This window comes from Amblyomma maculatum, chromosome 8 (genome assembly GCF_055883805.1).
Source record: "Amblyomma maculatum isolate TAMU_Amacu chromosome 8, ASM5588380v1, whole genome shotgun sequence".
NCBI lineage: Eukaryota > Metazoa > Arthropoda > Arachnida > Ixodida > Ixodidae > Amblyomma > Amblyomma maculatum.
The window spans coordinates 90,098,076-90,159,554 of NC_139351.1; the positions used below are offsets into that span (position 1 = coordinate 90,098,076).

The following is a 61,479-nucleotide window of genomic DNA, read 5'->3' on the forward strand; positions in this document are numbered from 1 at the left end:
AGTAATTCATGAGCCAAAGTTTAAGGTTTGGACGTTCTTTTCTCCTGCAGTTCAAGGTCCTTCGTGGTGTATGTGGACTCGACAGAAGATGAGCAGGTAGTATAGAGACAAAAATCTATGGCACTCGAAGAAACAGACAAACTGAACTTTTATTGCGATAGCAATACTGCGCCAGGTTTCGGCCCGTCGTGTGGTCCCAGCGGAGGCCACGTTTGACCTTGAACAGCCGCAAGATGAAGACGAAGAAGAAGAAAAATTCAGACTAAAAATATGAAGAAGAAGACAAATTAAGACGAAAAAGACGAAGAAGAACGCTCGGTCACCTGCAGCTAATGCTTTCGCTCCACATTCGGTTCAGCAGCATTGAACCCTTCTCATTTATATGTGGGCTGGTAGCTTACGCTCTCGTGTCATACTCTTAAAGGATGAGCTTAAGTGTCCCCAATAATGTAGCACCTTAAACTGATAGGATGTGATAGGGGAATAATGTAGCAGGCAAAAGAAGCTTCTGCCGTTGCTATCGCAATTCAACCAGGGTTAACCAGAGAGTTAAACCACAACTAATTTAAGACTTTCCTGCCCGTGCTTATTCCTATCGATAGTTTCACGATTCGAATTTTCCTGCTTTCGAAGCGCTCTTTGACGATTGGCGTCATCCAATGGGAAATAGAGAAACCCTTCTTTCAGTTTTTCTTTTGGTTTTATTTTTTCCGTCGTGCACGCCCCTCTAGGTGGTCTCCAGAGTCAGGTGATCGGCGCTAGTGGTTTACATCATGGCGTCAACATTGCACGGTCCTGCTGCGCAGAAACGGCGCGGTTCCGCGGAAGTTGACTCATCGGAGAGCTCGTTTTTGAATTCGAACAGCAGCAGTGATGACTCGGAAGATGAATTCAGCTCTTCAGACTTTAGCACTGACAGCGAAACTACATCAAACCGACCCGGAACGTCAACAGCCATGCCCCGATAAGTTTCACTTTCGCCCCCAAAATGATCCGCTTTTGCTGCGCGCTGATCGGAAGAGATCACTGTTCTGAAGGTCACAACTGTTATCTTCAGGGTGACATCTTTTGGGCAGTATTACTTGTCGCTGGCAGCGCAGGGAGTCGGGCTTTTCGCTAGAGGACAGCCAGGGGTCGACCTCGGCTGCTGTTTTCTTTCCCAACTCAGTGAATACTGTACACAGGAAGCTAGAATTTGCTGCAGTGTTGCATTGGTCACTGTTGTAAAAAACATATACCTGAAAATTTTTTGTTTTATTTATATCAAAAAACTGATGCTTTTGTGTGTGTGTGTTTTTTAACTACAATGTTTTGCTGGTAGTTTTTGTTCATCACTTACTCAATAAATATGTTAACTGTCACTATTGTATACCATTGTGAAGAGGAATTCCGCCTCTACAATTCGATACTAGACACTCCTGTACCAAGCAAGTTTTGTTAAAAAAAAAATAATAGTGACTTCAAGGGACTAGAAGAAATGCTTCAATTAACGAAAAAGCTCAAATTATCGAATGGGACTGAAAAAACTGCCGAAAACCGTTTGCACCACAGTAGTTTTAAATGATGGACACCTTCACTGTGGTAGTCTACATTTGAGGTGAAACCCAAGTGAGTGCTTCTTTTTGTGCACACTGTCGGGAAGAGACAGTCTTCACAAATTAGAAGGCCACCCTACACAAAACGGCCCCATTGCATTTTGAGTATGCTTAATTGCGGTGAAGCGTGCAGCATGGTGAAACTGCGTTGAACTCGAAAATTTTAGGGGTCATTGATAGTGTCCTTGGTAATCTTTGAATGTTTCGAAAATTCCAAATATCAGTGTTGTTTTTTTTTTAAATATGAATCGAATAGCAAACATATTCAATTTATATTTAAAATATTTAATGTTCATACAGGTTGGCAGATGTCCAGTGGTTTATCATATGAAATGTTTGCTGTGACTCTTTACGCCTTTACGTATCTACAGGGTCTTGAATATTTGAGGCCCGGGTTTTACAGAAATGCTATGCGAAATCTACTGCACTATTCGAGCTGAAATAATGCTCACAAAGTAGCAAAATATGGTCTACATTATTTGATAAGTGATTCAACATCGGTACTTCCCTAGATTTTCCGGAATCGACGAAAAACTGCTCTCAGTGGCGTGCACAATTTTCGCAGAAGAGAGTCGAAAAGCTGCTTTGACATGGTGCGTCGTCTGTTGAGCAGCGAGGCAAGCGCGTTAACGGCCGGGATGGCGCTCGCTGCTCGACAGAGGGCGCACCATGTCAAAGCAGCTTTCAGACTCTTTTCTGCGAAAATTGTGCACGCCGCGAAGAGTAGTTTTTCGTCGATTCCGGAACATCTAGGGAAGTACCGATGTTGATCATCATCAGCAGCAGCAGCAGCCTGATTATACCCACTGTAGGGCGGAGGCCTCTCCCATATTTCTCCACTTAACCCGGTTCTTTGCTAGCTGCATCCACTTGACCCCTGCGAAGTTCTTAATCTCATCCGCCCACCTAACTTTCTGCCGCCCCCTGCTACGCTTTCCTTCCCTTGGAATCCAGTTTGTTACCCTCAGCGACCATCGGTTATCCTCTCTTCGCACTACATGTCCTGCCCATGTCCATTTCTTCTTCTTAATTTCTACTAGAATGTCGGTAACTTGAGTTATTTCTCTGACCCACTCTACACGCTTTCTATCTCACTGTTGAATCACTTATCAAATAATGTAGACCATATTTTGCTACTTTGTGAACGTTATTTCAGCTCGAATAGTGCAGTAGATTTCGCATAGCATTTTATTTAAACCCGGGCCTCAAATATTCAAGACCCTGTATATCTGAATATCTTGTGCTTGAAAGCAAGGTGTCAGTGCAGGCAGTCACTACATCGGTCGTGCATTTGCAGTCTCATGGCAGTGGTGGTACTCCCACATTCGTGAGGTGCCATAGATTTGATACACTGAATACAAACCAAGTTTGTTTTGCTTTCCAGTTGGTATTTAGCATAACACTTTTGTCATGTGCAGACTACGAGACATGCTGGTGACAATTATGGCTTCAAGCTGTAACATTGCCTAGCGCATTTGCTCTTTCATCTGAGGGTGCTGCTAAACAAGTGAAAGTAGCATGACATGCATTGACTGGTTTTTCTCTCTCTCTCTCTCTGTCATTCCTCACCGGTGCGCTGCATGGCTCCTTGCCCATTCCTCGTGCTCGTGAGCATGATTGACTTTTTGGACCCGCAGGTGGTTCAAGGTACATACCGGGCACGGCAGCAGGTCAAGCTCCAGCCGTGCAGGTGGCTACTGCAAATAGTAAGTGTTATAACAGATTCGTTTATAGTAGCATAGCTGAACATAGCCTGTGGTGGTGGAACTGGGAGCTATCTCAGGGTTGGTGATGTTGTCAGCATTGCAACAAACTTTAGTATTGCCAGAAATTGCCATGGTTGCACACGATGTGGCAAATGTCTTCACTTGTAGGTTTCGTGCTGTAGTGTTAGCTGCTCCTAATGTTCTCGGGTAGTGTAATGTTTTGTGTTCAGTGGTGAAAACATTACAAACCCAGCGTGACCTGTGGTAATGGTTAGCAGCCAGCTCTACTACAGCGTGCTCCCATTAATTCTCCCGCTAATTCAAACTCTCTGTTTGTTTACACAAAAAAGCCTTGGCTTTTCCATTGTGAAGTGCAGGCCTTTGGATTTCTTTGAGGTCATATTGCTTAAATTCTTCAACTGCGTGTGTGCCTTCGCATTGCTTTCTGTATTGTTTCACTAGAATAGAATTGTATCCAGGCAGTTGCGGTATTCCTAGACCTGACTGCAGAGAAAAATAAATGGAGCTGTGTGAGTGCAAATGGAATCGAATATTTTTTTTAATACTGTCAGATTAAAAAAAATATAAAATCCTCTGCAAATCTACATAGCAAATACGAAAAACAAAATCAATTAAAAGTACAGTTTAGATAGCTGAAAATAAATACAAAACATTTCTCCCCTAAAGCACATCTAATTAGCCCTGTGTTTGGCATATGATAGCCGTAGTTGCTTATGCGCCATAATATCGCACATAACTAACTTAAAGCACACTTATGAAAAAAAAAATAGATGTATTGCATTTTTTTTTTTTTTTTTTTCCCCTATCATCAGCCTCTACAGCCTACCAGGCATTAAATAAGAAAGCAGGATTCATACAGTAATCCTTGTTTACAATTATTAGATAATGATACTGTCAGTAAAAATAGTCAGACTCACAGATAGCTTATTGCAGTTTGACTTTTTGCTCACATGGAAAAGGGTGCTATGAAGCGTTATTAATTTAGACACCTTCTCTGTAGGGGTGTGAAAATACAGTAGCCCAGTGATTTTTCGGACTCCAATAATTTGGACTTGCGCGACGTTTCAGGCTTAATTCAGTGACCGTCGCACATCTTATAGGAACATGTTCAGCCTTTGTCAAAAGTTTATAGAGCCCAGAGGGTTTGTTTTAAGCCATATATTATGACTTCTTTAACAATCGTGGAAGTCCTAACCATTGGGGAGGGTAGAACGAAAAATCTTGCCTTCAGCAAGTTTGGAAACTTGGAAATGCATTAAGAGCCACATAGTATGGCTCAGAAGTAGACCCCCTGGGCTCTAAACTTTTGGCAAAGGGTGTACATATTTACGGCCAAGTTTCAGACATTGTGTAGTCGGAAAGTTCAATTTTTTTTGGCCAAAATAGGCATCAGCAATAGTGTGGACATTTCTTTTCAGCGTGATATAGACACGAGTGGGCATTGCTGTCACAGCCAACCGGTTTGTCGCGGCCGTGAAAGACACCGAAGGGTGGGCAGTCGCATTCAAAATAGGACAGGCGTAGCATTCCCCGCGGCCGCCCACAGAGTCGCGGCCGGGTTTATTAGGACGTGTCCGTTCCATTCGCTTCCCATCTGTTCCATTTTGCGGTCCTCGTGACGGTCTTGTCCATGGAAACAGAATGTTACTGCTTCGTATGGCATGTGTATTAGTTCATGGCATGACTTGCAGCCGTGCCATAGTCATGTGAGGTGAAGTGAAGTGGTTCAGACATGATGAAAGCTGAGATAGTCTAATTGTAGATTAGCACAGCACAGTCTGCTTCCACGGGGCTCCACTGCGATCGCTGTGAGGGAGCAGCATGCTTCTTGGAGGCGCGCAAACCTGCTGCGTCAGGACCAGTCAGCGCGTGCATACTGGCGGCCCACCGTGTCGGATTACGCTAGCCCGTGCTCATGGAAACAGATCATAGTAGCAGATCATGCTATTCTGTAACTCTATTATTGTCTTACAGATGAATTGTGGAGAGCGCTAAAGTCTGCCGTTTTAAAGCCGCCTTTTGTACAGAAAAGTGGGTTTTTTTTTTTTTTTTTTTTTCTTCTTTCCAGGGTTAACGGATTTTTTGGACTGTTCGATTGTTAGGACCATTTCCCGGGTTCCACTAGGTCTGAAAAGTCGGTCCGCGACTGTAGTGAAATTTTCGAATTTGAATCGAATGCAAATATGAGAACAAATGCCGTTAAATATTGAATCGAATATTGAATATTTGATCGGTGGAAAAAAAAAATCTGAAAATTAAATATCAAACATTGTTCGTCTTATTTATTTCAGAATTCACATGGTCTCAGTACTCCTGTTGTACAATTTCTCTCATGTCCACTGCGGTCTAACATGCGTAGTTTTTCGTTCTGATGAAAATTGAGAACGTTCAAAGCAGTCACCGTAAAACAAGCGCCACAGCAGCCCGTGTGGGCCCTAACCTCACCCGGCCACAAGCCCGGTCGCTTTTGTGAAGGTCGCACATACGTGTGGTGATCGAAAACGAAATGATTAGTGCCAGTCAGGCTCGCAGCCAGTTGTCGACTACATGGTGGCTATACCTACTGACATGCTGCATGGCGCTGCACTTCATTTTCCAAACCATGAATACGAAGCAGCGACGTGGCAGTGGCTCTCAATGGCCATCAGCACTTCATTGGGTGAAATTTCCGAGCACTGAGGCGATTCGCAAACCACAGTTTCACAGTTAGACCTATTTACCAATAGTCCGAATAGTGAAAGTGTGAATCAAAACGAATAGCAAATACTATTCGAAATTTCGAATACTACTTGCACACCCTTAGGAAAGTAATGTTCGGCTTTCTCTTCTCTTACAGCTGATGCACCGAATGAAATTCAGAATGCAGCCGGCGACATGACCACCGGTGGCAGTTACTTTCCCCACTCAACGTTCGTGCGCTTCGATGTCGCCAACCCCGAGGGCATCTTGTCCAAGATGCGCGAGTTCAATGCCCAGGTTCCGCCCTCGGATACAGTGGACGACGATGACCTGATCCAACTGTTGGCATTGGTGAGCGCGGTGGGTACACCAAGCGACACCCAGATGGCAGCACTTGAGAAGGTGGTCCACTGGCCGCAAGGTAACAGAACCTTTGTCTCACAGCTTTATTTGCAGATTGTTCTAGCTAGTGTTATGGGCCCGTCCAAATCGAGCCTGAACTGCGGAACTTACTCTGCCCAGGGGGCGCCACGAAAACTGTGCTAAAAAGCGCCCTCTAGGCGTCTGCTGGGTAGTACAAATCCTCGGCATCTGCATTCGAATGTATGCAGTCGGTATGGATCCATCGCTTTAATTTGTGTTATGTGGGAATTACAAAATTCAAAAGCGCTGAAAATGCTTTCACGGTTGTCACGATGTGAAAAAGGCAATAAACAATATGACAGGCATTATACGACGTGCAGAAATTAGCACGCTGCCAGTTGATATAGCCTGATGGGTGTCGCACGAATTTGTGGAGCTCTTCAAAGCTTTGCACACAACGAAGCTTAAGCACGTGAATGCACAAAACCGCAACAGGGATAGGCAGTGCAAATAACTTTTCTGAGGCACAAACGTCTCTCCAATGGGCACCTCTCACGTGCCGTGCATGGGCCGCTGGAGATTGCGTTCAATGCATGCTTGTCCCTGAACTTGTAAGCTGATCCTGCGCTGGTTTTTGCTTTTTACGCCCCGTTTAGCAAAGTCACACTCGTAATGTTTGAAAATACAGAGTCTACGTACTGGAAAGTCGCACAGAAAACTGAAGCATGGGACTGTAGAAACGTTAGAACTTTGTCGCGGCAGGAGTTTCAGTGTTCATCGCTGGATACAAATATCAGTGAAGGCATGCTGGACCTCATTATACTACTCAACTGCCAGTCGCCTGTAAATTATATGCTTCCAGCTCTGGAGCCAGAGCTTTTTTCTGTTGGTTGCAGTGGGGACACGCACATTTGAAGCGACTGCCAGCTCAGGAATGCGCGGGACATAATGATTGAAATTCCATCGTGGGCTGCTTACTAGTTATAAATCTGCACCAAATGTCATCTGTTGCTGTTTCCTCTTGGAGTGAATGGCTGTTTTCATTGAGATTGCAAGTGTTTTGAGTGAGCTCTAGTTTGCTGTCCTCATCTTTCGTTGCTTGTGTGCAGGTGCCGAAAACAGTAGCATAACGCACTGTTTCTCTCGCGAGCACAAATAAACACGTGCACATAGCTGGCAGTACTCTATATATTTCAGCTTTGAGCCGGCGGAGCGGCCAGGGTAGGCCGAAAGGCGTTTTTCTTGAACCAGAGCATGCACGCACCTGATCGCCCGTACCAATCCACCGTATCCCCGTCTCGTGCGGCTATGAAAGAGAACAGTAGAGTTGAACAATGAAATTGGTATCTTGTCCGTGGCACCCTACGATGCAAGCGACAGTATAGTGGTGTGACGATGTTTCAAGACTGAGGGGTACTCTGCAAAGATCGATGCTGCATGTTTTGAACATTTCGCCGCAAGGCAGCTGCAGGGCTCTTTTTTTTTTTTGTTAAGCTACTGCCGGTTCACAATGATGTCCATGATACGACGAATCTTTTCATGCTCACGAAGGGGCAGAAAGAAACGCGAGTCAACATAGAAAGCCTGCGAGATACGCGCTGCAGCATAGGCAGAGCCGCCATTGTATTACCCAGTCAGGTTTTTCTTGGCCGCCACTAGACGGCACCACCCTATTCAAAACTCCAGCTAGTAACCATGGCAACCAATTATGCAACTGCTTTCAATGCATGATTATTGCTGACTCTGCAGCAACACTGCAATAGTGGGTACAGCTTCCTATTACCACCCACAACCATGTGCTGTCAGCACACAGCGCTTTTCGTCACCAGTATGCCACTCAGTCGTTTGTTGTGGCTTTTTTTTTTTTTTTTTTCTGCCTTGATCCGCAGACTTTTTAATTAACATGTACCTTTCACGATGAAATAGGGGTAGCCAGTGACACTGACACAGTGTTGGTGGACAGGAGAGGCCACTGACCCCTTCAACCTTTGTGCTGGGCGGCCAGATATGTGCGTGAAGGGCTAGCCTGTATCTCTCCATTTCCGGTGCCGTCACCCGTGCAAAGTGGCCTGGCAACCTTTCCTTCAGTCCAGAAGTTCAGATCATGTTTTCACTTCATGTAATTGGAGCAAATTTTTTGTTCTCCTCAAAGTTAAATTATTTAGGTTGGATTGTGCACCAGCACACCTGTTGAACTTCTATGTAACAAACCACCATGTAGCGAGTTGTTACGAAGTTTTTCAATTCCCCAATGCCGCCACCATTAAATTGCATGTATTTAAAAACTGCATGTAAAGCGTGGCCCGCATGAAGCGTATTTTGCACGCGAAAACGCGTCGCACGCACGCCGCCCATGCCGGCGTTGACGATTTCACTCCCGCATGGTCAGTCGCAGAGCGGTGTTCTTTTGCCGCCCAGTTGTGCGATGCACGCGCCCCCCTCCGAGTGCGCTGCTTTGGTAACCTCAAAAAAAGAAGAAAATGCATGGTGTCCGGACCTTCCTGTCGTCGCATCGTGCGTGGAGCGACTCCGAAAGACAATGCGCTGCTCAACCGTTTCGGCCGAGAAACCCGAAACCCAAGCCTCGGTACAGTTGGAGCGCCGAACTCCCGTCTTTCCGGGAAGCGCGATGCCGTTTTGTGGGCCTCTCAAGCTCAAGCCCCCCCTCTTCTTGCATCCCTGAACTGAAGCCGCTGAATTGATGCTCTCACGTGCAACAAGCTCGCAAGCGAGTCTCTTTCAGCCGGCGTGGCTCCAACCAGAATCACGTGACGGCTACTCCAGCTCTCATTGGTCCTCTGCCGCTGCCCTCTCCTGGCATCGGCACGTCGTTGGCGTTTTTTTCTGTTCCGCCAGATCCCGACGATTTGGCAAAATCGTCCTCTCCTGCGGCAAAAAAACACTTCGCTGCCGTCGACGCTGACGAATCGCCCGGAAAAACGCTCCATGCGGTCCACGCTTAATGGAACATGTTGCAACTTTTGACCTTGATATAATGAATTCACATCATTGACTGTTCCTTATCTAGTACTGAATTACTGAAAATATTGATCACAAAACTGCACACTTCGTGGTGATAAACCACAATCTGACACATGAGGAACGTCTATGATCGCAACAAGCGACCACCGTGGATGCGAGTTGTTTTTCAGTGCCGACGGCGCACCTATGTGCCAAACGCAGCAATCTCCACCGCTTTCGCTTTTGAATGTGGCACTGCAGCAATTCATGCTCAAAGCACTGAAAATTAACAGAACAGAGAAAAAAAAAAAAAAAAACACGAGACGAGCTGCATGCACCTTGCGAGATTTCAACGCCAATAGCTCTCGCGGGAGCATCGGAAAACGCCAACGACGTGAGGCGATGAGTTGATTTTGGGACCTCAGCAGGGACAGGCAAACAGGAACATGTGTGAAGACGCAGGTGCCTCTTCACATGGCTGCGGCATGATTGCACACACTGTACCTTAACCTCCGGCAGACACGGGCTGCATCACCACCTCCTTCTCCCTGCTCCTTTCTTAGACGCATCATACGAGCCGCAGCAAAAGTGAGGGCTGCTGCCTCAGCCACACCACGCCATCAGCGCGATCGCAAAACGTTTCACTGATACTACAATTTCGAGTAATGGGGGTTTGCTGTAAACACTTTCATTTCACTTACATTCATTCAATTCTTATTGTGGTTTCCATTCTGCATTGTCATTTTTTGAGTCTTCATGCAAAAACTGCACATAGCGAAATCCTGGCTGCAAGGAAAGATCGCGGACATTTTGCGCTTTTGTTATAACCAGGCTAATGTTCACGTGCCTTGTTTTCTGAAAATTTCAGTGACCTATTTTCAAACTGCAAAGTGATGCCACCCTTATTATGCCCACTCAGTCCAGAGATTCTTCTTCCTTCACCACTTCCAGAATTCGTGTTCCCGGCACTTGACCTGCTGCGACTGGCACTGCGAAACCCGACAGTGAACAACCACGTCTGCACGTTGAGCGGGCCGCAGCTGTGCAGCCACCTCATCGGCTTGCTGTCATCGACGGGTCCCAACGCGGCGGCCAACCAGATGCTGTCGCTGCGCTGCCTCTGCAACCTCTTCTCCCAGCCCAGTGGCGAGGCTCTGGCGCTGCGCGAACAGCAGCGGATTCTGGCAGCTGTCCAGCGACGGGCCACGGCCGGCAATGCCAACAAGAACACACAGGTTGCCATGGCCACTGTGCTGCTCAACTACTCCGTCGCAGCCCACCGCCGCGCTGCCTCCACTGTGGTGACGAACAGCGCGCAGGACGCGGAGACGGCGGTGCAGCTCCTCACCGCAATTTTGACAGTTGCGGCGGAGCTGACAGACGGCGAGGCACAGTTCCGCCTCCTTGTGGCTGTTGGCACGCTGTGCAGCATGGAAGGCACTAACGGCACCGAGATCCGCGAGCTGGCTGTCGCGCTCGAGCTCCCGCGGGTCGCGGAGAAGTGGACGGCATCGGCCGAGTGCCTCACCAAAGTGAAGCAGTGCGCCCAGCAGCTGTCGGAATTGCTGAGGTGAAAGTTCGTGTGTCGCGCGTGTGGGTGCTGCGAAGGGGCAGGTCAGCCCGGCGACTTGCAAGCTCAACAAGACAACGTCGCGAGCAGGATCTGTCTCACGCTTAGTTTTCATTGTTTCGGATGTAACTGTTGCAGTGTACGTGGTGGACTGCTGGAATCATCCCCCGAGCTGGAGGAAGAGACGCAGCTATCAAAATTGTGAGAAAACTGTTTCAAAAGGTGTTCTTGTTTTGCGAGTATTGGAGAGGTTGGCTGCACCTTGTCTTTCTCCCTTCTCAAATTTTTTTTTTTCGTCCATGTGTGTGTGTAAGTGTGGCCGAAGGGCTGCTTGTTATGTCATAGCACGCCTCTTTTGTATATACTAGGTGCGTGCTGCGTCAGGTTCACTGAAGGCCAGTGCACCATTCTTTTTTTTTTTCTCTGTCATACACTAGTGTCAGCAACATGTCATGGCTTTTCACGATGGGAAAATCTGCAGGAATGCTGCAGCAAAAAACGACGCCATGCTTACAACAGGCAGGCTCTGTCTAGAAGGGGTAGCCATCCAAGCTTTTTCTAGCCCAAAATATGACAGATGCTTGATCCTGAAACGCTTTCATAAAGCAGGCAGAAGTTCTGCTCATAAGCTATGTTCTAGACAGCTGGGAAAAAGAGCAACTAAAAAACAAAAATACAAAACTCATCGCAGGCTTGAGGAACAGAATTAGAATCAGCCTTGACATAAAGCCGTGGCTTCCTAGCTCTCTGTATTTCCATCAGTGCTCTAGCATTGATAGTAGATGGTGTCACCCTTCAAGACGCATCTGAACTGCTTTTGTGCAAACTACACAAGGATCCAGCTTCTCATTCTTGCTCACTCGATAGTGAAGGCATATGTGGGCCGAAACATCACTGTGAAGCAGTTGCAGTAAATTTATGGTGCAATTATTCTTTTGCGGCCTCGAGTAAGGTCTCGCTTAGCACTCGCTTTGTCACTGGCATTGTGAAGAAAGTTCGCTTGGCAATGCTGCTTGCATTTAACCCTGAAAGGCAAAAAACAAAAAAAAAAAAAACGTATTTTTTCAGAAAGCTGCATTTTAAAAGCTGGAACAAAGCCAGTTGTGTGCTCGAGGCTAGTGCTGTATTCTCCCATGCTTAGTCACATCTTTCTGCCGCATTGCTCAAATGCTGTTAAACCAGCATGTAACAGTGATGGCGTAAAATTCTGTAGAAATGCTTCGGGGGGCTGTATACTTGGTGTCGTTGTTGTGAGCTTTCATTTGACTACAGTGCCTCAGGTGATTAAGAAAAAGAAACGTGGTATTTTTGCGGAAGTGTGGTGTCGCTAAAGTTGCAGCGAGTTCTCGTACGAAGTGTCGCATTGCTGCTCGTGCTTAGTGACAAATTCTGCAATGTTGCGCAGAACCAAGTGCGTTATAAAAAAAGTTTCTAAACCCTTCAAGCATGATGCAAGGCAGTGGAGGTTGTGGGTGTCTAGATTTTTTGGCAGGATAAGTGCCGTTTCTCACTTACTGTAATGCAGAGTGCAGGTGTGTATGTGATTAATGTGGTGCATGAGAAAGGTGGTGCAGACTATATGTTTCTTCATCCACGGTATAGATGTGTGCAATGAGGCCAGTGAAGTTCATATTGTGCTTAGAGTATAATACTGTTTACACTAAGCGCACGTTACATTCAAACTAAAGCCTCGGTCTGGCAAGGTTTGCCACCGATTCATTTTAAAATTTGCATATTAATGCCATGCATAACGTTGTCTTGAAATTAGTCGTGAAAATTCTTGCAGACTCAAAAATGGGTAGACCAGACTGAATCTCGGCCCTGAAAAGGCAACGAACAGTTCAGAATTCTATCGCCTCACTTCAATTTGCTTCCTGTACAGTATGGGCTGACGTTGCAAGGAGAGTGGTACTGTTCTGTGATTATTTCCCGACCTTGAGATGAAACCCTCCTTGTTATCTGTCTGATAGTTACTACTTCTGCCATTTTCATCCGCTTTAAAGGAACGAGGAATAGGATCAGTTGGAGTGCTTCGACACACTTTTCCAATTTGCATTTTGAGTGTGCATATTCTACCCATCGCTCACCATGCAAGCCGTGTCGTCTTCTGCTTTAAAAGCTCAGGCATTTGTATACATTTTGATGTGATAAGCACTTAAAAAAGTTAAGCCACGTAAAGGCTGCTCTGTCCTGCATCATTCATAATTGGCCCAAATACGTTGCCTACCGAACAAATTATAGAAGCTAGTTCTTGATGCTACAGACGGGATGTAGTCATTAGTTGGGACGAAAGATACCGGTGAGCAAGTTTATTAGTGCTAGCTTTGTTCAACCTATTTAAAGCCAAATCCTGTACCTGGCATTGGGTAGGGGTGACTCCACCCACAGGTTCAAGTTTCCTAGGTTCCATCATATCAATACTTGGGCTCGGCTTTTTACTGTATATGTATAAATATAAAAATAGCATTGCACTCGGAGAGACTGTAAAGGTTGTGCTTTTCTACTGTAATACACCTCTTCCACTTAAATATTAGTCACAGTTTTATTTGGCTTCGCTGCCGAACCACCGGACTGTCGCATTAGGGTGTACCGAGCTCTTTGCGCACGCATCTGTTTGCAAAACACCCAGAGCCTTTTAAAAGCCACTAACCTAGAACCATGACGCAGACATCAATGTTACTGTCACAAACATGCACATCATTTTCTAGCCAAGCACTCTTGGTATGTGACCTCATTGAGTAGAAGTGAGTCAAGCTTGAGTGTGATTTCTAAGCATAAGCGTCACTCTTAAGCACTACCTTATCTCGACTGTGAAAATTGTCATCGGTGCCTCTGAGCCTTGGAACGAATTTTCTTCCACATGGTTCTCCGAGACTGATAGTTAACTGCTCAGGGCTTTTTTTTCTCCTTTTATCTGAAATAACCAGTTTTTATCAATCGAAGCAACATGAAAACTCCACGATGCTTTGACTTGCCTACTATGATGATTTGGATTGTAGAACAATGTGTCATGGCAGTGGAGCCGTGGCGATAGTCGGCTTTGTTAATTTACTAGTGTAAGCTGATAATGTTAACCGGTATAGAATTTAACGCATAGTTTTAGTGTTTGATGTTTTCGGTGCCACAGTGGTGCTTGAGCAAATTGTTTGCCTGCGAAATGTGCGGCTGTTTCAAAAGTGTGCAGTTGTGTACACATGACTAAATAAACTACATCTGTTTCCATGTTCTGCAAAACCGAGTGTTTTGCTTCAACTCTTGTGCGCATTGACTTTTCACAGAGGCTGCTTTGCATGCATTCTAGAGCAGGAAGAGGAAAGTGCCTGCTATCATACATTTCACAAACTGACAAATCCTGACCACGTACAACACTGCTTAAGTGCCGACATCTAACACTGCCTCGCTGAAGCTAGAAATGCGATCACCAAAGGCTAGGAAACTGCTGTAGTAAAACTGACTATGGCACCTCTTCCTTTCTTTTGATGTGATGATCATATTTCGAGAAACTGCTGGTAGCGTCCTAAATCTGCCACGAAGATTCGATTGATTAATAGTTCATTGGTCTCGCGAACTTGTGATGTCAATCAATCTCTTGACCTGTCAAGTAATTTCACTCCAGTGGCATGACCGAGTGCCGATTGCTTGGTAGGGTGCATGATGCCACAAGGCTACATAGCATGGCAGGTGCTCTGGGCCTACCTGCGTTTGGGCTAAAGTGCATTTTAGTTGGGTATTGCTATTAGCCAAACTTTAGCTTTAGCCAGGTCTGGCGTCTTTTTTTTTTTTCCTCAAGTTTTAGCTTAAGAAGTTGGCAGTTGTGCAGTATTTGCCTTGAACAACAAAAATGCGTGTGTATGTTTGTGTGAGGGGGAAAACTAAAAATTTTGTAGCGTGCAAGGATCCCTATGCGTGGTACCATCAGTGGTCGATGCGGCTTAGCAAACCATCCGCTACAGTCTTTGGAGCTTCTTGCATAGCCTGATGACATCTCATCCTCTCTTTGCTGCGGTGCCAGTTGCAACGAAACTCCTCCGCATCTGTATCACTCCGCGACATTCCCATTGTGTTGCAACCCCATTGTGCACTCCCTTATCACTGCTGTGCGTGCGTGTATGCACTAGCATGGTGTCAGCACACTCAATTCGCAACAGAAGGGGCCTAATTTTGATCTCTACTTTCCGCTAATTAAACATTTTTTTATGGCACAATTAATTTTGTTCACTACCTTACTGCGCGCCGATTGGTCCCGATGCGGTAGGCTTGCACGCCGCCGGAGCACTCGCTGCATTGAGACTAGTAGAGAGATTTAGCAAAGTGTGATCCGTTACTGTGATCTACTACTGAACATGTCTACGTCGCCTTGATGACGCTAGATGGTGCCACATGCTGGAAGTCCGCACACAGACCTGCCGCGTCAGGACCAATAGACTTCTCCTGGCCTACTTAACGCATGACGTATCGGAGGAGGAGCGAAGGGGGCGTGGTCTGGCCTGGTGGGCAAAACTTTTTGGTGCTGGTGGTGTGGCGCGGAGAATTTGGTCTCGTCTGGTGACAACTCGCTGCGTTTTTCTCAATGCCGTCAAGCTCTCGTGTGGTATGATATTCGATGACCAGAAACCGATCGCACTCTAAAAGCATGCATATGGCCTGCAATCAGTGACAGCGCTTTGAGAGATTCTTTCTCGGCATTTAATTTATTCGAGTTCAGCAGGTCATCTTGAAGGAGCTAGCTCTCTCATAAGACTGCTGCCATTGCAAGGTCATGCTAGCGGCATGACTGCTTAGTACCGCCGCATCCCTAGACGGAATCATAATATAGCGCGTTCAAAGGCTGTCGTGTCCCAATCGAAAAGTGGTTTTACTGGAATCATTTAATGCACTTATGAATATTTGTATGCCTTGCATGAATATTATGTCATACCAAACGCTCTTTGTTACTTTGTTACCACGGGACCCATTCACGTAGTATTGATAGCTGCAGGGAAAATTCACACTTCCTCGTAACACAGTTTAAGTGACTGAATGACATGAGAAGGTGGAAATAATTTTTTGCCCTCACACTCAACGACTAAACTACCGATAATATATTTTGTTTGTCTGGAAGAACATTACACAAACTAAAAATGTCTGTACTAGGGAGGGAGATCACCCAACTAAGCACGAATTATCTCGCGCATGCTCTGCTGTTTTCGCTCAATTTTCAACGCTTTGTAGGGCCCAGAAGTCTGGTTTTGTGAAGGACATATTAAAAAAAAGAAAAAAATTTGAAACCTACAATAAGCCTGCATTCACCCCTTTTCCAGCATGCTTAATCCTATGCATTTCAAGCATTTGGTAGGGCTTCAGACTGTCCGCAATGGACCTCGCCAGTTCATGGAACAGAAAAATAATTACATGCTTGCCCAGACTACCTTTTTCAAAGTGAGAATTGCTTAATGGGTATGCGTACTAAGGGGTGATGCATATTGTGCCGGATCTGAATATGGCTAACGCACTATTTGAGGCAAAAACACAGCTCTCCGACGCTCCTTGCAGCAGGGAGACCTGGCTGGAAAGGACGCTTTTGCCCACCAAGCCGGGTTTCCTTCGGCGCACCCCCCTCGTCACGTGCCTCTGTGACATCACATTGTTTGCAAACAGGGAGAGGTCTATTGGCGCACAAGCACTGACTGTGTGCAGTAGCAGGTTACGGTGACAGATTGCACTATTTCTCTAAAAGGCGCGTCCTATGCTGCAAACGGGTCTCACTAAATATACTCCGCTCGCACGAATCAAGGGCCTATTTCGGTTTCATAGCTTCCGCTGCATTGCCAGAAAAACTCAAGCCAGATGCTTCCAGGCTTATAATGAACCAGCATGTGCCCTCCTTGCTTACTTTCTCTTAATATTAAAGGCACTCATACTTTGTTCACGCGAGACCACGAGCAGGTTTCTTTTCTGCCGTGCCACACACTGCGGCTAAAGTGCAATTAACCTGCGGCAAATTTTGCTCCAGCCCATGCTATGCAAAGAAAAGACTACAGGAGAAACTATAGCTCCACTGGTCCGCAGTTTACACAGATGTGTGCAGTATTTATTCATTTCTGAGCCGTCATCTCATGCAACTTTTGATCAGGCTTAGACTGCTACAGTGCAAACTTTGCCCATTTCATTGAATTCATGCCTTAAAACCTGCAGAATGTTGCCTGCACACAGACTTTGCTTGTAAGCTTAGAAAGGCCAGGTTTCTCATGGTCCAGATGGGTATGCAAAAAGACTACTTTTAGCAAGCTTTTCAACACAACTTAAAGGTCAGGTAAGAAGAAAATGCTGCAGCAGACAATATTTTTGTTGTAGAAGAAATGTGTGCGGTGATCCTGAATGTGAGCAAAGCATTGCTGCAGGCTTCAATTTCATCCAATAACTGTCTCTGGTAACTGTAAGCTTTTACACATCACTCCAGGAGCTCATATTTCCAGTATCGAAGACATGCTTAAATCTGCCTCTATTGAAATTAATTTTGGGTAAATCCGAGTGTATATGTGTCTCATGCGTAATGTGAAACACACAAATAACCACACTGTCCCAACACAAAAGTTTTTTAATCAGTTTCCCCAACCTTGGTCAAACATTACAACAAAGACCACAGCATCACCACACATGATAAGCAGCGGCAGCATAAATGATTTCATCGCATAACTACTTGCCGTTTGTAAAACGACAACACTGAGTGATGCAACAGCTCTTGCATACAAATGAAGCTGCACAAGGACACTCCAATGACACTTCCACCAATGATTTCTATGGACAATATGTACACGAGCAGCAGGTCTTCTGCTTTGCCAGCCCTACTGGTTTGCACTCTCACAGGCATCGATCCAGTCACTGTAGACATCAATCGCCTCTGAAAGGTCTGGAGAATCACAGTAAGTCAAGGCCAGTGTCCAATTTGCAGGGTTCATATGGCTGTAGAAAGCCACGAGCTTTACCAGCCACTGCAACACTTTGGGCTGGTAAACCAAACCAAACAATATCTCCCCACTGAGCAGTTTTGTTTATGCTCAAACTGTGCACAGGTGAGGTGCTTGGCAGTGGATTTTGTTTAGGCGCGGTAGTTACGCATTTCAACCACAAGGAACCTGAAGCACACATATTTTGTGATACCATATATATTACTGCCATTTGCTGCAGCAGTGTTGCCTTCTATCAGTGAAGCAATATAGCAAGGAAAGACGATGGAGAGTTTGTTCTACCAATGGTAGCATATTTAATAGCAAGCTTCCTGCGATAAACTTAAGTTGCAAGTTAATGTCCGTTTTGGTGTTTCAGTCTGTGTAGTCTTTCCTTTGCACGACTTTCCACCATGAATCCCATGACTTGGCTAGCTGCATGCGACATGACCATATTTTTGCTTCCTCGTTCTGCACAATACCTTAGCACATTACAGCAAGCTAGGAGTACAGTAGTATGGCTATGTCTTGCAGTGATGAGTAAGACTGAACCGAACATCGTTTTTGCATAGTTTACCGCGTGTCGCTTTCGTGAGCGCCCAGGAGAGCATATGCATTTGCGATTGGTAATAGCTTCACAACATTACGCTATGCTAAAGATCTTTAATAATATACACACATAAGAGCGGTTATGTACCACACGTATGCACTGTTCCACATCCGCCGACTAAACCAAAGACTAAAAATAGTGCACTGAGCAATACGGAGACAGTGTTTCTGGCGAAGACACAAACCAAATAAAGGATACAATTTATGGCGGTCTGAAAATCTTCCAGGCAGACTCGACACGTGATGCGACCCGTATTCCGTTGTCGGTCCCTGTAAAACGAGGCAGCGCAAATGTATACCGCGTGAATGAACGATGAAAATGAGGACTAGCAGAAAACTCGAATATTCAATTCAGATGCAGATAGAGATGCGCAATGACAAAATACCATTCATGATTCCTGCAAGGTTCGCGTCCGGTGCAGCGGTTTCCAAGTGCGACCATAGGGCTTTACGACCATATGCAGCGCAGCGCCGCTTTTGCCACAGACGGCATTTTCGTCGGTTAGCGGATGAGCGTGACCAAAAGTTGTTCTGAATGCTTACATTTTGACCTCGCACGAGCGTTCGTGGTTGCAGAATGGGCAGTTGAACTGCGTCTCCAAGGGCTCGATGTTTTTTCTCTTCGGGGGTGGCTTTCGCTTGCTCCTACGTCTTCCCATTCTTCAACCTTGAAGCAAATCGGTCCCAAAGTTCAGTCCTGTTTGAGTATAGATTGGTACGCGACGGTGAACTGAAACGCTGAAATTACTACAGCGATCGGAAGCGCGCCATTAATCAAAAATGAAGTCAAGCAATCAGCTGTTGAAACGAACGCCCCGGCCAACAAACGTGACGGAGCAACTAGCAGTCCGGCGAATCCTTAAATGTTTGAACGAATCACCTGACACATACTGCAAAAGCCAGCTAGGCACAAAAGGTCAATCTAAAGGTGCTACGATGCGCGAAATCGCAGAAAGCGTCTCGAATTTTCGATGTAAATTTTGCCCAGCAGCCGAAGCCAGTGAACGCACAGACATTTACTCCAACATCACAGATGAATTTTTTTTTTCTGAGCCGAATCGTGTGCCTTAGAGCCTGAACACTCGACTAAGCACTCAAGATTACCTAAAATGAGTCGATGAAATTAAAGACTCTTCGTAAAATAACAGTAAAATTAAGCGCGCAGACTACTCACCGCAAAAAACACAGGCCTTTCCACGGTGCGCTGAAAAACGCTACCAACAGGCGTCGCCACTGACGCAAATATACAACTTCATAATTAAATTCAAGTACACTTTTAAACATACATTAGTTTAAAAAACAATTGTCAGCTTGTTTTATTTTTACGCTTTAAGACTGAAATTTTTGAAATATTTTTTTTTATGATCCGAAACTTTGTCTGATATAGTTTTTATGCATCCGTCCGTCTGTCGGGCGAGACTAAAACCCGCCATGAATAGGGTTTTTTCGGCTAAAACTTTGTCCCTAGATTTCCTCAAACGCATTGAACGCCATGTTTTTACAAAGTACCTAAATGCTGACTATTATGTGCCTAGTTGAGTCTGAATTTGTCCCCAGATTCGTGGCGGGCTGGCGGGCTTTTCGGCTCTTTCCTCGTTGTCGCCGACGGCGTCCAGAGCTTTTGGATTGACGAGCTCTGGACGACGCCGTCGTCGGCGCATTCGGGCAGTGTTTGTAAAGTCTCCCAGTTTATTGGCGTGGTTTTGCTGCAGCGGAGGTAGTGCAACGCACCCTTAACATTAAACCATTCAACAGCAAAAGTCGGACGTTCGATTCATGGGTACCGAGCAAATTTGCGATGTCTGCGTCAACGATCTGACATCGGCCGTCGCTTCTCACGTAAGCCATTGTCATTGCTGTTGTTTTTTGACATAGTGCGCTGAGTGCAGCGGTAGGTGGGTGTCGTGTCCATTTTTGTCCGCGAAATCAATGCGAGAGGTGTCATTCAGTAGTGAATTAAGGTAAACAGCAACCTGGTACTTAATTGTTTTTGAGCTTGCAGATATGACAGATCGAAATTAGCGTGTAATTTGTCAATTACTTATATCTCTGTGGCATGGATGCCACCTTCTAGCTTCGGAAAGCAATCTGAAGACGGTGCAAAACTCGTGTGTTTTATCAGAACATGTATCGATATATAAGCAGTATAGTAAATGACTTTGGAAGGAATGAAATTGTTTCCAACAAAGCTTTGCGCAAATACATTTTTTTTTTCTATCGGGAGCTTGCGACAGCGCAACACGACAACGTAGGCACTATACTGTGTCAGCTTGCTGCTTATCTGATTCTAATTTAAGATGATTAGCATTAGCAGCATTTGAATTGTTTTAGTGGTTATTTTATTACATATACAAAAGGAAAGAAAAGATGTTTGCCAGCCCCGGTATCTGATATCTGGAGCACATATCACAATATATATACACTATGACACAATATACAGTAGTTCGCTTGAGGCCCAGAGTAACGAATGCAGCGAGCTGCCAAAATGCGGCCAGGAAGGTAGCTTGCTTAACTTCCTTCAGGTCACTTGCAGCAGCCTTGTTACTGTATACGTGTTAGTAGACTATAAACTTGGGCTGATATCTCATATGCAATGCTGCTTGGTAGAGCACTCACTTCATTTCAGTGTTTACATGTGTCTATGCCATTTTTTGTTTTTACTTTCAGCAGTCTTGGAGACGCAGCCGCTCGTTTATTTTGGACAACTTTTGCATCCTTGGCTCCCTACATGTACAGTACATGTACCAAGGTATATATATGTGCATTATATTCAGTATTTTCATTTTATTTTTCAGTGCATGAGTATCGTTTCTGCTATGGATAGCAATTTGTTAAGTGACTGAAAAACATTTATAGCAACAATTAAAACATATGAGTGTCAATCTGTGAGGCCACATTGTTGCCATTGTCGTTGGTATCGTCTGGACATGCCACACCCTATACCCAATGAATATAGTCATTCCACCAAACTGAAATTGAATCTGGGTTGCAATACACACTTATACGCTATAATACCCCAGCACTCAACCCAACACTACGTCTCGTAACTGCCACACTTGTTGGCTGCTTACTGCACTGAGCTACTCCAGCACTTACTGTTAGCATTACACACCCATATATTTTTATTTATTTATTTCAAATACCCTAAGGGCCTTTGCGGGCATTACATAGGGGGGGATTCATCACATAAACACAAATAATTTACATTACAGGCAAAGAAAAAGCTGTAAGCAGAAATAGGTGCACAAAAAACCATGAACAATTTATGCAGTGACATCTAGATGCTAGAATCTAAGAAAGAAGACATTTAGAATGGGAGCAGTTAGGGATAAGAGTAGATGGAGAATACCTCAGTAATCTGCGATTTGCTGATGACATTGCCTTGCTAAGTAACTCAGGGGATGAATTGCAAAGAATGATGACCTAGACAGAAAAAGTAAAAAAGTAGGCTTGAAAATCAATATGCAGAAGACTAAGGTAATGTTTAGTAGCCTAGGGAAGGAAAAACAGTTTACTTTAGGTAGCGAAGCACTGGAAGTAGTAGGCGAATATATCTATCTAGGACAGGTAGTAACAGCAGATCCGGACCATGGAAGGGAAATAACAAGGAGAATAAGACTGGGATGGAGCACATTTGGCAAGTACTCCCAGATTATGACTAGCAGTTTATCGGTATCGCTCAAGAGGAAAGCATACAACAGTTGCATCTTACCTGTACTTACCTATGGGACTGAAACGGGGAAGCTAACAAAGAGGGTTCTACTAAAGTTGACAACGCAGAGGGCTATGGAAAGAAAAATGGTAGGGATAACGTTAAGAGATAGGAAGCGTGCAGAGTGGGTCAGAGAAATAACTCAAGTCACTGACATTCTAATGGAAATCAAGAAGAAGAAATGGTCATGGGCAGGACATGTAGCGCGAGGAAAGGATAAGTGATGGTCACTTAGGGCAACAAACTGGATTCCAAGGGGAGGAAAGCGTAGCAGGGGGCGGCAGAAAATTAGGTGGGTGGATGAGATTAAGAAGTTTACAGGGGTCAAGTGGATGCAGCTCGCACAGGACCTGGTTAATTGGAGGAATATGGGAGAGGTTTTCGCCCTGCAGTGGGTATAGTCAGGCTGAGGATGATGATGACGATCCAGATGCTTAAATTAGCATTACCTCATGGTATAGACATCCGCTCACTTGTCCTTGTTGTCATCCATGGCTTGGGCTTACAACCTCCGACTGCTTACTCCTTCACACCCTCGTAGGATAGTCGTGCATGGCGTGTGAGTGCCGTAGATATAAACCAGTATCCTTCAATGCTCTAACCTCACCCAGTATTATTGAGCACTAGACTGGCTTCAGCATTTTGCGCTGCCCTAGCTTAAGCATCTGTTGCGAAATTAAATATTAGCAGCCACATTCTCCTGATGTTATTCTTGCTTTAAATGGACATCAGTATACAGAACAACAGAATGGTGATGGGAAATCGTATTTCCACAGATACAACACAAATGGAGTTTTAGGCCTCGGGAATGCTTTAGATAAATATTTAACTTGATCTCAAACAGTTCAGGCCTGCCATAGTCAAGCCCCCACTTCGCTAAAAAAAAAGAAAAGAAAACAAACAGCAACAGCACGCTAAAATGCAAATGCATATGGATACATTGACGTCATTTGAGAGGCTACACATTTCACATTCATGCGACGCAATCGTGCGCAGCCACTGTCACTTCCTTGATACTGTCCAGACCTGTACCTGCTCATTGTGCCTTACATTCCCTATTCCTGTGAACTGTTTCAAGGAGACCTTGTCAGCGGCTTGTGTTACCTTCCCACGCTTACAGCCACTTTTGCCCTTGCATGCAACATGCTTGATTCCATGATCTTGAAAAGGCTATAACAAGTTCCTGCATTCACATGGAAGCAAATTTGTAAATATGTTGTAAGGCACAATGCATTGGTGTTATACTGCTACACTTGTCTGTTTATTTGTTTATCTGTTATGTCTGGGCAAGTTCTGTTATGTCTTTTTTTTTGTCCTACTGTTATATGTGCTTGGTTTTTCCATAACCACTTCTCTTGATGTCATACGACTCGAGATGCTTGGGGCATTAAACCCCATAAACCAGTTACCAACCAACCGTCTCTTGGCACTAGCCTGATTTCTATTATTCCACAGTTTTTCAGTGGCAAGAAAGCATGCTGTCATCAGTCTCTCCTTCCTCCATCCTTTTGATCGCTATGTGGTTATTTCTTTCCCTGTATCATATAAGGGGGACACTCTCCTATGTATAGATAAATCAGCAACCGTGCGGTACCCGCTTATTGCAACATTCTTAACAAAACATATTCACTGCAGCTTAAATGTGGTGCTGTCATTATATCATAAGCAGAATAGTCCTCTCGGCACCCCTGCTCCTGACCTGAAGCTCCGGATTCTACACGGCCTACCCCGACGTGAAGCAACTTTGCTGTGCTGCCTGTGGGTTGGTGTAGCATTCACAAATTCTCATTCGTTTGTGATAGATATGGCTAATAGCCCTGCATGTGCAACCTGTGGGTCTGACGAGACTATAGGCCACATTCTTTGCGAGTGGACCACATACAATGCGGAAAAACAGTTTCTCTGCCCTGCACTAGAGTGTCTATATGGACACCCGCTGACAGAAATCAAGATTATATGCCATTGGCTGCGGCGATCGTCTGCGGTAAAGACCTCCCAGGCACTGCTCTGCTTCATGAAAACCACGGGCCTGATCGGTAGACTGTGATTTTGCTGCGATGCGATGTGATATGGCTGTGATGTGACAGTACTGACTTCATATTTCTGCAACTTTCTTTTACACATCACTTTTATATCCACTTACCCCCTTCCCCCAGTGCAGAGTAGCAAATCGGTTTCTTCTTCGGTTAACCTCCCTGCCTTTCCTCCTCTTTCAACACCCCTGCCTATAGTTACACTCAGAACTTGCCTGTGCAATGAACCTAAACCTGAAGTTGCAAACCAAGATGAGGTGAAAAGCAACATAAAGTACTGTAGTTCATGGTCAGGACTTTTATAGAGACTCCAATTATAGTTTGATTCAACGGCAAGTATCCGAAGGCTGTTTGCTATGCAGCACGCACGGTGTGGATGTTCTTGATTGCATACAGCTTCCAAATTTATTAAACTGTCACCACAGAGAAACGAAAGAATGCGTCATTCCAAGCATTTAGTCGAGTATCGAGCACACTGTGATATGTTCATGTTCTCCTTCTTTCCCCTGGCGGTCCGCGAATGGAATGGTTTAGCCGATGAAGTGGTTAATTGCTCATCACTAGATGGGTTCAGTTCACGGCTGGCAATTGTTCCTTGAGTACCCTATATATGTGTAGCCTGACCTCTGTACAAATATAGTGAAACATGTGTCTTCAGTGTGATTGTATTGTACCATATCCTTCTTTTCCATTTCTTGTTCCACACTGCCATATAGAATTATATAAAAATTAGACAAGTGTGGATTGCCAGTATTCCTGTCATTTGCTGTTTCTATATTATGCCCCAAACCTGCAACAGCCTCCAAAAGGAGGCTAGCAGTATGTATGAAATAAAATAAACCAGTTTAGAAAGCTTGTGCCTTTCCTTGCTTTTTGGACGGAACACAAGTTCTCGGGCCATACAGGATCTGCAACTGCTATGGAGGGTCGCACAGACAAGCTAGGCGCTGCCCGATCAGTTCATGTTTCATTGTCAGTATATTTTATGTATATACTAAGGGATACCCAGTTTCTCTCTCACTGTGGCCAAGGCCAGACAGGAAAGGAAAGAGGACAGGCCATGGTACTCTTGCCTTGTGAAAGGCGAGGGGACGGGTGAAAGGGATAAATTGAAGAGAAAGTGTAAGGTCACTAGGGGTGAGTTGGCTCCTTTTCCAAGGCTAGGGAACATTGGCCTATCTTGCCTTTTCTGCCTAGCCTTGGCCACCATACCTTGGCCACACTGCCATAAGTTGTCTCCGAGTGTAATTGAAATCGAAAATGACTATTAGTGAGATTTGTTTTTATGCTATGTAAGGCGTAAATTTTTTTTCGTAGCCAAACTGAATCTCCCTTTCATGCCTGGCGTCTGCCTATAAACTCGTCGAATTTGCGCCTAATTTAAGCGAAAAACGCCATCCTTCTGCGCAAATTAAAATTTCAAAATTCGCGGCCATTATCATCATTATCGTTTTTGTAGCGTCTCGCGCCATCTGTTGTGTATGTACACCAAAAAGAGAAAAAGACCAAAACATTCAAGATGGCTGCCTCCATGTTTTGCGCTGAGACGCATAAGTGACCGTCTTTTTTGAAGATTTCTCGTCCTGAATGTTTACCCATAACAAAGTTTCACGGTCCTCGCTAATAAATAACACGTCCCGCATCCAAGGTGCTGCTTTTTCTTGCAGGTAAGGACATAAGACGTCAAAGGGCCGCCGCACGTCCTCGCGACGGCGCGATTGTTCCCGCTATACGAGATGTTGCGTTTTGTTGCGCCGGTTGTTTTGTGCTTTATGAAAGTTATATCTTTGTGCTTAGGTTCAGAAGTGTGCACCTAAGTGCCAAGAAATGGGTGACGCCGGGACTAAGGAGGTTGAATCGGGACAAAAAATGTAGGCTTTTCTCTGGCTGTCCAAACTCTATTCTGATCTGCTTACCGCTGTTTTTGCCCGAATTCCATCGCTTTTAATATAATTTATTAACCTTTTTTCCTCGCCCAGCACATTGATGAGCACTGCGGCTACGTAGGGCCCATCGCGCGGTATTAGAGGGAACTGCTCTTGATGGCATAGAATGCCACCACGGTAGGGAAGATTTCTCCTTTGGCTACTACTCTTGTCTGCACCCCTCGCTCTGTTGATGACATTCGAAACGGCACCGCATGTTCATTTACCTTATGGAATGAAAAACGCAAGCGGTTTAACTACTACCGAGGCACTTTTTTGTGCGACTTTTATGCTTCTGAGTGTTCTTTGCTAGAAGCTCTCCGGCACCGATGCTTGCTGCTTGTGCTAGTGGAACGGTAGTAGTAGTGGCGTTCACGGTTTACATTGCTTGAAAGCAGTTTGTCTAGTGAACACTTCGCAGACTTGCAGCTTGTGTCAGCAATACGGCTATTTAATGCAGCAAAATAGAAAAATATTAATGCCATTGTCATGAGGCGAGCCCAAGCTTTTAAGAATGGAATTATGTAGTGGTTGCATAGCATTTGACCCAACAGTCAGACAGATGACTCCACAGGCTGAGAATATTTAGTCAGCCATTTCCTTTCCTGTCCTGTGTACGTACCCTCTCTCTATTTTGTAATGTTGGTAATTTCCTACACCTAGAATAAAGCAGCTTGTGCTCTGCCCTGTGAACCATTTAACATCTCCTATTCTAGACCTGCTCAGCACGAGTGCCAATGCTTTTTTGTGGATAGTGCACCAATCAGGCCAGTAGAAGACTTTACTGCCAAATAGTGTCATAAGCTTGAGCTTATTGAAGGCACTGTGCAGCTGAAGAAAGCCATTTAGCAATCGCCATTCCTTGCAACTTTCAGGCTCCAGGGTGTTTCCGAAATGCAAATTTATTGAAGAACCCTGGCTAGTTTTGTTCAAGCTTGGTTGCGGGCTAGAGTGCATCATTTTAAATGATGCACATTAGCCAGCTGGCAAACTTGCACTGCAATAATTTGCACAATGCTAACAAATTAGGAACAGCCCAACAGCTTGAGTAAGCTTGAAGCATGCAATAAAAATGGATTCCTCACAGTTAAGCAAGGTGCGAAACTTTTGATTATCGGTTTTCAGATGGGCATCTTATGCACAACAGCTGTGCAGGAAACATGGATTTCATGTTTGGCGAAAGAAATTTTGGCTTTGTACACATCTTTGAATGAAGCTGAGCATTGGGCTTTTCAAAATGCATCATTTCATTTTTTGCATGTGCAGCTTTGTGGCCAAGCTTTACCTTAGCTTTGTCACTGCAGCCTCCTTGCACACAGCGCAGGTTGTGCACAAATGTTGCTTGTTTGCAAGGCAAAATCTTGCAGAAAATGTTTCTGCACCTGAACTTATGCCTACAGGTACACCAGCTGGGAAAACTTTTCATGCCGTGGATCTGTTTCCAGCCATGTTCTCTTGTACCCTGCTGCGGTGGCTCAGTGATAAGAGAGCTTGATTGCTGATCCCAAGGATACAGGTTTACTCTCAGCTGCGGTGGCAGCTGATGGAGGCGAAATGCGAGGCGGCTTTGTACTTTGCGATGTCAGTGCACATAAAAAACCCAGGTGGTCAGAATTTTCTAGAGCTGTCCACTACAGCATCCCTCATAGCCAATAGACATTAAACCCCATAAACCGAACAGAACACTTGTCAACTGTAAACTTCCATAAGGAGAAAACAATCTATGCAGCTCAAAAGCAGGCCCTGATGCTGCAGACAGTTCACCAAAATGTACATGCGAAATTAATTGCAAAATAAAGTACAATCCCTTTGTGCACGTTACATAAGGCATTGCAATCCAAGGCAAGCACAGATGGTGGAGGTAGGTGCAGCGTATGTCTAGTTATCAACAGGCAGTATTTCTGTGCATATCAGCAAAGTATATGGGGTTTTATTTCCAGGCTGTAGGAGGGCCACAATTTTAGCCTCTTGGGAACCTTTATTGTGCACTACTAATACTGCTGCATATCATACGGGCATCTTCGCATATTGCCTCTATTGAAGCAGCATCACTTTTCTATGTAAAAGTGAATATTCTAGTGTCTCATTGCAGGTCTGCAATAATCATTGTAAAAATGTTGAGAATCTTTCAGACGACTGTGTACAAACTTGACTAACTACACATAACTTTCCGCATCCACAAAACCATATGCTGGCTTAGTCCTTTATCTCAGAGCTTCATTTGTCATTGGCAATTGTGCCAGTATTGCCAGTGACAAGTGGCACTTGTCCAACCTGCTCTTACATTGCTTGCACTGCCAATGAAAAAGGAATAGATCTGGTAAATACATTGATTGCATTTTCAACTCTACAGAGCCATAGTTATCCATGGAAAAAAAATGCACATTTCAGTCTAGCACATATTTTTGGCATGACAAAAGTCATTTTATGATAGTGCCACACACAAAGAGTGCCGGTGGCGGTGATGCCTAAAAAAAAGAAAAAAGAGCTCTTTCGTAAAGTAGTTCAGACAGCAGCTTCGCTGACAATCTAGAATTTGTACCTGACAGTTACTCTGACCCCGTTTGCGATGTGCATACACTGGTAAAAACAAAACAAAGATGGCGAAGTGACAGCATGCTTTACTAATGAAGGAAACTTTTTAGAATTAGAATGGTATGAAAAACATTACAACTAAACCTGGCGATGTTAGTATGTTTTTCGGGAGTTAATTTGGCAGCTACAGGGTTAACGTGCAGCTAACTCCATATAATTAGCATCAATTAAATGCTGTGTATCTTGGGGACCATCATTAACAATGTCATGCATGTGAGCCATCACATGCTTGAGTTCATTAAACATACAAAATATGTAGGCACCTTTTATTCAGACAGCATTTGTATACAAAATCAAAAGCACCATGGCAATGTCAGAAGCAGCTTAGGCATTAAGCACAGCCTATTTTGAACATGACGTGGAACAGGTTCCTTAGCCCTCATATTTTTCAGAGTCGGCTAACAAACAGATGTGCATTTGCAAAAACCTGCATGGTATGCAGATGAGCCATTCCTGCCACTAACAAAATGAGCCACTTCACAGATTTCCATATGGTACTTCCAGGTTTTGAACTCTGCAAAAAGAAAGATTCTTGTAGACTGGAAAATACAAAATACAAAAAAAAAAAAGTACAGGTATTGCCAACACCAGCGGATTGCACAAGTAAACTGCGTATGTTGACATCAATTTTTGGAAGCAGATTTCAGAGGCTAGGCTACACTGCCATGCAGTCAGCCATAACTACTGCTGGATGAATGTCAACATATCCAAAATGAGCTAGATAACTTTTCCTTTGTTGTCCTTTGTGTGCCTTCATAGAGGCTCTGACTAGGCTCAAACATGGCAAATAGACTTGTCCTCAGCACTCATTGGTTCTTTACAAAGCCTGTCACTGGAAAGGCCTAAAGCTTTTCCTATTGGTTCATTGACTTGAACATCTTCGGTGTAACTCCGCCTGGTTGGGTACTTGAAACAAAAGTTTAAGAAACACCATCACCAACCAAATTTTTTATTAGAACCCGACATTTCGGGACCAACTTGGTCCCTTCCTCAGGGGCGACTGAAGTTTGAGGCCCGCAGTAGCAGGCACACGTGGCGAAGTCCAATTGTGTAGCAGAGCCAGGGTAGCGTCCCCGGATTCCTGTTCACTGCTGCAGCTGTCAGCCGGATGAACCGAAAAAAGACGTGACGTCTTTTGAAAGAATTGGTCTCCACATCAAGTATGTTCACCTCGTCAAAGGTGATTTTGTGGTCGGCACATTCGCAGTGCTCGGCGAGGGGGGTTGCTTTTCGAGTTCAATTGCCGAGCGTCATTTTTGTGCTGCAATATGCGCCGACAGATTTTTGTTTCGCCGATATACGAGGCAGAGCACTCGGAGCACGAGATTTTATAAATAACGCCTGGTTATTTTTCTTTGGGAATACGGTCTTTTGGTAGCGGCAGAAAACGGCAGACTGTTGAGGTAGGTTTGTGCGACACACAGACGTGTTTCCGCAGGATGCGTGCAAGCGCATCACTGGTGCCCGCCACGTATGGGAGCACAATGCGAGGGCGCTTCGTCGTTTCCGTGCTGACCGACCCTCTTGTCCTGCTAGCTCGACGACGGGAAGCACATTGGAATAAAGGCGCGTGTATAGCCATTCTTCTTCAGATCGGCCAAGCATAGGCCGCTGCCTGCTACTGCGGGCCTCGAACTTTAGTCGCCCCTGAGGAAGGGACCGAGTTGGTCGCGAAATGTTGGGTTCTAATAATTAATTTGGTCGGTGACAGTGTTTCTTAAACTAGTGGTTCATCACACCGATTAACAAGCTACAAGAGCCTACATATGCTCTTTGCAACCTTGTGTTCTTATTCCATCATTTACTATCAGCCAAAAAGAACTCAGTACTCTGTTTGACAGCATTATCTGCACACTGGATTCACTTTTATTTCGTTGCAACAATGTGCCAATCACGACAAAGGCACTGGTCATCGAACAACAGAATGCCCAGTGCTCAGTTTAAAGGCAGCAAGGAAACAGAGGTAAACCTGACAAGTACAATGATCAAGAACAATGCAGAAGCAGTGTTGTGTTGTGGCAATTATTCGAGGTAAATCTCTGTGCATCATCATTGTACAACAAAGAGTAAAAGCTGCGTCCAGGTAGCGTAAAGCGTGAAAAAAAAAAAAAAAAAAAAGCTTTGCGGTATGACTTCCCTCTCAAAGAAGCAATGGCCCAATGCTCTACATTGAATAGAAAGGTAGGCAAAAATAAACATCAAGCAAAATATAAACAGTGTCTATCAGTTATAATAGGGCTATAGGCACACAACATACAATTTCTGGACATGTATCATCCCTGGGGTGCTGTCAGCAGCATTTGGGGACAATTCCATAGCCCATTTCATCTAGATGAGTGAACTTGATTTGCGGAAACAGCAGCATAAAATTTATGGTTTTCATTAAATCCACGATGGTGATTCAGCATCCAAACCTAGAGTCGGTCTGCTGGCTTGTAATCTTCATTGTCACTGTAGGTTACGTTAGGCATTGGTGCCTTGCTGGCTTTTTATGCGCAGCTGGGTGAGTCGTCGGGCTACCTCTGCACGCTGAAGGTAGGCAGTGACACTGAGGCTGTCCTTTTCCGTTACATGTGGCATCAGCATGACATCGAGCGCTGTATTAAGGCGAAAGCCTTTAAAGGGAAACTGCACTGGTTGTAGATTTTGACGAGTTTCAAGGAATCAAATGATTACAGCTTCCAGGTTAAACATGCAAGATATCTTCGCACTAGCGTTTCAAACAATGGCGCAAATAGCGATTTAAACCGCTTCAGCTATCGAGCTTCTCCTCACCACACAGCGACGTGTGGGGGGAACATAATGACATCATTGACGGCACCGGTATGTTTCCCGTGTAGAATGGCTTGGTTGAAAAAACAAGGCTACCAAAATTGAAGGCCCAGAAACATTGTTTGATGGCATCAAAAAAAGGACCGCATGATGTGGGCGAAGGTAACGAAAAGAAAAAAAATATTACCGTCCTTGATGTCATCATCGAGCTTCTACGCAGTCCTTCAGTGCTGTGAGGAGAAGCTCGAATTGTAATCGTTGATTACTTCATCAGTTTTAAAGATAGCACACAAACACAAACACAAAGCATTACAGACAGCTTATGGAGAGTCAAATTTCTGAATGTCGCAGAATTCTCGAAAAGTGAGGCAGCTGCGCTTTAATGGCTCATACTGTCGGCGTTCGTTCGGTCACAATATAGCTTTCAATCAAATTACATCACCTGAAACCGAAACTAATGTCATCAGAAAAATAAAAACCCTGCATCCCTCGCATCGCCAGCCTAAGCTTTAACCAACTGCGCCACGCCCGGGATCGTGAACTGCACATAAATCTTGTCTACAGTGGTTTGGTTTGGTTTGCGGGATTTAACATCCCAAACCGACTCAGGCTATGATAGATGCCGTAGTGGAGGACTCCGGAAATTTTGACCACCTGGGGTTCTTTCGCATCGCATAGAACACAGGCGGCCTTGCTTTCGTCTCCATCGAAAAGTGGCCGCCGAAGCCCGGTTACGATCCCGCATTCTTGGGAACAGTAGTCGAGCGCCGTAACCACTGCCTTGTCTATCGTGAGGATGAGTTAAAACACACATCAAAATTCTCCTTGTCTGCATGATGCTGATGCGGCCACTCCCCTTTGCAGCGAGGGATCACAGAGTTCTTCATTAGGCCAATAAATAAAGGAGTAGAAAAAGAACAAAAACTATACCAACTGCTGTGCATTGGTCAAAAGTCCAGAAAAAAGAAATGAGGAAGGAAAAGAAGGTGGGAGTCCTTCAACAATCTTCTCGTTTACGCCACCAGTCAAGGCGGAGAGTTTTTTGTATTATGTGGTCTTTTGTCGGCTTCTCTCTCAACGACGCTGAGTGGATTCAAATCTGGACAACTAGGAGGCCACAAGTTGGGAGTGATGTGGTTATTGGAAGTTGTTGGCCAGCCACTCGTGGGTGACGCGGGCGGTGTGGGCGAGAGCCGAATGTTGCTGAAAGACACAAGGTTTTCCTTTCTTTCGAAACAGTATCGGTCCAGAGCTTCACAATGGTGGCAAGCACCTCTGCGTACTCGGCAGTATTAATGCGGAGTCCTTCTACAAAACAGTGTGGCAGCATGACATCACCCTTGTTGCTGACGGCTGCTGACACCATCACACACAAATTTTGTGTGCAATGCTGTCGGCACCTCATTAGCGCTTCCGTAAAGCCATCTTTCATTATGGCAATTAGCTTTTTGGTCTTGATCGAAGTTCTTTTCATCTGAAAGAAAAAAAAAAAAAGAGCATTCCAGGCTCTTCAGCTTGCCTAGCAAGCGCTTGGACCAGAGCAGACAATTCTCCCGAGCTTTACCAGAAAAGAATTGCGCCCTCCTCATGACACAGAAATGGTACCGCACGTCCTCGTGCACAGCAAGCCTGACAGCTGACTCTGCGACATCGAGCTCCTTTGCAATGGCCCGCATTGACTTCTCTGGTTTGTCACTCACAATGACTTGCAGCCTCTGAAGAAAATCAGGTGTTATGACTACGTCTGACCGCTGATTGTGTTTTTTCCTTTTCGCCACAGATGCCACGTCACCGTCACAGCACATCAGTTCTGTTCGCCCCTTGTTAACAAAAGACCTCGCTACATTCAGAAAGTTGGCAATTTCCAAGTCGCTATGGCGCGCGGCCAGTGCGACGAGGACTGCATGGCGTTTCATTTCCTGCGTCAACTTGTATGCTTCCATTATTCAACAAACTGCGCAGTATAAATGATAAGGGGTCAACCAACAAGAAGCCGCATGCCTAGATACATATGCTGAGCCTGCTGGTGTCTATGGCGATAAGGAGTAGTAACCTCAAATACCTCATGCACCAGTGAGCTACGAGACTGCTATAACTGTGCCTAGTGACGGGCAATCAAAGTAGCTTCAACATCCTCGAGCCTTCCCTCGTGAAGTAAGTGGTCAAATTCATCATTCGCAAAGAACACGCAGTGAGCAAAAAAAAAAAAAAGAAATTACAGGCTCTCAATTTGTGTTTGAAGTTTTCAGGTGCAATCAAATCTATTCGCTACAACCCATCATGCTTCGAAAATCTTAATGAAAAGCATGGGTAAAAAATTGTTCAGAGTGCAATATGAAAGACCTGCAGTAGACCTGCAAGTAGTGCTAAACGAACACTGAAAGAAAAAGTAGGCTTGCAGCGATGGTATACTGGCTCCTAATCACAAAAACACCACTTTCACTGAAAACAAAACTCTTATAAGGTAGAAAAAAGAGAACAGAAATGCAGGCATTGCAGAAATACAGAAATCGCAAATGCATGCACAATGACATGCAAGGGATCCCGGAGGCTGCCTAACATGTATTATGGTTGCATGTTTGAATTGTTAACTTTTGTTTCAAAAATGGCAAAAAGACAGGCTAAATATTGGAAGCCAAAAATAAATTTGCGCTTGGCAGTGCCACAGGCAGTCAGTTTCGTTTTGGTATGTTTTGGTTCTTTGAAGTCACAGCTATGCATTTGGCATCACCACATGGTTTCATTTTTGATATACATGCTTTGGTTTACAAGTGCGGAGCAGCAGAGTTTTCCTCTGATGAAGTTCATGCCTCAGTAAGCGCTTCTCTATTGAAAAATCTGGTATGAAATGCACACAGGATTAAGTTATAACTTACTGGGCAGAATAAACCTCCACAGACCCGAGTGGAGCTGGGAAAGAAAAGAAAGGCTGGAAAAAGTAAGATTTAAAATGGTATGGATATATATATATATATATATATATATAAAAAAAAACCCACCTCGAAAGGGATTTAATCCTAAGTCCTTTGGAGCTTTAACTGAATGTCTTAGCCATTGCGCCATACGAACAGCTGAGACCTCTCGCATTACATTACTTGTGTAGTGCACTTGCATTTTTTACATATTTTTCACTCACCCCTAAACAATTGCGTCCCAAGTGTGCTGAATGCTTTTGCTGGCTGTTAATAGTGTCACCGATGTCTCATATCTATGATAAGCATAGGATTTTGCCAAAATATCTCTATTTCTCTATTGTCTGCTGTCCCAGCGTGCATGCACAGACCTTACTGGCACATCAGTTTGCCATCTGCAGGGCAGCGACGCTAGAGTACACCACATAAGGTGTAGACACCCAAGGAAGCATTGAACGAAAGGGAGCTCAGTTGGTTCCTATTAAGAAATACAATAGTGAAGGAAACGAAATAAATTGAACAAAACAGGCCCTGTGTACCCCTTTTTTCTTTTAACTTTCTGCCACAATGCATTGTTCACCCCTTGCTGCTATTCAAAAAAGACCATCTGTAGCAGTCTTTACTCGTCACTCGTGATGGTAGCTCGGCAATGTCAGTGGCCGCATCCATAGTTTCGCTAGCTACAAACTTTGCCGCCACGTCAGCGCTCGTACATTCTATCCTGTTAGTCAAGTGACCTCAACTCTAAAAAGCACCGCATGCTCTGTGGGTGCCAAGGTCAAGATTCACTGCGAGAACTTTGCAGTCAAGCTCAGGATCTATGCCTGGTGCAAACAAATAGACGGCTTTGGCGAACTGTAGCTTTAATTTCAGCTGCTGCTAGATTGCACTGCTCGCTATGCATCAAGAATCACGGAGTCTATGTTTACACCATCGTTTGCGTCATTTTCGCAAGTCTAAATCCCTTGGAAGGAAAGCAGACCTCTTCAACTTCAAATCGAAATATCTCAGCAATAAATGTGTCTTGCTGCCGGACAAGCGACAAAAAAGTCACGAAACACTGCACTATTAGATTCTAGCAACAAAAAATATTGTGATGGGTCCCATACTGCAGAAAATCTGGCATCCATGAAAAATTAGGGCATGTATCTGGCAAGTGGCAGGAAGGTGACGCAGCACTGCAATGACTGTCCGTCAGGTTGCGTGACATCACAAGGCCACATGACATGACCAAGTCAGCAGGTGCTGCCACACAGGGTGCTTTTTATGGTATCAAGTTAAACAGGAAAACAAAGAGAACATCGCTTGGAGCAATTACGCGCCACTATTTGTTTCTTGCAGGTGTATCCGTGACAAAGGTTTGTGCATGCAGGGCTGCCTGGAATCACTTGAGGCAAATCCTTGAAGCCTTTGTTATGAAATATTAAAAATTGTAGAGGTTCAGCTCTCTTTGAACCAAGTCAAGAGCATTAGCCATCGGCCGGTGCCGCATTTGTAGCTGCCGCTTCAGTCTTGGCTTGATTCCGCATTTGGTAAGCTTCTTGGCAATAGGCTAGTCTGGCTTCTCGTTCGATGTCTTGGCAACCTGTCTGGCATGGTTGCAGTCTCTGTCTTTGGCACAAGTGGATTCCTCTACACCACACTGCCTCCTTTTGTCATGCCGCCTGGTGAATTCGCCCAACACTATGCTCGCGGTCTCGACTGCACTTACCCAGAAATGTTTTAAAGCAACGAACAGAATATGGGTGCACAAAACACAGACAACAGAACATGTTGGTGCCGCTGCAAATGAATGAACGAAATAGCTATTAGAAATGACAGCAGTGCCTACTCTGCTGGCAGAAATCTTGAGCAAAAATTTCTCATCAATTGGCCCTAATTGGCTATACAAGGCCATGCGACATTTTCCCATGAAAATAGCAGTGACTAAAATTTTTCATACTTTCACAATCATCTTTTAGCAAATAATGACCTGCTTTTGTTTCGCACTACATGCGCCATAGTGTCAGCAAATAAATTGCAATGCTGTTTGTACAGCAAGCGACTGCAGGCAAGGGACACATCTGGGTGATATTTTTGAGGTAGTCGTGTAAGCCAGATATCGCCCAAGTTTCTAGGGCAAAAAAATTATGGCATGTAATTTCTCCCTAACAAAGATTACCAAAGTACTGCCTGCTGAGAACTTATTCTCGGCAAATAATTTCAACAGTGTATGGAGCAGAGCATGAATTCGGGCAGCCCGAAAACCTGGGCCGGGCTGGAAAATTGCCATTTTTATTGGTCTGGACCTGGCTCGGGCTTGACATACAGGCCTGGGCTTGCAGCTTGCAGTGGCGGAACCAGGCCAGGCTGGGTAAAGCTGTGTATGGCTTCTTTTGGAGATGGAATTCGAGCACTAAAATCATTCCAGTGGTTTATGAATGAACCACTACTAGTACATATGTTGACAGAGAATGAGAGAAAGCTCATTTGTAAACAGAGTTTAATCAGTGCCACTCGGTACTTTGTCCAAGTAATTTAGTACGAACATGCCGGGCTACATTCAATGACACAAGTGAAAAAAGTTAAAAAGGAAAGGCTCAAAACTCGATAGCGAACTGTACTACAATGGAGGTGTTATGAAGTGCTGTAACCTGTCATGCATGACACAGCCCGTTTGCATAAGCACGTGCCTACTGAAGTACTCAACGCCATCAGCTTAGGATTTCTCAGCAATCAGTGAGCAAGAGGGTAGCTTCTAACCTTTGTGTTACTGCTAACGGCTGGACATTTGAAGCCTCATAACAGCCCATGGACAAGGACCTTCAATTGACTGCTCGGCAGGCAGCCATCTGTTTATAAAAATTCTGACTGTCTGCTTTGCCCCCCCCCCCCTCCAAAAAATGTCTCTACGCTACAATAAATGCTGTAGGATAAGAGCTTATTGCTTTAGGAATCTTTACATATCCAATAACATATACATGCACAATGAACAGACACTACCGCTTTTCGTCTCCACAGAGATGTGGCAATGTGGCTGTGATTTCTTCAATGAATATGTAAATTTTGGTTTTTTCTGCCCTAGCCCACTCATGTTCCTGGGGCAAAGTTGCCAGGGGCAGTCTTTTTGTAGGTGATTAAGCAAAGAACTTGCACCAAGAGCCAATTGCTTATAAGGGGTCATAGTTAAAATGCCCGTAATCCATACCTTTTAAATGTACATTGTGCTAGATAGCTTTACATAAAATGTCTTCTCAAAATATTCTTCACCGAGCCTTTGCTTCTGTAGGTGCTTTAACTGTGCCCTTCTCTACCAAGAATATTTTGCAAGGTTTGTCTCTCATCTTGATTTATTGTTATGTGCTAGTTAAGCAATACATTTTTAAGGCGTCTGCTCAGACTTACTTTGCAGGTTTGGCACGGGCCCTGTCGTGGAAGCGCAGGCCGGGTCCACGGCCATGTAATCATTGCCTATGGGCTTGGTACCATGGGCCCGGGATGGTCTTCAAACGTGGGCCAGGGAAGGGGCTGGAAAATCCAACCCGTGCAGGGCTCTAGTAAGGAGTGTAAGAAACTAAAGGTACATACAGGAAAGAAAAATCACACACACATAAGGGGAGTTCAGTAGCGAGTTCATTACTTCGAAGCACCGCTACGTGGTCTCCGTGCTACAATGGAGTTGTCTAAACGGTATTTACGTTATCATTTCTGTTGTCTCAACAGAGCTTATCCTTTTGTCGTACCCGACGCAAACTAGGTAAAATTTCATCAAGGGTACGCAGAATATCATCCATATAGCTGCCGCTTTTGGCTGTAAAAGGTTCAGTGCTAGTTTCGAGCTTTTGGTGCTCAATATGTATCACTAGTTTCAAGCTACAAGCAGATCAATTAAGGGGAAATGAGGGTGCTCGTAGTGATGCTCGAGCGATATCATAGGCAAGTACTTCACCCGGATATGATCAGAACGAACGGCGTATGGAGAATCGGGGCCAAGAACGAAAAAAGCATAAAATGAGCTTCGTCGCCCTAAGCAGCTAATCACTGACGAGTGCCGTGAGTATCTGGTTGATAAAAGACAAAGCATCAAGCGCCAGTCAGCAGCATCATGAGACAGTGCAGTGCTCGCCTTCAACCGTGCTAAATTGGCGCGTGCTGTAAGTGCATACCTTGGCACAAATCCCTGCAGTATGTGACAAATAAGAACGGTAAGCGGACAGCATATAACCACGAACATTGCACGCAAAAGGGGCAGCTAAAATTTGAACATGGCGGCACCTTCATTGGCATGCTTTGTCCACAACTAAACAAATCTTTTCACAGAACGGGCACTAACCTTTCTGTACCGAAGCCGCAGCAGATGTGCCAGGGTTGTTCACGGCGCGCACACCAGTCAGTTCGATCGCACCCGTCCGTGGAACAGGCACAGTCTCGTTTACTACAACAAAAGCCACGGCACCAAACCGCCGCCGCGGCACCGGCGGCATCCCCAAGCAGGGTGGGTGGCGGGCGATGAGCGGTAGCCCGTCGGCACGCCGTGCCCCCAACTAGGGACAATCCGACCTAGGGATTGCTAGGGATTCAGGGCGACTGTCCAGCAAAAATCCAGGCAACACTGGCATTATTCATGGCGAGTTTTAGCCGCTCCCCCGTCGGGCTGCTTGATAGGTTTTATTTCAATTTTCGCGGCGCCTTTGCGTGGTTGCGTTTTGATTTCGCATGCGAGACGTAGCCTGTCGAGTTCGGGCTGTGCGTGCTCTGTGTAACAAACACTAATGGCTTAGTAAGCGAAGGGATCTCGATTCGAGCCTCCTCTTTCATTCTGAACCGCTTCGCCGAAGCGTCATGTCCCGCATCCCGAAGCCGCAGCAGCTGAGAGTTCAGCAGCAGCGCTGCAGGCCCAACCCGCAAGCATGCTTCGATCTCCAAAAGAAGGAGCCCGCGATCAGCATGGAAATGATTAAGCTTGCCCGCAAGAGCGGTCAGCTCAACTTGACGGGAAGAGGCATGATTGACGGTAAGTTCATTTTGGGAAAAAAGAGTTTCTTTCTTTTTTTTAGAATATTCTTGCTCCATTTGTTGTTGGCACGTAGAACTGGTTTCGGGTCCTTCCGACTGCTTCCTCAAAACCTCGTTTCTTCTGCGTCCTTCGGAGGCACCTACAGCCGGGTATACTGTCCTTACATTTAAAGCCCTTGCCAAGGATATCCCAGTCTTCGAGTCTGTGTTCTTTTTTTGTCCTTGGTGAATGTCAGCACGATTGTCATGCTACAGTAATCGATATGGCATCGTAACGGTTGGACGTGTGGAGCAATCTGACAAGCGTAATGACAAACGATGCTTTGTGTGTTCGGGGCTTTGGCCGGCTAGCAGCTCAATCGGGTGCATGTCATTTAGCTGTGCGCTTTCATTTTTCTCTTGGCTGCTCAGGAGTTTCGAGGGCGCAATGCGTGAGCCGCAGGATGCTGAGAATCCGCCTCCGCGTCGCCGAAACGGAGTCATAGCGCGCCATCACCACGCTGTTCGTCATGCGCTGATAGTAGATTGAAAAAAAAAAAAAAAAAAAAGAGTAAAGTTTTACATGACTCAATTTCCTTGCTGTCTCGTACTCTTTGTGATCGGGTGCTTCTGGCGAGACGTCGTCCTTGTCACGGAAGCGCTACGTAGTTATGTCATTTAGAACAGAGAGGGGCAGTGAAAGGAATGCTGATGGCAGTGAGTTGGCAGCTGTCACGGCCTGCTTAATACGTCAAGTGACATGCCTTTCTCTTTTGACGTTGCTTCATATTGCGGTAGAACAATCATGGACAGAAAAGCCACACGTGCATTGGCTCGCTCTGGTACTTAGTCCAGTTTAATTGAAAACTTGCAGGTTTCGTGCAGGTGTGTGCCAGCACAAGGCAACAGCATGCTGTTAAGCAACTTCTGTAGGCTGCCAATAATGCCTGCCATTTTCCTGCTATATAGTCTGAAGTAGAGATCATTTTTATTTTTTGGGAGGCTTGCCGCAAATTGCAACTAGTGATTGGGGGAATAAGGCGAGCATGAGGTCTCTAAAGTTTATCGAGCTAAATCTGTTTCTTTCATACATGCAGGAAAGAACCGCAAGTGCTGTTGCTACCCAAGTACAGCTTTGAAAAAAAAAAAAAATACCACTTACACACTTTTGTAATACAAAGTGATTGATTTAGTGAAACAGTGAGAAGACAGTGCATTGACATGACCCAAGAAAATGTATGCTACTGTGCATTTTTATCATGTTCTTAAATTTGAACAAATTAGCCCAACTAAATATGGTCTAATTATTTTGCATGCTCATTAGCATTTTATTACTTTGCGATCAATAACTTTGCATAGTCTTAACTTAGCCTTCAATAGCTTAGCCTTCACTGATTTGTTCCTGTAATTTAGTAACAGAGACTACTTTCAGTGAATAGGAAAATTTTGTGAGTTAAAAAAGGCCAAAATATGAAATGTACGAATTGCTCCTTCTGACCATCTTCACAAGCAAACTCTGATGACGTCAAGTATTTCAATTTCTTGGCTGACATCTGCAGCTAGACTATGCTTCGATCCACTTCTACCAGCAGTCATAAATTTAGTCCAAAATATTTTCCTAATGCTGTCATCACGAGTTCGGACTGGGTGGCAGAGGAAAGAATTCAATTTCGAGCTCGAAATTCACCCTCAATGAAAACATCTTTTGCTGACAAAACAATGTCAGCAAAAGTTTCTGAAAAGCAAAAATTATATTTTACCAAAAATAAAAGCTAACTGGAATTGTCCTCACTGTCTTTTTGTGATCGTCTAAGCAGGTTCATGCATAAGAAAGTGTAGAGGCACCTGCTTTTCGAAAGGTTACCTGCCCTGCGGAATAACCTAGATAGTCACTTCAAAGTTCCCAACACTTTGTCTCGCAGTTCCGGACCAGGTTTGGAATATAAACATCTTGACAGAGGACGAGAGGCGAGGTCTTTCGCTCTCCCTCGACCAATGTGACGGAGAGCGGTGGTGGGACCAAGCAGATCTGACAAAGCTGTACCTGTCCTCCAATAAGTTGTCTTACCTGTCACCTGACATTGAAAAGCTTCAGGCACTTGCCATTCTTGAGGTAAAGAACTGCTTGCAGATGCTGCTGCTGCTAAGAAAATGGGTTGTTATTCTTTTTACACTAATTTTGCTTGAAGCTTGGATGCTTTGTTGTCTTGCATTGGAAATTGAATGAAAAACTATACGGTGTTTATTGGATTTTAAGGCAGAAAAGTCTAAACATGGCTGCAAGAGTAAATATGTGAAAAATTATTTTTTTCTTATTTGCACGGCTTGTTTGAGGTCTTAATTTTCATAATTTCAACCGTTAAGTCACATAAGACGTTGTGCTTGTAGCTTTCTCAGTTTGAGCGGTCACTTGCAGTATATATGGCTGGGTATCCTGGGTTTTAAATAAATCAAAGCTAAGGTTTTTCAGCAGTAGCATTTTCAGTTTTGTACATAATTTAATTATAGCTTCTGCTGATTTTTTTTTTTTTGTCATCGGCAGTTTTGCCTGAGGTGTGCATGTTTCATCTCGAATAGAGAAGTACTCACGATACTTCTTTCTAAAATTTCTTGCGCAAATTCGTTTATCTTTAGAAGGCAATGAAGAGAGCCATGATCAAGGATTCTGTGTTCTCTTGCTTTCTTGGCTCAGAGCTCCTCATTGTCTTTATGCCACAAAGGGATCCTCTGCGAAACAAGCTTTGCACCCATATTTCCTTCCCCACTTCTCAAACTGCTTCCGTCACGGCAATAATTCTCATTGGGTACATGGAGGAAGTGAGGCGCCGCATTATCTCCGCTACGTCTCGCTGAGGTTTTTATTTTTGTTCCGCATGGCTGACCCCGCCAGACCTGTGCCCGCGATGAATGCCGGCTTTTGGCACGGTGCCTGCATTTTGATATGGAGCTTAGCCGCCACCGAGTCCCAACTGTTTCGCCGCTACTACAATTTCACTAACCTGCATCGTCCTGTTCTTTGTTTCTTCCCGCTTCTCTTTTGGCTCCTCGCCTCAGCTGAATGACAATGATCTTGCCTCACTGCCAGACACCATTGGGAACCTCCGGCAGCTCTCGAAACTGAATATTAGGCAAGCACCTTACAGTTACATTTTCAAGTGGCGTTAGATGCTTATGATGTTTGTAGATGTCACTGTGTGCACCCATTGTCTTGGTCTCTATGTCTACAATCAGGTACAACCACATTAATCTACAGTGAAGCCCCACTCATATATGATCACCATACACTATTAGTACATTGTGACAGAGAGTTAGTCTGTAGTTCAAGCTCTTTTCTTTTTACCCAAGCAAAAGGCTATTAAAAGCATCACATTATAAGTTGATCTTTTTGTCTTGCTGAGCTGGGTAAAACATTATAAATTGTTTATTTAATTTACTGCTGTGTCTAGTTAGTAGGCAATACAACACCCTTCAATCCGTCGCCTGTCGTTGTGAGCTGCTGTACTTTTTTTACAGTTGTAGCTTACTATATTTTGTTGGCCCATATTTCGTGGATTTCTGTTTTTATGCATAAAGATGGTGTTAGGTGGTTTCATTTCTTTTTTTGCAAGTTTATTGCTTTTGATGTTCTGGTGTTCACATTGTTGAAATAAAAGTTTTCAATTTTATGAGAAAAATATCTTTCTTTCCGGGTTTCTTGCAGTCGCAACAAGATTGAGAAGCTGCCTAATTCATTCTTTCAGTTGAAAGAATTGCGACAACTGATCGCTCATCATAACGCTATCTCGGAACTGAGTGACGACATTGGTAACCTCTCTTTTTTGGAGATGATGGTAAACTTTTGTTTTATCATTCATGTGTGCACTAATGTACCTCTCCAAGACTTAAATATAGCATTTAAAAAATTGGTTGACATCCTAGAGCCATACATACTAGTTTTCTTGTTTTAATGTTGTGTTCTGGAGATTTATTTTATTTATACACCTCTGTATATTTGAACTCAGTTTGATATCTTCACTATTGTTAGGTGTTTATCTTTAATATGAGCTACTGACATACTGTTCATTTTTGCACATATCCTACATATGAATCGTGCAGATGCCTTATCTGTTGTATCCTGTCCTGAAAAAGTAGGCTTAATAATCGATATGCCTATTTAGACTTCCTTTTTTGGTTGTGAACATTTCTTCCCCAAAGGGTTCTGATTAAATTATGAAGGTGGCTGGTATCCTAGCCACAGCAGTCATATTTTGATGAAGGTGAAATACTAAAAAACCTTTGTCACTATGTAATTTCAGCGGACATTTAAGAGAGCCCTAGGTAATCGGAAAGTTAATCCAGAACACTTCACTACTATAATATCTCTGATAACCCGTGCGTCGGTTCAGGGTGTTAAGTACCACAGTTTACAATTAACTCCTAAACTAGCATGGTATGTATAGTTGTAGCATGCCTAATGAATTTCTAATGCAGATTTTTTCCTTTTTTGTTTCGCTGTTAACCAATTAGTTTTCCAAGGGAGCTCTAACATAACGGTTTAACTTTTGAAGTGTTACTCCAAGACACTTGAGTTATGTAAAGAAGGTCTTGATTGTACAGATTTCTTAAGGCTCACGAAAAATATCCAGAACTACATTCGAATGCCAAAGCGCAGGGAATGCATTCGCGCAGATCTGTTTGTGACTGCTGGCATATTTCTACACGTGCTGCCACTTACTGCTCGCACTGTGTGCCGCATGACTGGTGATCATGTCAAGGTAATAAGCAAGGTGATGCTTAGTGCTTGTAGTTCCATCAGTGTCATCCGCAGAAGTGCGGGAGAGGGTTCAGAACACCCCGAAACTCTACCCAATGTGCTCAATGCACTCTGGCTATGGAATTCCACAAATTCGTATCATTCGAAATTTGCATCAACTGTGATCTTTTCTTAGAGATTATATTGCAATTATGACTATTAAGCCAGCTTTAATTCATTAATCAGCAATCTTTGTGTGACGGGATGGCTGAGTATTAAAATAGTGTTTGAGATCGCCAGGTTTATCAGACGAGGTCAGTGGTTGTAGCACAAATTCTTACTCCGTTGTTAGCCTGAGAAATCATTTTCTGCCTTCATCACTTAATGTATTAGCAAGTTTTAAACGTTCTTTGATTGGTCTCATTTGCCTTTGCTTTTTTGAGCATTTTAATTTTCATCTTTCTTGCCATTCAAGCCTAGGGGAGGCAATGGATGGTGGGCATTGCCTCAAAATCCTTTGGGCACTTTTGCCAATCATTGAATATGAGATTTTATCCATCAACAATTGCATTAAACGTCATAATTCTTATGCTCTATTATAACTTATAAGGGAATGTGCGAAACGCCCGTCAATCTTCGTGGTGAGCAATGCTTATGAAGTACCACAATGCCAAAGGCTTTATTCACCCCCTCGCCATTTCGCTACGAATGTCTTTGTGCTGCTTCAGTATTTAAGTAAAAAAATGCTCATACATGCCGTAGCTTTGCTTGTTTCAAGTCTTCTTGCTCTCTGCTTCTAATTTACTGCAGGACCTGAGCCATAACAAACTGACCTCGCTGCCACCCATGATAGGATTCCTTTCCCGAGTAACCAACTTGAACCTGTCGTACAACAATCTCTCAGAGCTTCCTCCCGAAATAGGCAGCATGAATGGTAAGACTCTCATTTTGAGACAAGCGCTCTTGGCTTCACTCTTCGACATGATATTTCACCCTTAATTTATGATAATTGAGGTTGTCTGATTACGTATTATGGCGCAGCACTGAATCATAATCCAGCTATCTGCCTTGCATTGTTTATTTGGAAATCTGTGTCCTATTTGCCCTGCCTTGGTGGTACAGTGGTTAAGGCGTTCGACTACCGTGCCCAAGTATGTGGGATCGAATCCCGGCCATGGCGGCCACTTTTCGATGAAGGCGAAAAGCAAGTTATTTGTGTGCTGTGCGATGTCAGTGCACATTAAAGAACCCCAGGTGGTCGAAAGTTTCGGAGACCTCCACTGCGGCATCTCTCATAGCCAGAGTCACTTTGGAACGTTAAACCCCATAAACCAGCCAATCTGTGCCCTCTTTGGCTGGTGGTAATTTTTTTCTGATCATTATAAATAATTCTTTTTCCTAACTGGCCCAGCTATGTGTCACAATGTACCTTGTTAGCTTTCCATTGCAAATTAATTTGCCAGCTGTGACGGTATTGATTGCATTTCTTCTTACTTGTGAAGCATTGCAGATCTTGGATGTTTCATCCAACCACATGCAAAGTTTGCCAGAAGCGATCGGTTCACTTTGCCACCTGGAGCAGCTGTTTGCGCAGCAAAATGATATTACCGCACTGCCACCATTCACAGGTTGTGCACGCCTCAAGGTGAGCTGAACAATTTCTTTTGACACTGACGGCTCTGTAAGAGGCTTTCTGCAATGTTAAAGGCAACATACTGTGATATCAGCATTACTATTATATCTAAACTGAAAATTTTTGTCATGCCTGGTGGATTGTGGGAATGGGATCTAGATAAAGCATAGAGCCATGAGGGACCTGAGTATGATTAAAGGAAAAAGTGAATAGGCCTCACATTTTACCTGAGGGTTTTATTGCAGGACAGTTCGGAAATGCTTTAGCGGGGTTAATGCAGTTTAACCTGTTAAACGTTTACCGGCAAAATGAGCTTTTGTTGTGACTCCATGATTGAAGAGATAAAACATTGAATCCACTCTTACAGTCAGTTTACTTTTTCTGTCTACAGTGATTATCCCAAAAATGTACAGCTATCATCTATGGCTTTTTTTGTTTGTTTGTTTGTTTGTTTCTCCCGAGGTGGTAGAAATTTCTGGAGCCCTCCACTACGGCAGGTCTCATAGCTTGAGTAGGTTTTGGGACGTTAAATTCCTTAAACCAAACTATATTAAACACCTGCTCAGGTACTGAGATTCAAATGTGTGGAAAGAGGGAGCTCCTGCCATCTTAAAGAGAAATTTCACAGTACGGAATTTGCCACACTGCATTGCATGACTCTGAAGCAAACCTGGTGAGCTGTGTATTTTTGGCAAAGGCTGTACAGGTAAATCTTGTTAGAGTGATCCCTCATGTATCAAATTCCTCTATATTACTAAGTTGCTCAGTTCCCCAGTGCCGCCCCTGTTGAGGAGTGTATATTTGTGAACACCATGTGACAAAGGTATTGCATCAGTTGACCTAGGTAGGAAAAGCCCTACAGTTATTCTTTAATTTCGTTCGCTACCACATACAGCAATTTTCAGCATCTAGATAATTCTCAAAATAACGGCTTGAGGGGTTAGTTGGTGCTGCATAAAAAGACTAGTGGTGAAGAGGAAGTGTTTTCAGATCCGTATTACAGTTGGTAGTGTGCGCGTGTGTTGTGTCTCTTCGCTTGTGTTTGTGTTTGTTGCGCCACATTTCTGGGTATCTGGATAATTGTCAAAAGTGAACAAGTGTTGCAGCGTAGAAAGTAATTGAGTAAAAATTGGCCAAGTTACAATGGTTAGGAAGGCCTTTTTTCCCAACTACAGTCAGCTTACAGTAATTTTAAGTTATTTAATCTGTCTTTTTTCAAGATCAGTCTGAATCTTATTAGTCACATTAACCATATTAAGGAATTCTGACAGCTACCATGCTTTTAAGGACCTTGGTATTTCAAAATTGAGATATCAAACATCAGGTACCATACTGACAAAAAGGGAATGGCCAGCAGTTAGGATGCGAGTGGTACCATTCATACAAGGCTGCGCAGAAGAATTTTCTGTGGAGTTTGCAAGACCTGCACCAACATCAATTGAACTGATGTGCACTTGCCAATCTTGCCCATTTACAAAATTCTAGTGAAGACAAGCATAGCCGCAGAATCTGTCTGTCACTTGTTACATGTTACAACTCAAGCAGCTTTCGGAAGGGGCTGAGGAACCTTGTGTCTTTTCCTCCGTACCTTCCTGCCTCACATGCAGAAATGACAGTAGAGACACGTGGCTGTGCAGATAATGCTCAAGTTCAATCGATAATGAGTCGTACAGGGAAATAGTCAGCTTTGAGCAATTAAACTATGATTATTTCCAAAATAGAAGAGGTTGGGGACAAGCATGCCTGGATTTAGGTGCTTCGGGGGCCTGAAACATACTCCAACCAATCCAAGGGTACAAACAGGAAAGCACCTGTTTCAGACCTTTTTCCATTTTCATCAACTTTTTGCAACGAGTGTCACCTTGTCATCGCAGGAACTGCATGTCGGCAACAATGCCATTGAGGCGTTCCCCATTGAAGTGATCGAGACCCTGCTCAGTTTGAGGACGCTGGACCTGAAATGCAACAAGCTTTCTTCCCTGTCGCCAGACATCATCATGATCCAAGGGCTGGAACGCCTTGACCTGTCTAATAACAACCTGGCATCGCTACCCTATGAGCTGGGCACCCTCGTCCACCTCAAGGGGCTAGGTGTGGAGGGGAATCCCCTCAGGGCCATACGCAGGGATATCGTCAAGGTGGGCCTCACTCACGCAACCATGTGTGTAAAAGAGAAGAAACTTTGTTTCCAATGAGGTGGCCGCCTTTATCATCAGAGCCCACACGATCGTCATACCAGTTGTGAAATTCTCCATTAGGCCCATGTTTCCATTCCCATTAGGCTCTGAGATTTAGTGGATTCATTAAATACCTGCGGGCAGTAATAAAAACTGCACATAAGCTACAAAACTTTGTTTAGATGAACAATTACTATGCCAGTGCCTAGCAACAAAATCAGAGACACTAATGCAGCAACCAAAATGGATAATATAACAGTCTGTAGTATGCTCTTAAAACTAAGCATGCAATATATTCCAGTGCTTCTGAAGGTGAATGATGGCAGGTTTTGTTTTCCTCTCCTGATTGACGCTTCTCTCTGTTGGCCTCTGCTTTGTGGCTACAAGAGATGGCGGGGCTTCAAACTGGAGTTTGGCAAGTGTTATGATCAGAGAGCACCGGATTGCTTTTCATGGTGCAGGCATCACAATGTTGGATGTATTTGTAAAAGGGCAAGGTTTGATATGAAGGAGAAGAGCAGGTATGATTGTTTTTTGAGATTTTAATCTCTAAATTATCTTGGACAAGTTAATGCCACCACGAGCATGTTTGTTTGCGTAAGGAGAGTTTGAAGGCTCATGATTGACAAGTGCTTCATCCTAGAGATGCTGAACCGCAGGCAAGGAGAACACTGCTGCCCATTGGAAAATTGAAGAGTACGCAGTAGCAGTGGGGTTCAAACCCTCCACCTCTTGTGTACAAGGTAGACACTTGAACCTCCAGGTCGCCATTGAGAATGTAACCCTTAAAGCAGTGCTCAGATCTTTCTGTTCTGTTCCTCAAATGCTGCACTTTCACCTGCTCTTCATGTTGGCTGTCGTGGTTTTACTGGAACTTGTAATTGTTTTCATTATCTCTCGAAGCCTTGGTAACTCCAACAGTTTTCAAAATATCTTTAGGAGCCCCATGCTGCTCGGCTTCATATCTTCCTGCCCAGCAAATTTGCAAAAGAGGCCATGCAGATGCATAGCTCTTCTGAACGTGCCCAGATTCAACCAGTAATTACTGAACGTAAAGAGGAACACACTGCTGCCAGCAGTTAAGTCATGGTTAGACCTAAAGTTGCTAAAGGGAAGGTAAGGGTTGCAGGTTGGGGTTACGTTTGAGGTTTCAAGTTGGGGGTTCAGGTTTTCAAGGGACTCAAAAGCACTTCTAACAGAGGAACTCCTTGCTGTCAGCAATTAAAGCACGGTTAGTCCTAAAGTAAAGTCGCTAAAGGGAAGGTAAGGGTTGCAGGTTAGGGTTGCGTTTGAGGTTTCAAGTTGGGGTACAGGTTTTCAAGGGACTCAGAAGCACTTCTAACAGAGGAACTCCTAGCTGCCAGCAATTAAAGCACTATTAGTTCTAAAGTAAAGTTGCTAAAGGGAAGGCAAGGGTTACAGGTTAGGGTTACATTTGAGATGGCAGGTGTTAAAGGGCCTCAGAAGCACTTCTAGGGACTGAAATGTTCCATGGAACCTCATTTGGGAACCCCTGCTCTAATCTAAATGCAGAGCCAGTGGCCACACATTTGCTGCACACCACGTTAAGGAACAGGTTGTAAGCAACACCGTTGTTCCTCGCGAAGACGATGACAATTTTCTCCTTTTCCTCTTCTTCCTCCTGCGCTTAGAGAGGTACGGTGCATCTCCTGAAGTGGCTGCAGGACCGCCTGGGCGAGTCACCAGAGAGTGCCGCTCACAAGCGGCTGTCTGGAGGGGCGGGCCTCAACGATGGCTCTGACCTGGCGGAGTCCATCGAGAAGTTTGCCCTCAAGACAACCCATGCACTGGAACTAAGGTGAAGCAATGTTCTCGGGTCGTCTTATAATCTTTTGGTGTCACAGCAGAGTGCGGTTATGTGCACTTGTTGACATGCACAAGCACATATTTTCTTTTAATTATTTTCAGCCTGGCGGTGAACAGCAAAGTAATAAATACTAGCTCAGTTCATATGATAGAACTGACATACAATACCTCGTGTATGCATTTGCAATTGATACAGGTGGTGCACAATTTCTGACATCCTCAAGTGACACCACAGCAGTCATGCAGGCTTTATGGAACCAGGGTGTAGAAGAGGCACATGTAAAGGTTCTGGAAAATATCTCTATCTTATAGTCATCATACTCCTTCATAGCAAAAGTGATAGAATCCTAGTATTACAGTGAGACAGGGAGGCACGATCTCTCCGCTGATATTCACTGTGTGTTTGCAAGAGATATTCAGAGATCTGAATTGGGAAGAATTGGGCATGTGAGTTAGCTGCAATTAAAGTCGTACAATTGTCAGGGGCTAATGTGATGGTAAAAGTAATTTTTTATGCAAATGAGTCTTTTAGATGCACCGATCGGATTGTCTTCAGTACCATAATGTACTCGGAAAACTGAAATGCGTAGCATAAAAAGCTTGAGAGTTATTTGAATACATATATGACCCAGGTAGAACAGCTTTTGAGATAGCTCTAAGGGACCACATTGCGTGCAGGGTTAAATAATTTTCATGTAGCACTTTTCATTCCACAGAGCAAAGTGTGCTTGTTTCATTTCTTAGCTGCCTTATGTCGGGTAGCACATTGCTGCTGCTGTGTACGCATTGTTGTAATCACTACTCTGCTACCTCTCACAGCAAGCGATCTCTGCACGATGTCCCCGAGGAGGTTTTCAGGATGGCGGCTGAGTGCGACGCCAGCACAATTGACCTCAGCAAGAATGCTCTAGAATCTGTTCCAAAGGGGTACGTAACATTCTCGTCTCAGTTTCATTTTGGCATTTCATGCGGCTCATGCTAAGCAATTCATCACAGCATATTGCTCTCCTATCACTTCCACATCTGATTGTCAACCACTCCACATTGAAGTGTTATAACTTTTTCTCGGTCACTGTATAGATTGATGGGCTGCTTCAGTTTTTGTTTGGCTGAAGTCCGTCCGTGTGGCTGAAGTTCGTCCAAGATCACTGATCACAGCTACTGCGAAAGAAGGGTTACGGAACAGCAATGGGGGGCAATAATAGAAAGGAATAAGTTGAGGCAGAAAAGGAGGGCGCTTTCTTTGACAGATAGATAGAAGAGAGGAAAAAAAAGATGCAATGGCCTTCCATTTTATTGCCTTCATTCTTCACTAACAATTCTGCGTTGAGTTCACGAGGGTTGTTGCTTCTGATGGGAGTGTGTGCATATGCTTATTGCCTTCTGGCCTCACTTAATTTCTTTGTCACAAACGCGATTGAATGCAGGTTCGAAGCGAAAATGCTCAGTGAGAGGAAGCGAGGTAACGCGTGGGAGACACAATAGATGCTGTGCTGCATTGCTAGGGGTGATTCGCAGGACGCTCGTTGCACTCATGAGGTTCAGCTCGAAGCAGACAAGGCCAAGTAGTTTTTGTCGTCCAGCAAGACCGAGGTACAGTGGGTGTTGAAGGCATCGCAGCAGCGAGAGTAGTACCAGTGATGATGCATAGAGGGTGGACCAACTATTGGAGTGTACGAAGCTTGTGGAAGGAGGGCCGTGCATAAGCGAGAGCATAGGAAGCATTAGTACCAGGAAACCACAGCCGCTCACATTCTGGCTCATGCCGAATGTTCAACTAGGTTGTTATCTGGTTTAGCCATTTTTTTATTGTTTATTTTATCGCATGCTCCTACGATTTTGTGTATTGTTCCTTAGGCACGGTACTACTTCGGAAGGAAGTATGGCTTCTTCTAAAATTAAGCAGACCAAAAGGTTTGCTTCAAAGTCGTGTAGTGGTGCCCGTGCCGATCCACAGAAATTCATTTTCTGAGTGGGTTTGAGCAGAGTTGCTTTTACACTTCAGGAAGTTATGAACATTGATAAGGCATTATCCACATGAGTGCTCTGTTCATTTTTGTTTGCTTTTTTTTAATCTTAAGTTCTGCGTATTTGTTTCATTATTAATAGTACCATTCAGTGTCCCATACAACTTCTTAGCCTGCTTTTAGGGGGCAGTAAATAATGAATAGGTTATGGGAGTGGATAGTTACAATAATTCATATTTATAATTGGTTCGGGAAGACTGAAATGGGTCGAAATTTTACTTAGTGTAGAGTTTCACTCTAATTAGCTGCTCCTTGTTGCCCTAGCATCCCGGTCTTAGTGCCATGGCATAATATTTAACTGTTTGCTAGTGCTTCATATTCGCTAGTGAGCTTAACTGTGTCATCTGGACTCCGAAATATTGATCTTATACCCAAGCTTTTTGATGGACCGGAGTAAGCTTTGAAACTGCAGTGCATTTCTTCCTGTCTCATCTTTTGGGTGGCTGATCATTTCATATATTTTATCATTCTCCATATTTCAAGACTGGAAATTGCCTGCCCCGTCATGACAGAGTTGAACCTGGGCTTCAACAAGCTTTCTTCTTTACCCGGCTTTCTGTGCCTTGCGACACGGCTTACATTCCTGGACTTGAGGTGAGTAGAGTGGCCTAAAACAAACAAACAAACCATACATTCAGGTCAGAACATCACAAGCATGCAAATTTCGTGTTTTGCTTGAGTGATCGCTCTTGAAGCATAAAAATCGGTGTTCTGATTTTGCTGTTTTAGATTTTTGAGCCATCAAGTTGCGCTAAGTTGTTGCTACCACAACCAGTTTTATTCATATGTTGAGTGTGAGGCTCGAAAAATAGTGGTGACAGTGGTGTCCTCGGTGTCTCTTAAAGTGGCACTGAGGACATCCATGGGACATCCATGGGACATCCATAGGACATTCTTAACTGCCTTAGCTTCAGCTAAGTAACACGGACTTTGAAAAGTGTGTGTTACTGTATTACTTAGCTGAAGGACTTCCCAACAATGCTTTCAGGAACAACCTACTGAGTGACCTACCCATGGAAATGTCAACGCTGTCCAGTGTCAGAGAAGTCAACCTGTCATTCAACAGGTGAGCCACGTTGCATTGCACATATCTAGCGATTGCAGCAGTGTTGCTTGGGGATTTAGTGTTGAAGTGTACTGACAGCCACACACTGTTTGTTGCTGAAAGGATTAAAAGTGGAGCCGTGCTGTAGGAGTGTTCAGTCGAAATAAGTAAATAGTGAAGAATAAACGAAGGAATAAATGAAAAAATGGAAAGGGATTAAAATAAACAAAATAGAATAAAAATAGTTTGTTTATTCTATTTCTCATCTGCAGGTATAATGGAACAGTTCTTCTATTCATTGCTAGGGAAACAGTAGTTACAGTTTTTGACTGGTGTGTCCACATGTTTTGGTTGAACGAAAGCTAGGATATCATCATGTTGGGTGGCTGGGTGGCACGGGCTGTTGCGGTGGCGAGAGGAGAATTATTGCCCCCACTTGTAATTGTTGTGGAAAGAAAGAGAGAAATCTAAGAATTTAATTTTTCTCAGAAAAATGCCACTTTGCTAAACATTGAGTGACATGAAAGGCCTTGGCTACCTCATTGATTGAGTACCAAACTGTGTGGTGTGTCTGTCGATGGGAAACCTTGCACGAGTCAGCTGCTTAACATACAGTGTAATCTCTGTGGTGCAAATCACAGGATTTCGGAAAAGATTTGTATTATTCAGAACAAGCAAAGTCTGTATGCAGTCTATATGGACTGTCCATATGCGTTCACGCAGGTCTGTTTATGACTGAGGGCCACTTATTGCCATGCGGCTGCAGCTCACTAGTTGCAGTGGATACAGTGCAACTAATAATAATAATAATAATAATAATATATTAGTTTATTTATCCTGAGATGACTGTGATGTTGTTGATGTATGGGTTGCGGGGCTTCACAAACTGCTTGAGGTTGCAGTCGCAGCTGACATACTCATATCACCCGTAGTGGCATGGGAGAGCGTTAGAAAATCTGAAATTCTGTACGCTTCATAAATTATTACCCTCCAGTTCATATCAGCAGAGTTCGTATCACCAAGGTTCTGCCGTATGTAGTCTTAAATAAGCGAACAGTATTTTGACGAAAAGTTTGCCATCATTTAATTTAGGCTTTAAATTTGCGAGTTTCTGCGTTGACTTTAACCCCCGAGTGGACTTGACCCAGTCGTCACGAGCCGTTTGTCACTTCTGGCTCCCAACACGTCTTGCTCATCGTGCATTTTAGCACTGTGTATCCAGTTTGCAGTGGGCAGTTCTCGTCCAACGCAGATGTTTGTTCAGCCGACAGACGGTGGTAGATGTACCATTTTTGCTCAAATTTTGTAGAAAAATAATATTTTCATAAGGCATTATGTTTGCATTTTTAGTATGGGCCATTCTGCTGCTGGTACAGTGAGGTTTAACTGTAGAGTCCCGGGCTCCAATGGTACTGGTAATTGCTAAAATTGTACACATTTTTAGAATAATTTTTAAAGCGTTTAGGCAGGCCCTACAAGCGATATCAGTGGTTTCTGCTAAAGTCCTTTTCTCTTTTTATTTTTTAATTTGACATATTGCTAACTTGTGTGTTGGTGATTTTAACGTTTGTCGGAATAAGGGTCCTAAAACAGTCACTTTGTGAATCCCAACCAGCGATGTCCACAAAGGGCAGTAAGAGGCGGTAGTTGGCACCGAAAAAGTTGTTTGGCAAACACCTGAACACCTCCTGATATGCTGCCCATATTAGACACCACACCCCTTGTCACTGCACCATGCCACTGCTGTCTTTTACTCCAACTTATCGTATTCAATAAAATCCTGAAGTGCAACATTGTATTGCTTCTCCTCTTGTAAGCATTTGTCACTCGTCCTTCGGAAGTTGAGCGTTGCAACTGATAAGAGCCATTGAAAACGACATGGGACTGGTTTAACACCAACAGAGATCTTGGGGGGTGATATTTAGATGTGAGCCACTTTGTGGCTTGTGAGTGTAGTACTGATTGGTCTTGCTGCAATTCTTGGGCAGGTTCTCGCGCATTCCTGAAGTCGTGACCAGCTGGGAAGCGCTGGAAATCTTGTTTGCGTCAGACAACAAGATTGAGCAGCTGGACGTGGCCGAGCTGCGGAAGTTGAAGCGCATCGCCGTGCTTGATCTCAGGAACAACAGCATCGTGCAGGTTCCCCCCGAGCTGGGCAACATGCAGCAGCTCAGGTGAGACCGGCCGTTGGTTGACTCGAGCGCCAAAGTAAATTTGTGCCACATTTTAATGGGACAGGTGTTCAAGCAGCTGTGTAACTGGTTATGACTTGTGAAGACTTATCTGATATACCTATCAGTGCTTAATGAAGAGTTTTCCCTTTTCTAGTTGTAGTGACATTCAGAACGCTTTATTCCTGTCAGGGCAAGAAAACGGCACCTTGTTGCACTATAAAAATGCAGCTATAGTAAGGGAAGGCACAAGGACTGCAGTGGGATCATAAGCTCAGAATAGCCGAAGTCTTTCAAAGTTGCCTTTTACTAGCTGCAGTCCCGTGCAGCTGTAGCAGTGATTTGGCTTTGTCCAAGTCAGAAACATATGCTGTTCCGCGCCATCATTTATCGACACTATCATCATATGCTTGTCTTTTTTTTTTTCTTCAACATTGTGCAGAAACCTTCAGCTCGAGGGAAACCTGTTCCGCAATCCAAGGCCAGCTATTCTATCCAAAGGCACCGCAGCTCTGCTCGAGTTCCTCAGAGACCGCATTCCACGATGATTCTGCATCTGCCATTTGCTTCCCATGACAAATGGTGTAATTCTTACTTTCTTTTCTTTCTTTGTCCCATCTTTTATTATTTTTTTTTTTCTCACTCTTTTCGAACCACAGTTTTTTTTAAATGGTGACTTCTTCGACGTACCGCACCACCACGACAACCTCCACCACTAACATAACCAGCTGTCACAATTCATTTTTCATTATGTTCTTGGTTCAGAGCAGACTGGCTTTGGAATTTTCAAATAGTGAAAATATGTGCTATAGTGCAATATGTTCAATTACGTATGTGCAATAGTCTATTGCACATATGTAATTAAAAACTTAAGGTGACCTTGAACAACAGAGATGTGATTGTGCTGTTTGTGCATGATTTATGTAAAAAGAAGAGGAAAGACGAATTTCTCACTCTCACCAGGGGTGGACAAGTGAAATGTGCTGTGAGGGATGAGGTATGGATGGAGTGATGAAAGCAGAGGGATGAAGAGGTGTAGGCACACCTCATTTGCAGGGCTGCCTGTTCACAGTCTGCTTCAACTTCGAATGACTTCGGAGGCATAGCTTGTTTTGCGTAGTGATTGAGAACGCTCCGCCGAGTGTGGAACGAGTGGTGGAACGGCTTTGCAGGTGTGACCTAATTACTGGAGCAAGCTTCTAACCAGGACTCTGCAATTCTTGTTTGTTGTGGTTTCCAGCAGTGTAGCCCTAAGAAGTAATCGGAGAGGTATAGTCGGAACTGGCAGCTGGCCAAATAGAAACTTGACATGCTGCTGTTGGCCACAGAAGAATTGCAGGTAGTAGTGCTGTTGTGGGTAATGTGGAGCACCGTTAGGCCTAGTGGGTTGACGATGAGGAACGACAGGGAGACAACTCACTCACACGAGTGACAAACAACAAGTCCCCTTATAATCACGTCAGGCCAATCACCTACATCACATATATATAGAGGGCACTGTCATCCAGGCCTGAGGTTGGAGGTCCTTTAGCGACCTCTACAGGTAATGATGTTAAGTTTCTGTGTGTTGCAGCGAGGTGGCGTTAGACGACCAACTGTAAACACTTCGTGTTTGCCACTGCATGATTGACAGAATGGAAGGTCATACTGTTTAGAGGTCTACCCAAAGAACACACCTGGGCCTTCAAGTTGAGCTGTCTTTCGTCTGTACGTAGTGATTTCCCCCATCAAGGATTGAGGCTTTTGGTGTGTTCTCAAGGTTTTGCACAGTCTAAGGGCGACGTAGGCTCTCAAATAAAATTCAGTTTGAACTGTCAGTTTATTCCAGTTGACTCCTCAACACTATCTATGTCAAGTGTATTAGGAAGGTTCTGCTCAGTTGGTGCTCCACATAATTGGAACTAATTTTAGGTCCAATTTCTTGGTCAAGTTATCAAGAGTTGATTGTGCAAGGTTCCATGTCAGATGTAACCACAGTGTGCTGCAGGCTGCAAATGTGTACAGACCAGGGAAGCCACAAAAAATATGATAATTAATAATTAAATACATACATTGTCACTTTCAGAGTTGAGGCTCTGGCAGTTTTTGATTGAATGGCACAGAACGGCAGTTATTTATGCAACTAGCATAACTAGCACGGGAATTCATTTTGAAATATGTGCTTAGACCAAGAGGAATAACAGTGAGAGCTTATTAATAGGAACCTCAATAACTCAAATTTCGTGATAATTCAAACATACTTTTTCCGGCCAAGATCCTTAGAATTTTATATATAAAGCCTGTTATTTCGAACAAGAGTCGACTCTGACGTAGATTATTTGAACTATATGTGCCGCCGCACCGGTGTGACCTAGTGCCCGTCACAACGCTGCAGAAATGACCCCGAAATAGGGCAGCGTAGTTGTGAGGCTGCGTAACCTCTAAAACGAAGAAAGAAGATAAAACCAGGTATAGCAATGAAAGAATAAACAAAAACCAAACCGGGGCCACGATCAGCGTGGTGGACGAAGGTGCCGGAAGGTAGGGGTGTGGCAGCTATGGAAGCGGCTTCATGCTTCTTGTTCCGGGCAGAATGCGGAAAGCTCGTGAATTCATCCCCTACTAATTTCGAAATACAGATAAGGCTCATTGTCTGTGCAGTATCAGCGATGGTTGTGGCATCAGATGAACCCTGTGTAGTTGCATCCAGGAACAATTAGCATGGTAAGTGCTCGTCAAAGAGCTCTGCGTCAGCCTGCGGTGACGACGCTATCAGCTGCACGTCAACCGGCTTATCGAACACAGCGTTTCGTACGCTCATTGGTGGCACTGCACATTTTTCGTGTGGCTGTTCGTTACTCCACCACTTCAGAAATGTGCGCTCATTAAGTGCCGGTAAGTATGGTGAAGCCTACTCACACGCGACGCAGGCTATATCACGAAAGTGCCGGGCGGGGGGACCCTTACCATTTTCGACATGTTCTGCTTAGACGCCCCCGACAGTGCAAGATCAGTGATGGAAATGCAAAAAAATAATAATTGTCGCGCTGTTCTCGTCTAAAATGTAGGCGACCATTTCCCAGTCTTAAAACAAGTATATAAGCGGCTCTTGTCAGGTTTCACAGGGCTTTTCGATAAGTGGAGCTTTTTTCCCGGTCTCACGAAATTCGAAATAACGAGCTTTTACTGTATAATTTTCATTTTCAGCAGGCACCATGGTCTCTCTATGCTCGCATCCTAACGCACACATGCTTTTTATGTGTGTTTCAAGAGGCAGTATTAGCAGTGTTCCCTGTCTTGGACAGAGTTGCTGATATTTGTATGTGTCTGTGTGTGTGTGAATGGACAGAAGCACATTATCAAGGACGCAGCATGGTCAGATCAAGCTTCTTTGAAAGCTTTGAATACTTGGTGAGCTTTTGTAAATTCTAGCAGTTCAGGGTGTGCGAACAACTTACTGGATACACTCGCTTGCATTGGCTTGTCATCTTTCCTTGGCCAACTGAATCTCATCAGAAACTGAAAAAAATAAGAAAAACTGGAGAAAGAGGTGAACAGGTGCAAGGTAAAAAGAGGAGTTTGTCCTATCTTACCTCATGCTGTTGTTATCGAGTCTGGCTTGACTCACAAATGTTGCGTTCTTGACAATGAACGTTTGTATAATCATAATGACCTTGCTTGGCCTGATGTGTGACGTGACTTCTCCTATAAGGTTCATGTAAATGAGCTTAGATGGTTCCTCTTGCTGTCTGCCAAAGGAATGTGTTTGTGCAATTGTCCCATTGTTGAGATATGTATACTAGTAGAAAGGAAATGGGAAGCATGGGTATTTGAAGATATATTACTACCATGCAGCCAAAGAGATAAGTAAGCCATGTCACTAAACTTGAAATTTTTTATGTTTGAAAGAATAAACACAGTGATTTACTGTCACTAAATCAAAAGTGGTTCCTTTAGCAAGAGGGTCGCCAATATTTTGCTTTTATATGTTTGGACTTCAGCTTTGAGCACTCTGGTTGGCACACTTTACTGAAGCGGAACACGAAACAGTAATTATGTTCCTGAGCCATGGTATAACATGGTGTATAATATACTGCATTTGCACAAGTATTAATCGGCTGAAATTTTAAGAGTCACCAAGGATAAATTGAAGTTGCTCATATCTGTAAATTACCGCACTTTAATGACAAAGAGGCTACTTTCACTGTAACCAAAGCTTTTCCGAAATCAAGAGCCACCACCAGTCTTTTTTTTCTGCAAACGAACTGCAGTGATGTCAAGATAGTTTTTTTTTATGCAGATAACGACGTCATTCTTGGTCTTTTTTTTTTTGTCAAATATTCTCGGCAGTAAATGTGTCTTCTGCAATGATACAAATATCAAAGCAGCCTGAAAGATTTATTGATTCGCTTTTTTACTCAAAACAAAAATTTAAATGGAGTTGTAAATGTGTCTTTAACCATAACCAGTTGTAACCAGGGAAGTCGGCAAAGGAAGTGGAAGGTAATTGCTCACAATTTGACTCTCGCATGTCTCCTTTCAGCTCTCAGGTTTGAAAACTGCAGAAGAGTTATGTACTTGCATAATTGCAGTGTACTCTGTCTGGTTTTGCATATCTGTGAGCTCATTAGTGTTGCAAATATGAGATAGTTAAGCTAGGTATAATACTCGGAACAGAGAAGAGGCATAATGGAGAACCTCTGGAAACAAGTATGTGAAAATATTCGGGAAACTCCGCTGTCTGTCATACAAGCGATGGGAAGCAGGCATTGTGTTTGATGCTAAACATTGTGGGAAGTTACAGATGAGCAGACTGTAGGATAAGCCAGAGATTTATTTTTGAATATGTATTGTGTCATCGCTTTATGTATTGTGAGAAATATGCAACTGATAAATTGCATCACAGCTCTTTAGTAGTCTTTTGCTAAGTTCATTGCAGCAGCATGTAAAATATCAGTGAGCTTATTTGAATTTCTTTGCGGAAATAGGGATAGTTTTGTGCTTTCAGATGTAGCTTTAATTTTCGATTGAACTGATTGATTTGTTTGAATGGCAACCTCACTATTATTATTTTACACTAGTTGTCGAGATATTATGTAGAAAGCATTTTACGTCTGGAGTGATAACTATATATATTCACTTTAACCTGCACGACAACTTCGCTTGGAGTGGAATTAAACAGCACAAGGTTTATTACCGCAGTTATCATTGTAAAGCTCGATTTATATTTGTAGCTTTTACTTCTTTCTCCTTTTCAGTTCTTTTGCTGTAAAGCATAGTACTAGTATACCACTGCAAGGAGCCCCCCCCCCCCCCCCCCCCCCCCCCCTCTCCCGTCTGTTTTTTTTTTTTTTAACTTTTGTGTAACATGATGTGCTTCCATTGCCAACTTTCCATTTTGCCATGTCGATGTCTTGTTTGGTTGTGTGTACAACTGCCAACGTTGCACAACGCCTTTGCCTTGGTACATGTAAAGGGTTATAACCTTTGTTAGGGGAGACTTTTATATCTGTTTACACTACGTTTGCTCAAGCGAAATTATGTCGGCTTGCGTTCTACCTTTTGTGCATCCAGTGGCATTATCACCTTGTGTACTTCTTTATGATAGCCAAGTTTTTTTTTGTTGCTTTACAAACACTTCCGCGCTTTTTATTGCTTGCATTTTTCATTTCCAGTGTTCAAATAGAGAGCATTTATTTTTCAGTGATGTGTGATACATTGCAATTTGTATTTAACTATCTGATGTTCGTGCACACATATGTGCAACCTTTTTATTGTGTTGCAGCTGTTTTGCTGGTGCACGGATATTTTTGGCTTGTGGGCAGTCGGTTAATTTCTTTAGTAGGAGATTTTTACGGCATTTTTCGTTCTTTCTTTTTTTTTCATTTGTTACCTTTGAAAAGTAGGTGCTGTAAAGCAAAGGCCAGCAGCGAACTTGAGTTTTGTATTTTAAATGGTTTTATGTCTCTATGTGGAAAGAAAAAAACTGCACCTGCATTATTCTAATATAATGACAAAATGAGCTTCATCCATTTAACATCAACCTTGCAAGCCTTGCCAATGAAATTCCCCTGGCAAGACTTTCTTGTTCCATTTATACGGGATGAAATTGCTAAAGAGCTTAATGGTCTTGCCTCTTGTTGATCACTTCAAACTTGGCAGCTTTATATATTTTGACTTTGGAAGTTTTTTTGCAATTGCTGAAGAAAGTAACATGTGAATCAGTTACTAATTTGTTGAAATAATTGATCAGAGTCATGTTCATATTAGGCCTGATATGTTGTTGCTTAAGGTATGGTGCATGCACCCACTGTCAATGAAGACTTATAGAGTTCTTTTTATTGCCCCTTTTTTATATTATCTCTGTGAAGCGTGGGGGCTTTGTCTGAGAATTTCACAACTGTTGGCTGATTAAGGTTTCGGGGCTCACCGCGATTTAAAGCCATATCTGTTGTGTTGGGTCTGCCTAAATAGATTTACCTTTCAAGAACTGTTAACACCTTTGCTTCTTACCAAAGGTGCATTGTTGAAGACT

At 43.9% G+C, this 61,479-nt stretch overlaps 3 protein-coding genes and 1 long non-coding RNA gene across 12 annotated transcripts in view; 2 read left to right on the forward strand and 2 right to left on the reverse strand.

The window, feature by feature from the left end:
- Positions 1-14,129, forward strand: part of Plap (phospholipase A2 activator protein) — a 439,799-nt gene extending 425,670 nt beyond the window's left edge. For all 5 annotated transcript variants that reach the window (XM_084576772.1, XM_084576773.1, XM_084576771.1 and 2 more), the window contains 3 exons: positions 3,233-3,301; positions 6,159-6,422; positions 10,277-14,129. In XM_084576772.1, coding sequence (XP_084432898.1) covers positions 3,233-3,301; positions 6,159-6,422; positions 10,277-10,899 — 956 coding nt within the window. In that variant the 3' untranslated portion in view covers positions 10,900-14,129. The remainder of the gene's footprint in view (positions 1-3,232; positions 3,302-6,158; positions 6,423-10,276) is intronic.
- Positions 14,130-17,457: 3,328 nt separating this feature from the next.
- LOC146181771 (transcription elongation factor 1 homolog) lies at positions 17,458-19,663 on the reverse strand. 3 transcript variants are annotated; one of them, XM_084576777.1, is made up of 4 exons: positions 19,605-19,663; positions 18,974-19,127; positions 18,630-18,700; positions 17,458-17,784 (listed from the first exon to the last, which is right to left on the reverse strand). In XM_084576777.1, the coding sequence occupies exons 2-4, from the start codon at positions 19,087-19,089 to the stop codon at positions 17,720-17,722; spliced, it is 252 nt and encodes an 83-aa protein (XP_084432903.1). In that variant the 5' UTR covers positions 19,090-19,127; positions 19,605-19,663; the 3' UTR covers positions 17,458-17,719. The 3 variants fall into 3 exon arrangements, with proteins under 3 accessions (XP_084432903.1, XP_084432905.1, XP_084432904.1); XM_084576779.1 differs by having other exon boundaries at positions 18,974-19,097; positions 19,605-19,649; XM_084576778.1 differs by having other exon boundaries at positions 19,535-19,610.
- A 9,211-nt stretch (positions 19,664-28,874) lies between these two features.
- Positions 28,875-38,990, reverse strand: LOC146181772 (uncharacterized). 3 transcript variants are annotated; one of them, XR_014700287.1, is made up of 3 exons: positions 38,692-38,990; positions 37,764-37,886; positions 28,875-29,209 (listed from the first exon to the last, which is right to left on the reverse strand). It is a non-coding gene; the product is annotated as an uncharacterized LOC146181772 (long non-coding RNA). The 3 variants fall into 3 exon arrangements; XR_014700289.1 differs by lacking the exon at positions 28,875-29,209 and adding an exon at positions 32,788-32,941; XR_014700288.1 differs by lacking the exon at positions 28,875-29,209 and adding an exon at positions 35,764-36,774.
- A 20-nt stretch (positions 38,991-39,010) lies between these two features.
- On the forward strand, positions 39,011-60,259 carry LOC146181773 (leucine-rich repeat-containing protein 40-like). Its single transcript, XM_084576780.1, has 13 exons — positions 39,011-39,372; positions 41,276-41,466; positions 42,408-42,481; positions 43,054-43,183; positions 44,896-45,019; positions 45,588-45,730; positions 47,593-47,856; positions 49,548-49,714; positions 50,542-50,649; positions 52,233-52,343; positions 52,738-52,815; positions 54,783-54,968; positions 55,408-60,259. Exons 1-13 carry the CDS (start codon positions 39,201-39,203, stop codon positions 55,511-55,513), a joined length of 1,854 nt encoding a protein of 617 aa, XP_084432906.1. The 5' UTR covers positions 39,011-39,200; the 3' UTR covers positions 55,514-60,259.
- Positions 60,260-61,479: the final 1,220 nt, after the last annotated feature.

What these genes read in the sequence shown, in the direction of transcription:
- LOC146181773 (XM_084576780.1), top strand. Translation starts at nt 39,201, where the DNA reads ATGTCCCGCATCCCGAAGCCGCAGCAGCTGAGAGTTCAGCAGCAGCGC. An exon ending in TACGCAGGGATATCGTCAAG is followed by an intron (nt 47,857 to 49,547) that starts GTGGGCCTCACT and finishes TCCTGCGCTTAG; the next exon opens with AGAGGTACGGTGCATCTCCT. An exon ending in GTCAACCTGTCATTCAACAG is followed by an intron (nt 52,816 to 54,782) that starts GTGAGCCACGTT and finishes ATTCTTGGGCAG; the next exon opens with GTTCTCGCGCATTCCTGAAG.
- LOC146181771 (XM_084576777.1), bottom strand. Translation starts at nt 19,089, where the DNA reads ATGGGAAGACGTAGGAGCAAGCGAAAGCCACCCCCGAAGAGAAAAAAC. An exon ending in CGCTCGTGCGAGGTCAAAAT is followed by an intron (nt 18,701 to 18,973) that starts GTAAGCATTCAG and finishes CTCGTTTTACAG; the next exon opens with GGACCGACAACGGAATACGG. An exon ending in TTTTCAGACCGCCATAAATT is followed by an intron (nt 17,785 to 18,629) that starts GTATCCTTTATT and finishes GTGATTCTCCAG; the next exon opens with ACCTTTCAGAGGCGATTGAT.